Source organism: Agelaius phoeniceus, chromosome 15 (assembly GCF_051311805.1).
Source record: "Agelaius phoeniceus isolate bAgePho1 chromosome 15, bAgePho1.hap1, whole genome shotgun sequence".
NCBI classification, from domain to species: domain Eukaryota; kingdom Metazoa; phylum Chordata; class Aves; order Passeriformes; family Icteridae; genus Agelaius; species Agelaius phoeniceus.
In genome coordinates this window covers 9,241,936-9,314,024 of record NC_135279.1, presented here as the reverse complement: position 1 = coordinate 9,314,024, position 72,089 = coordinate 9,241,936, and the positions used below count along the sequence as shown (strand labels likewise).

General features: G+C 40.8%; 1 protein-coding gene across 4 annotated transcripts; it reads right to left on the bottom strand.

The window, feature by feature from the left end:
* Positions 1 to 17,408: 17,408 nt before the first annotated feature.
* Positions 17,409 to 60,432, bottom strand: MACROH2A1 (macroH2A.1 histone). 4 transcript variants are annotated; one of them, XM_054642889.2, is made up of 9 exons: positions 60,274 to 60,432; positions 52,434 to 52,634; positions 39,578 to 39,684; positions 37,927 to 38,124; positions 36,024 to 36,134; positions 30,808 to 30,907; positions 25,397 to 25,486; positions 22,154 to 22,328; positions 17,409 to 18,137 (listed from the first exon to the last, which is right to left on the bottom strand). In XM_054642889.2, exons 2-9 carry the CDS (start codon positions 52,603 to 52,605, stop codon positions 17,972 to 17,974), a joined length of 1,119 nt encoding a protein of 372 aa, XP_054498864.1. In that variant the 5' UTR covers positions 52,606 to 52,634; positions 60,274 to 60,432; the 3' UTR covers positions 17,409 to 17,971. The 4 variants fall into 4 exon arrangements, with proteins under 4 accessions (XP_054498864.1, XP_054498866.1, XP_054498865.1 ...); XM_054642891.2 differs by lacking the exon at positions 30,808 to 30,907 and adding an exon at positions 29,258 to 29,348; XM_054642890.2 differs by having other exon boundaries at positions 36,024 to 36,131.
* Positions 60,433 to 72,089: the final 11,657 nt, after the last annotated feature.

Sequence of the window (72,089 nt, the reverse complement as noted above, 5' to 3'; positions counted from 1 at the left end):
AGCTGATGGGCCTGCTGGGATGGCCACAAAATAACCCACAGAGAGACACAGGCTGGGAGTTCTGCCCTAGGGAAGGAAGATTCTTTGGCTCTCCTGTGCTCTGGATATCTGTATTTTTTGTCAGTATGAAATACAAATCCCTGATTTTCCTTCTGCCAGGGTTTGGATGCTCTAGTAGGTGATCAGTAGATGGTGCAGAGGGTTCAGCATGGCCCCAAGATGAAGCAGTGTTTGCAAATATCTGGGTACTTTGTGCAACTGCACCTCGCCCAGTGGCATTTCAAGGCATAGAACAAGCACATTTTCTCTTTATTTCTAGACTTGGTCATCCTATCCACACATTTGCCTATGTGTCATGATTTGAAGGAATTATTTTTAATAGCAATTTATGTAACCTTCATGCCACGGCTGCTTTTGCTATGACAGAAATGGGTTTAGTTTTGTCTCTCTCTCACTTTGTTCATCAATAACCATTCTACAAGGCCTGCTGTGATTTTTACCTTAGGGCTGTGCATCCTTTGCAATACAAGCCTTGTCTGCTGCCCCTCAGATTCAAAAGCGAGGATCTGGTTCCCAAAGCTGGGATTTCACAGCTGTGCTCTGACTGGTTTCCTATCAGCACATACAAAAGCAGTAAGCACACAGCAACAGCTCAATACCCACTTCAGACCTCAGCTGGAACAACTGCTGTGGTATGAAGTTGTTTTGTTAACTTCTCTGGCTAATTGATAACATCTGCACCTCACCACCCTTCCTTGCCTCTCGAGCTGCTTTCAAATAGATGGACAGATAATACTGTGGCAGATCTCTGTTTCTGTACCAGTGATCTATTGTTACACTTTTAGAAAATTGGGTGAGAACTGGGGGGTGTCTTCGAATAAAGCCTCTTTCATCAAGGCTCCTTTCACACAGCCTCAGAAACAAGCCCAGAGACACTAATAAACCCTCATGCTATTAATTTGGCTTTTTTCTTGTGATCAGATAAAAGAACTTATGATTTCACAATTCCCCCCCCCCCCCTTTTTCTTTTTCGCCTACCATGTTTTCTAAAGGTGGAAATTTACACTTGGGCTTTAAAATATTGGAATTAACATTTATTTCTCATTAGTTTTCATTTTCTTCATATTACAATAGAAGGATCAGGAACTGGTATATGTGGTATTTTAGTAAATAAAATCCTTGTATTCAGGATCACTCTTGAAGTCTGGTAATACAGATTGACACCATATAGGTCCCAAGGAGACATTATGGTTGTAATGGAAATATCATATATCTCATATCCCAGGTCTGATATATCAACTCAGCAATAAAAAGAAACAGGATATTTGCAACTATATTTTAAACAGGGATTTTGCTGTTACTATGAGAACATGGATTACTTAGAAATTTCGGTGAGAAAACTCCTTAATGGTTTCATCAAAGTCTAACCTCATGAGATTTCAGTTCTCTCACTGCTATTTGAAATAGCTGTTAATGCAGTGAAAATCAGAAATAAATGAGCATGGTTCATTGGTGCCTGCATGTACACCCCTGAGCTGGGTCTCAGTGAAGGTCTCTTCTCTCAGGCTGCAGGATTGGCAGGATCAGATCTGGGTCGTGTCTGGAGACATGTGTGCCCTGGGGTATTGTATTTGTGGGGTGCCCTGATGAAGGAAGGAATGATGAATCTGACTCCATGTTCTCAGAAGGCTAATTTATTATTTTAAGATACTATATTATATTAAAGAATACTATACTATACTATACTAAAGAATACAGAAAGGATACTTACTGAATGCTAAAAAGATAATAATGAAAACTTGTAACTCTGGAAACAGTCTGGCCCTGATTGGCCAATGAGTGAAAACAACTCACAGCAGAATCCAATGAAACAATCACCTTTGGTAAACAATCTCCAAACACATTCCACATGAGCAAAACAGAGGAGAAGCAAATCAGATAATTATTGTTTTCTTTTTTTTTTTTTCCTCTGAGACTTCTCAGCTTCACAGGAGCAAAATCCTGGGTGAAGGGATTTTCAGAGAATGTGAATGCCACATTGTGACCTCTCCCCACCTTGACACCTTTCCCTTTTGGCTGGGGAGAGGTTCCCTCCTCCCTGTCCCTGCTGGAGCTGGGGTGGCTGGTGGTTTTTGTCAGCCCTGTGGTGCTGCTGAGCTGGCTCTGGAGATGTCTGTGGTGTGCAGGGAGCTGATCTCAGCCAAGCCTTGAGGGGTTGATGCTGCTCAGCCAGGCAGGAGAGCCTCGTGAACTTCCTTGTAAAGGAATTTCTTAGGATTCAGGGAAACTGGTGTTACATAAGACTTTGAAAACAAGATTTGACATAGGATAGGGCTATCCCCTTTATGAAGTCCCCACCAGAACCCACATGCTGCCCTGAGCACTGTTATTATTGCAATTCTTTTAGTTTGTGCCCTTTCAGCACCACCAGCACCTATAAAAAAGATAAAATCCCAAATACAGATATCATAACTTCACCTAATGCAAGCTCAACACATTTGGTCTTAATCTGAGTGCCTGGACTGGGATGAGTTCTGCAGGGCTGTAATAAAATAAATATTTTCCTGCACTGGGAACAGCTCAGGGAAAGGTTCAATGTCAGGTCAGCAAAGGGAGCTCTTTAACCATGTTTTGCTAGACATGGACCATATCCTTCTCTAGGAAACTGTCAGAGCTCCACAGGGGCTGGTGGATGGGAAGTGATTGAAAGAGGCACTCTTTCACACAAAATAAGCACCTCTTGCTTATTTTAAGTGTTGGATTTCATTTTGACCAAAGTTAGGCAGTGGGTACAGCCTCAGCTTGCAGCAATAAGAATGTTTCCACCAGAAAAACAAAAATTATTAGTGAATGAACGACTTTTGGTTGGAATTCCCTTTCCTTCCCTGCTCAAATTGGATTACTTGCAGGAACAAAGGGAACAAGCAGCCCTGCTGCAGCAGACCAGTCCCAGGTGAGTGAGGCTGAGCTGCTTAACAACTGGCAGTATAGGGAGAGCTCCTTTAATTGTTTTTTCAAACAAACCTGACCCCCCTGTTCTGCCATTTTAATGCAGGAAGCAAGGGAAATGTGATCCACAGGTGCATTATAAAAGGGAAGGCAGAGGAGCTGGGGAAGGAAGCTTGCCTTTTTCTGCAGTGTGAGACAGTGCCTGAGTGCTTTGTGTCATTGCACATCTGGTGCAGAAATAACCTGAACATCAGAAGGATTTGTTAAGGTTAGTAGCTTTCTATTCCTTTGCAGACATGTTGTTTTTTGGTAAACCACAGATGAGCAAAAAGCCCCTCTTGCTGCCAGGTCATTCAAAACCCATTCCTTAGAGATTGTGCCTCACCAAAATTCCTGGTGTCAGTACTGCTGCAAACTCAGGATAGTTTCCTTTCAATTTCCTGGGAACTGATTATGAACTCTGGAAATAAAATGCAGTTCTTTGGAAGGGGATTCCTTAGATCAAACTGGTTTATTGAGCAACTTTCCTAAAGGTTGATACTTTTCTAGCTTGAGACTAATTCATCTCCAACTTAAGCATGCATTTAGTTATTGAATGTTCTCTCTTTTGTACTAGACAAGAACATTTTTTTTCATTTCCAGGCTCATACCAGCCCATGCAAAGGTTTTGAACAAATTCAAAAAGAGGACTTTGAGCAGAGCTGGAAATGAGTGCAGGAGTTTTGGTTCAAGGTACCTCTGACTAATTAATTATGCACTGATGTGATTCAGTTTCCAGAGGGATCAGCCATACCCAGCATAAGGTAACCAAGCCCAAAGCAAAGGTATTGCATGCACAGTTGCAGACCTGGCCAGCAGGAAAGCCACTGTGGGCTCATGGAAGGGGATGATGCTCCACACCTGGGCTTGGCTATTTTGCTACTTATGTAAATTCAGCAAATGCATTCCATGTGCTCTCCCACCTCTTGGAAAAGCCTAATTCTCCTTGTTCAATGAAAGATGCATTTATTGAGACACTTCAGAGGCCACTCTAGGAAAAGCAGGTGGTTCTCATGGTTGGATCTGGATCACAAATGAAGAGTTTTGCAGTATTTTCAAGCAAAGATTGGGTTTTTTATGTTTTTGTTTGCTGACTGTCAGTGAGAAGGTGATGTGTCCTGTCCTTGCAGAAGTTGGTTAAGTGAAAGTATTTTTTTATGACCATTGCCATTTCCCCTTTAATTTTGGAGCAGCACTAATCCCTCTCCTTTCAGGGTGTGTCAGTACACTTACAGACTATGATAAGTTGCCCAGCATTGAAGGTTTTACAACCTTATGTATATTTTTGAATTTTTTTTGGGACACATATAGATCATGTTAAAAACCAGAAGTCCATTGTTCAATCAATCAAGTTAATCCTGGTGCTCCTTGATAACTATAGCTATCACATTTCAGAGTGATTTTATTGGATATTACTGGGATTACTTGTAGTAGCCACTCAGTCTAGACAGGGGTTTCTATTACAGAGAACACAGACAAAAGGGTAAGAAATATTAATGCCCAACATCCATTAACCATGCACAAACTGCATATCAGAGAGTGGATCCTGTTCACTTGGCTGGGGGTCTCCCTCCCTTTTGTTTATCTCTCAGAAGACCACTGGCTTCTTAATTAAAAAGAAATAAGTTGTCTTAATAAAGGAATAAAAAAGTAAGGAGCTGCTTTAAAAAATTACCTCTTAGAGGTAATAAAAAATAGAGACCTTTCAATCAACTGTCCCAATACTGAGAGGCCTGAGTATTTTGCCCCAAAATCTCTGGGATGTCTTTCTCTTCCCACCTTTTTGTGAGATGGAAGCAGTCATGGTGATCTTGCTTAGAAACTGGGATCTCCCACAGTCCTGTTGTGAGAATTATGATGGAATGAACCTCCACACTCACCAGAGCTGGGTAAAATCATACTGCCCTGGTTTCTGGAACAAAGCCCGTGGAATGACAAGAACTCCAGGAATGCTGTGCCTTGAATAAATGTGATGGGGCAGTGATGTTGTTCCCACTATCCCTTGGAAGACAGCTCTGCTCAATTAGGACTGTTGGCTGATTAAAATTAGACCTAGTTAACGAGGCACTGAGTGAGGTAATGAAGTTAAACTCCAGAGCATTTCAAAATCTCATTTTATACTACGCCACATGTTCACAGAATCATAGCATATGGGCAAACATTGTTTTTGCTGCCTAGACCACTTGTATCACAGTGTATTTTGGATAGGACATATTTCAGATTGTTGTCAAATTGCCCACCATAACATGAGCTCCACCAGGTCTTTAAGAGAATTTTGGGAGTCAGGGGAACAGTAGAAAACTCAAACACTGCTTGCATATGGCTTGCTGTCCTGCATTCATGCACCCAAAGACCTTGATGTCCTTTTGTTCTTCACATCCTTTTGGGATCAAAAGTTAATGAGCCTGTTGTTGGCAAGGGTGTGGGATCATGTAGAAGCAGGAGTCAAATTTTTTTTTTGTTGGACGGCAGGACTGAAAAACAAATTCCCTAGTTATATAAGAAGCTTGCAATTATTTCAAGATCCCCTTAATTCCTGGGTCGTGAGGTCGATTATGGACTATATAGAGACATAAATCAAGATTTCCCTTCAACGCTGTAGCTTGGTGTAGACTTGGAGAAAATGCTCTGCATGCCAGTGCTCTCAACCCCCTTTTCCATCTGACAGCTGATGTTGGTGTGTTTGAACATGCTCTGGGGGCACTGGGGGCTGAGTTAGGGTTGCTCTCACTATGTTTGTCATGCAGCTCCTGGGGCCCAGCCCTGCTCATCCCTGATCCTAAACCAGCCTGGGACCGGAAATCTCCTCTGCTGTTGGCAGGGCCCAGCCGTGGCTTTGGTGGGTCCCCGTTGGTTTACATCCCCATTTTATAAATGGAAATGCATCATGAAGCTCCAGATTTATCCAAGTATGAATGCCTGATTCTCTTAAAGTTATTTTAAGCAGCAGTTATGCCCTTGATACGCTTATGGCTATTACAATAAGTTACTTGTACTAAACCTGTGGAGCTGGGCAAAGAGTTGGGGTCCCTCAGGTTTTAGACTCAGCTGTGAGCACTTTTTCCTCTGTTGATTGTATTTATCTTGATCCAGCAGCTACAGGTCAGCTTCCCCTGGCAGATCTCATCCCTTAAACTTTCATTTCATGGTAATAAACCATGAATTGCCAGGGTATTTCTCAATGTAGTGTCAGAAAGGAGAGAGCAGCATAAATTTCTGCCCTCATTTCCAGGAAGATTATCTTCCAAGGAGAATTATTGTTATATAACTTCAAGATCACAGTATACAAATATATATATAATTTGAGGCTGTTTCTAATAAGCATTGTCTCTAGCCTGTGGTTCACTATGGTTTAAAAGTTCTCAACTTTTTGGTCAAACAACAGCCTAGAACAATATTTTTAGGAAAAGATAATGCTGGGCAATGGCTGGGAGTTTTGTGGCTTTCGCCACCCTTCAGAGGGCTTGGGATAATGTGTGTACTTTTCAAGAAAACAAAAAACCCCACCCCCAACATGGAACAGCTTTAACTAAAACATCATCCAAGAAAACTTGCAACTTTCACTTCGATTGTGTTGATTGTGTTGCTGATGTGAGGGTTCTTCTTTTCTGAATATAACTGGACTTTCTGAATCTCTGTTTGCTTAGTTTCTTTTCTTCTTTTGTTATACTTTCTTCTGGTACTTTCCTGAATGCCACTCAGGTTCTTGCAAACTGAGCAATCAGTGGTGCTACACCAGTGTCATTGATTTTGGATCAAGCATTTTTCTTTAAACTTTGTCAGAGATGTGAATGTTTGGGAAGTTAGTGAAGGAGGCATTTATCCATGGGAAAGGCTGGCTGGTGCTGTTTCAGCCATCTGGCTGGGAGATCCTGATTGTCTTCCTTTGACAGGTTTTGGATGGCTGTTGAAGATGGAGATGTTTAAATGATAATTGATAACATTATTCATCTCAGCGATTCTCTTGGCTATGCTCTTGCTTTAACATTAGTTTTTAATAAAACTTGCCACTTTAAATTTCATTTTAAGCAGAAAAAAACGTTTTTAAAGTTTCAGATTTGGAAGCTTTTACAGAGCTTAATAAAAATTTGCTTGGGCAAAGCACAGTAGAGAACTGCATTGGTACTGATGGTTTCTATTTAAAAAACACGTCTCTTTTGTTTGCTGCATCTTGCAGCTGCTGAGATTCTTTGTCTTGCTTCCTCTAAGTCTTTCTCTTGGCATCTCACAGGCATCAGAGATGGGGAAAGTGCCTCCAACACTGCCATTGCAGAGAGCTTGATTTCCTTCTCTCTTGTGTGACTCAGACCTTTGTGTTGGTGAGGGGACAATCTGGACAACGAGAAGGGATGCTGGGGACAAGGAGATGCTCTCAGTAAATTGGGATGGTCAAACACCCCACCATGCTTTATAAGCTCTTGTTAGATATTTAGGCAGCAGGATGGACAAGTGCAGCAGTTTTTCATGTAGGAGAAACAGACCCTTAATCCTCACTGCTGCTCCATGACCCTCCTGTCGGGTAATGGGCAAAGAGCTCCCAGGAAAGCTGGCTGGGACAGAGATTGTGTGTGTTGGGCTGTCTGTGAGGTTCTGTAGAGACAGGAATGACAGTGCTCTGGGAATCCTGCCCTGCTTTTGGATTTGGTATTCAAAGGACAGAAAAGCAACAGCAAAACAACTCAGAGAGTAACACAGACTACTCCAGGAAAATGATTTAAGGGAAAAAATAATTCACATGTAAATGTTCTGGATAAAACATCTGTCTGGGGAGTCTGGGATCTGACTCATCCTGCTGTCACATTCCTGGATGTCCCTTGCATCTCTAGGAAGAAGGAAGGGAAATAAATAAAGTTAATCTCTTGCCTAGCTAGTAGCTGTATCTCTTTACCAGCTTAGCACTTCTGGGCTGCATATCCATGTAGGAACCCCAGTTGTACTTCTTTTTATGTGTATTGACTTAGTGAAGTGCAAACATGTTAAAAAGTTCACTTTCTCCTTTATACGAGTCTATAAAAAAGCTCTTAAAAACGGACTCATAGTGTTTCAATGAGACAAATGAGTGATCAGCTGAGACCCAGCAGTGCTTTCCAATGGATTAGGTGCTTGTGTGAGAAATTCTAGGATGCTAATCAGCCTGGAGAATTTTCATGCCTCCAGCACTATGTAATGACACAAAATATTGCAGTGCCTCCAAGTTATAATGGGACAGGCAAGGGGGATGCAGTCATAGGTATCATTCCTGATATTTGATTCCAGCTAGAAGGAGGCTTTCAGAAGTCTCTAGGCAGCAGAGATTTCTTATGCATTTATGGACACTGGGGTAAAACTAAACATATCCACACTAGCCTGGAATTTTTTCTAGCAGCTATTTGGACACAGTAATGTACAAAAATAATTATAAACACATGCACAAGTAGATCAGTGTGTGTATTCTGTGCCTGCCTTTTGGAGGAATCACACATTAACATATTTTCTGCATTTTGCAAATGCACTGCAAAATTGCAGCTCAATAAATGGAACTTTATATGTTTGTCTAAACTGATGACACCAGTATAAAATAAAGATATTTTCCAGTTGGGATTTAGGAAGCTGTAAGACATGACAGAAGTGTTCATAATTAGACATTTCAGCACAAATTTGAATTCTCATGGAGTTGATCCAAAACCAGTTCTCCAGCAAAGCATGTCTCTGTTTAAACACTTACTGTGGAAGGGATCGATCCCGCTGCCAGAGCAGTAAAACACAGATTTGCTGTGATAGCACAGAAGTGGGTCACAGTTTACCAGAAGGAATCACTTACTGTACAGAGCTGTTAGACTTTATTTCTGTACATTTGGAATTTTTGAGTTATGTCCTGTCACAGCTGCAGGCGTGCAAGTGCTGTGTTTATATTCTGTGTTAGTCACTGAGAAAATAAAGAAGAAAAAAAGAGGGTATTTCTTCAGCATGAGGGTGCTGAGGCCCTGGCACAGGGTCCCCAGAGAAGCTGGGGCTGCCCCATCCCTGGCAGTGTTCAAGGCCAGGCTGGGCAGGGATTGGAGCAGCCTTGTCTGGTGGAAGGGTCCCTGCCCATGGCAGGCTGTGGAATGGGATATCTTTAAGGGCCTTTCCAACCCAAGCCATTCTATGATTTATTTCTTTCTAGGTGTGGTGTTGTTATTTTGGGAGATAAAGAGTAAAACTGAGGCATTTCCAAACAGCCCTCAGGATGGCTGGCTCTTTCCAGGCTTCACTGCATTGAAGGATGCACCTGAGTTGGTGCTGAAATGGTTAATTAATAGCACAGGGCTGGGAAATCAGCTTTCTGCCTGGCACAACTGCTTCAGGAATGCTGCCAGGAGCCAGTAGCTGAAAGCCTCACTAAAACCAACAGGACAACACTATTAAATGCCTGGAGTCTTAAATGATTTGTGGTTTGTCAGGGTGACACGCTTGTGGTCTTCATGGAAGTGCAACCTGAGAGACATCCCTGCTATGGACAGAAATGTGTAAGTAATGCAGCTTGTGAGTGTTCATGTTGTCATTACAAGAACAAAATTTTATCTGCATAATTACAAAATTATATTCTGGTAGGGATTCTTATTTAAGCCTGTTACATGCTCCAGTAAAGCAGAAAATCCCTTCCTGAGCACCGTTAATAATGGAGCATTAAGAATACACTGTTTTCTTTTCTTGCTTTATATACATCTATTTATTTTTAAAACAACTGTTTTCTGGTGCTTTCTAGGATTTCTTTCCTGGGTGCTGGAGGGAGCATTTCCCTGGAGCTGGCTGCAAGAAGGAATGTCTGTGCAGCCATATCTGGTAATGTTCCTGTGCTTACTGGGACCAGCCCTTTCCCTCCACGGTCTGCAGCAGGGCCTGGCATAGGGAATTTAGGTGAGCAGTGGGGTGGGCAAGGTTTGTCAGCTCTGAGGAAAGTGCATGGCCCAGGAGAGGTTGATCATATTCATGGATTTTTTTCTGTAAAGAGTAAACTGAACTTTATTATGGAAAAATTCATGATATTTAGTGGTGGGCCTGGCAGTGTTAGGTTAATGGTTGGACTTGATCATCTTACTTTTTTTTTCAAACTTATAATATTCTGTGGTTCTGTAAGATGCCAGAGGACTAAAATATCTCTTATTTTCCACCCTAACAATCTTATTAGCAGAATTCAGCAGAGTGAACATGCCCTGAGGGGTGCCCCAAGCATTAACTCACACCTGGGCAGTTCCACCTTCAGGATGGAGGGCACTGGGAATCCTTCCTGGGGGCTGTGGGGGCTTTTCAGGAGGTGCTGTTATGCAGGGTCCTTGCAGCTGCTGGGGAGTGGCTCCTCAGGAGGCCCCACCAGCCATTTCTGATGCTCAGTGAGCCAGCCTTGCCCTCTCCACACCTGGGCAATAAAGGTGCTTCCTCATCCTGCACAGCCCTGTGATTGGGAAATATTAAATAATGGGTTTGGGAAATATTAAATAATGGGTTTGGGAAATATTAAATAATGTTCTTTGAAAAGAAAAGGGAAGGAAAGGAGTGGGAACCCCTCAAAGGGAAGCAGGTGAGGAGGGAGGGGGGAGCAGAGAGGGTAACTCCTGGCAATGAAGCCTTCCTGGGGGCAGCCCCACTCTCTGGGCAGAACCTGCCTGGCTTGCTCCTTCCACTGCTCCTGCTTGTGCACAACAGGACAAACAGCCAATGATGATAAGAAAAGGTCACCATCAATCAGGTTTTGCTTGTTGAGTCACCGGGAATTTGTGTCTGGAAGGGCTGAGGAGCCTCCTCTGCTCAGTGCTGCCTGCAGCTGAGAGGGGCTGGCTGGACAGGGAACAGGGAGCGTGCTGCCATGGCTCAGCAGGATAACCCAGACCTGCTCCATGGATGTATCACCCAGGAAATGCAGAAATGAGCTGGGATTGCCAGCTGTGTTAAGGCACAGCAGTAAATTAAACAGTGGTAAAAGGAACCAGGGTTGACCCCTTCCTGGGTGCTTGCAGGACTGGAAGTGTAACACCAATGTTAGTGACTTTGTCATGGACATGTGCATGCTTGGATTCCAGGCCAGTGGCTGCACTGAGCAAACATTGGTGTGGGTGGGAGCAGGGAAAACATCTATTTTCTTATGACAGTACAAAGGATGACTAATTACACCAGGAACAGCTGCAGTGCACTTGAAACTACAGAAGATCAGCTGATCCCTACCATGCTTCCCCAGCCAACTGGCAACACCTGAGCCCTGCCAGGTAAAAACCAGGCTCTGTGCTTTGTCCAACTCATTAGAGCTCCACTTGGAGAGAAGTGAGCAAGAAACAAGCTTTGCTTCACTGCTTAATGTTGCTCAAAAAGAAAAAAAATACCTGGAATAAATATTTCAGTCCAAAGCAATATTTACTTGGGTGCTTAAAACTTTGTAAAATGCCCCGAAGGTCACAAGACATTCATCCTGCTGTGTATTTCTCTTTAAGAAGGTGCTTGTAAGTACTACTGGAGCACATGTGTGATGAGGGGTTGCCATGGCAAACAGGTTTTGGCACTATTTAAGAGAGAGTTTTATTGCACAGCAGAATAAATAAGCATGTTAAAGCCACATACAGTAACTTGTTGGCACATACATTAATGCTCCCAAGGGCTGCAATAACTTAAGCACCCTCCCTTTAAACATTTTTCAGTGTTTTTTCTTTTTTATTGACTACATGCATTTAGTATTAGGGCTAGGAATGTCCCATTTCCACCCTCTTTTGAAGTGAGTAATTGAGGCAAAAAAAGAGGACTGTCTAATAAATCATAAAGGGGCATTGTGCACAGACAAGAGGGGCAATTTTCCCATTCCTAGCATACATGAGGATAAGCCAGTGTGAGACCTGTCTGTGAGCTAAATCCTGACTTTCTCCCTCTAGACACAGGAGTAGATTGGCGTGTTTATATTTCTGATGGAGCCTGAATAATCAGGAATAGTTTCACACTGTTTTCTGAGTTTCTGTCGTGCCAACCCAGTCTGCTCCCACATCACAGCAGCAAACTCATTACTTTGGCTTTACTCTTTTAGGAACCACCTGCTCTGCTCCCAGTTTGGCTCCCAGTTCACACCAGTGAGGAAGGCTCATTGCTCCCAGTGCTGAGGAAGTGCTGCAGGGAGGCAAGAGGCAAATCTGTGCCTGTGAGAAGGCTCAGGTTTGCGGTGCTCTTAAAGGTGAGCATAAATTACATTTATAATGAAAGCTCTGGTTTAAGAAGAGTTATTAGTGCATTAGTCCGGGCTTTATTAGCTCGGAGGGCTGGCAGCCGTGCCGGAGGTGTGACACTGGCTCCCTCTTCTGTGGGAACCAGAAACTTTTCTGGGTTGGAGAACTTCGGAGCCGAAAAGCAGATGAAGCCCCCAAACCTCCCCCATCCCTCCCACCTCGGGACATTGCTATAAATCACATTATTGCAGATGTGATCAGCTGTGAGGCTGGGCGCGGCTGCCTCCTACCCTGGGGAGGGAAGGATGGCCAGGGAGCTGTGCCTTGTTCAAAACTGGGAGCTTGGTGACTGTGATGGACCCAATTCCCCCTCGTTTATTGGGGAAGAGGGGCAGAAATTACATCTCACCCTAAAAGGAGAGTGCAGGCAGTGCTGACTCCCATTATAGTCAGAGGAAAAATCTGGATTACATATTCCCTATGGTTTTAGGATGACAGCTGTAACATATTTTACTCTTTTTGCCTCCTGCCTCATCACCAAGATTACTAAAGACCCTTCAGTAAGGCTTGGACTGATCATCAGAGCCACTTGTTTCTCAGGGCCAGGCTGGATGGGCTCTGAACAACCTGGTCTAGTGAAAGGTGTCCCTGCCCATGGCAGGGGGTTGGAACCAGGTCATCTTCCAAGTCCCTTCCAACACAAACCATTCTGTGATTCTCCTCTATGATTCTAAACTTTCCTGTGCACCCAGCAATTGCTGAAGCATGCTCAAGCCTCGGGAAACAGGGGAGGAAAAAAGAGAGTTCATTATTGTATGAAAGGTACATGTTTGTAATATTGCATACTGATGGGTGCATTATGAATTGCAATTTGCTGAATAGGAGGATTCCTGCGGGAGGGACAGTGCACAACGAAAAAAGAAAGGCAAAGGGAGGGAGGTGATCTTTATGCCTGTAAAGGTGTCTCCTGGGCGTACCCAGAGTGGAAGATATAGCATTTCCTTCTAGCTGTTTGGATTTGTTTGCAATTAAAGTCTAGTGGAGCTGTCAGGGGCTGTTGACAAATATATTATAACCAACTTAGGTTAAGCGAGTTACTTAAAATTAATCCATCCCTGCACAACACTCCTGTTTCCCTTCACAAGAATGTGCCAGGAGGAAGGAGTGCAATCCTGACCACATTGGGAGAACCTCCTCAAGGTGGAAATTTGCAAATAGGGCTACTGTAGTATGTAATGAGAAGCTGCAGGGCTTTCAATTATCCCACATAGTCTGTCTCTTTGCAACTTGACTGACAGCTAATTATGCTGGTGCCATTTTTTTGGCAGTGGAATTTAATCTCCCAGATGGAAAGCAAATCAATCTGCCCATTGCTGCAGCTGAGGCATACTTTGACTCAACTTTAATTTATTCTCCTAAGCCTAAGAAGGTTAGTCATTTCAAGGTACAAAAATATCAAATTTCTTCCGTTAACCAGGCTGGTGAAAAAGTGGGGAAGAGTTGGGATTTTATGGGCTGTGCTGTGAAACGTCGTCGCTCCTTCCTTTGTATTAGGAAACAGCAGCATCATCTCCCCTTGATTCCTGCTTGTGGAATCTAACAAGGAAGAAGCATTTATGAGCAGGTTGCTAGTGATAATGGTTAAACATGAATTGTGGAGGCATTAAGTGGGATTCTATGGAGGAGCAAACTAAATCTCTGAAGAACTCGACACAAAAAGGGATCGGTGGCAATTTTCAAGCGCTTTAGCCAGTGTGCAATAGCCTGGCTCCCTTTGGGTTTCATGCCAGGGATATAAATACAATCCTCCTACTTACCTGCACTCTTCAGGCCTATCAATTATGCTGCTCCTTCTGAGTTGCAGTTACAACTTGAGGTATTACTGTCCTCTGTAAAACCAGCACAGAGCAGAGTGTGTGACTGGTTAGCACAGACTGCAGACCTCATCTTTGAGAACCAGCACCTGCAGCTCCTGCCAGTGCTGTTTCTCAGGCTAGAAACCCTGATTTTAGCTAGGATCAAGGGGAAGGGAGTTCACAAAAACTTGGTGCTAATGAATGCTGGAAACCTAGAGCCTTATTTTTCTGTAAACTTTTGCCTCTCTGGTTGTTTCAGTCTGAGTATGGTTCTGATGTCTTGTCTGTGTGTAATTGTTTTCCCTTTTGGACTGCTTTCACTGAATTCTCTGGAGATGTTTAAGGCCAGATTGGGCTCAGCAACCTGGTCTAGTGCAAAGTGTCCCTCCCCAGCGCAGAGAGTTGGAAAGAGATGATCTTTAAGGTCCCTCTTAGGACCTTAGTCCCATCCTAGGACTCTGATTCTACTCTGGTTTTTGGAGTTTATACAAACAGGAAGGTTTCTGATTCCCCTTCTTACTGAAAAAAGCATTTCTAAAAGTGCTTTGCTTACACCTAATGACTCCAGTTCCAGTCTTCCTCACATTTTTACAGAACTACAGTCACTTCAGTGACTCGTCCTTAGTACGCTTGGTGGCTGAAGGATTGCACAATCCTATCTAGCTATTAACACCTATCTTTTTGTATTTCCATTTTATCCTTATGATTATGTTGTATGACTATGATACTGCTCCCAATGGACTCTTAAATTGCATTTCCCAGTTGTGATAAAATCTTGTACATGGAAACATTTTTGGTGACAAATCTCTGGAGATGTCGTGATGTTGTCCCATTGGTGCATTTGTTTACCCTGCTGCAAACTACTTCTCCAATATTATGGTTATGAGGGCTTCAGTTATTAATCTAAAACTATTTTTTTAATCCATCATTCATTAAACAATTAGAACAATTATTTGTTCTCAGCTATGCTGTAAGTTTAAGCGCTGATGATAAAATGTAGTGTCAGACCTGAAACCTCTGAGTCAAGCACATGGAAGCAATGGAGTCCCACCTATTCTTTGCCTGATTGCCTGAAAATAGGGAGCAGTTGGATGCAACAGGGATCAGGACAGGCAAAGTCTCTGCCATGTGTCTGTACCTCCTGTCAGGGCATCCTTGCTCAGCCACCTGACTTCTACTGACATGAATTGAAAATGCTATTGGCCACAAAATGCTTTAAACTCTTTTACCTTTTTACTTTGAAAGTACTGGAAAGTTAGAGAATGTCTATTTTAACTGATGTGCTCAGGTAAAACACAGAATGAACTTACCAGTAAGAGAAGAAGCTGTAAAGGCACCTCACTGACACTTTTTCCATGTGTCATCTTCCCAAAGTGAGATTTTTATTTTGGGGGTTTTTTTTGGTTTTTTTTTGGCAAGGGAAGCTTGCGTGTTTAGCTCCAACAAGCAAAATGCCACAGAGATTCCCAAAGTAAAGTCCTGGCCCCAGTGCACATGTTAGCAGGAATTCTCCTCTTGTTTTCCTTGTTATGAATGTAACCTGATATGTTACTTTTTAGGTTCTTGAATAGGTGCCATAATCTACTCAGGCTGCCTGAGGTCAAGACTGTTCTGGGATCTCTGGCTCTCCTGATAGAGCCTGCTGGATTTTGGGACCTTGGAGCAGCACCCCTTGGGCTGTGGGAGAGGTAGGTGAACACAGATGGCTCTGGGCTCTTGGAGGAGGAAGAAGAAGAGGATGCTCTGGTGTTTGTATGGAGAGAGAATATGGCAATGCCCCACATGAGACCAGCTCCAGCACTGCAAATGATTCTGGTTTTGCTTTTTCCTTACAAAGGCACCAAAATCCCAGCAAATAAAGATGGCACATCACAGGTGAGCCCAATGAAGTCAGCCAAGCTTCTTATGGAGCCCACACCTAAATAAGGAGCTGAGGTGTGAGAACAGAAGAAGCAAGTCCATGTGATTTTAATTACAATTTGGTTTCCTTTAGGATTTTCTAGTTGAAAGGCAAAAGTTGGCCCTCATGGCCTGGTGCAGTGTGAGTGAAATCTGTTAAATGCCACTGGAGGTTGTACTTTCAACCACCTAGAAAATAAATTAGATAAACACTTTAGTTGACATTAAAACCTTCAGAGTTTAAAATAGTGAGATCTTATACAGTATAGTAAATTCTACACTGCTACCAGCTCAGGATTTTTGTTATCTGAATGGTCAGTGTGATGTGTGCTCTCCTGTGTTAAAAATCCCTTCCTGTACTGAAAAAAATCAAGGCCCATTTCACTCCCAAGTTAGCTGCTCATGAGAGTTTTTTGATATTTTTCAATTCTTTTAGTGACATCTAGTGAATCTTGGGGAAAGTGCAAGTTCAGCTGAACTCTGAGGATCGATCCAACTGCAGTAGCAGATGCTTCACAATTAAATGCCCAAAGTATTGCACCTTATTTCATTTACTGTCCCTTAAGCTGCTGTCTAAGAAATGCACAAAGTGCATTTTGGCCATTAAAAATTTTAAAGTTTGAGCTCATATTCTGATCAAACACTTTATGCATTTGAAGCACAAAAATAATTTACTATGTTCCTTTTAAATTTGGGTATGTATTTAATATAACTTTTATTTTATATTTTTTAATTTTGCCTTCTCTTATTGGTGCCATTGCTCCTCTACACATGAAGGCTTCTACAAAAAACACCCCCAGCTTTTGCAGGAGTTCAAGCTACACATTTTCAATATTTGGTATTTCTGAACTTATTGAAAAGTCAGATTTGGTCTGCTTGTTGTTCTGGGCCAATCCAGACTGGATGTGAAATACTCTTTCATCAGCAAATGAAGTTTTCAACAGAGATGGAAAACGTATGCCTCCTACCTAGAAATCAGCTAAAAACTTCAAAGGAAGAGCTGCCTCCCTCAGAGAAGCATCCACATGCAATAGCTTTTAACAGTGTAACTTCTTTTTCTCAAAGTACAAACCCAAGTGGCTTCCATAAAGTGTATGTTGGTATGGATTTCAGCTGTGCAAAGGACAGGGCCACCACTACAAACAGGGCTCATAAATATTTGGAAAAAATACAAAGTAGCTTCAAACAGGCCAGCATTAGATGACTGGAAAGAGTTCAAAAAATCTTGTGCCTTGCTTGATCTAAAAGGCTTCAACCTCCCAAACTAAAAAGGCAATTAGAGCAGATTATGAACAGGATCTGAAGTAGCAACTGGAAAGGGTGAACACTGTCTGGAAAAATCCCAGGTGTGAGTGTCACTGAGCACACTGGGAAGATGCCCAGCATCTCCAAACAGGCTTCCAGGTCACTGATTCTGGTCTGCTCTCATCCCTCTCACAGCTAACTTTTCAGAACTTAAAAAATAAAGATTTAAAGGAAAAATCAATCCAAGTACACCAAGAACAACAGTTCAAACATTTTACTAAATCAATTCACACAGTTTCAAAATTGTAAATATAATTAAGGACAACAGGGTTTCTGTATTTTTTTCTTCCAGAATCATTAAGACAATAAACAAACACAAATTAGGTTTATAGCATCTGTTCTTTTAAAAAATGAAAGGAACGCCACTTGATGTATTGATAAAGCACCACAACACAGTTACAAAATAGGGTTGGCCTGTTTCTTTCACAAGTAAAAGACTACATACTCCTAACAGCTTCCTGCTTCAATTCATACTTCATTAAAATAAAACTATAAAATCTTCTAGATTACACTAACTTCAGACAATGCCTGGTATAACAGTGCATTAACAGCAGTAATGCCAACTATCAGTGCCAACATAAAACAGTTTAGAGAGGAAAAACAAAACAAACAAAAAAATCCAAAATAAAACAACAAAACCCCCACCTTTATTTTTCCTAGATGAGCAAAATTTAAAATAAGGGATGCTCTGCCTCACAATGATTTAAGGATTTGGGGATGCTGATGGGTGGAAGAGGGGGCTGGTACTGTAGCTTTCTAGGCTTAGTTGGCATCTAGCTTGGCCATTTCCTGCACGTATATCCCTATACTCTCGCTGTCGAAGAGCACAAAGTACACAGTCTTGATTGAAGAGGACATTGTAGACACAAAATAGCTGGAGATGGCTTTCAGGATCAGCTGAGCAGCTGTTTGCTTTGGGAAGCCATTTCTAGAAGGAGAGAGAGAAAAAAAAAAAAAGAAAATCAAGACTTGCTGAACCAACTTTTGATGGTTTAACCTCCCAGGGAAGGCTCCAGCTTTTCTCCAACACCTCACAGCAAATAAAGCTGCAAAGCCAGTGTTTACAGTGTGAATTAGAAGTTGTTGATTTAGGCAAGACTTAAAATGCTCAAACAGAAGAGAAGCATTCCTAAAATATGAATACAGAGTCTACTACACACACTGTTGGGTTGAACCTCATGATACCTGATGGGTCAATTATTCTTATTTAACAGGTAAGTAAAGCAAGAGCCTGCTGTGTTCTAGAAAGCAGTGTATGTGTTGGAGCTGCAAAATTAAACATGTCCTGAAAGCAAAGCAACTGTTAAAGAAAAGTAAAAAGGGACAGAGAACTTGATATAGAATATTAAACATAAAAAAACCCCAAAGTACAATATGGTCTTACCACTACTAAAGGTAACTAAGCACAGGATTTTACAGGACCTAACCTGACAACCTTTCTTAAAACTTCTTCACATTTTTATCTAGGAATCTTTGTCTGAAAGATTCATCTATTCTTAAAACAAGTCAAGCACAAGTAGAATGGTATGAACAAAACTATGACCTGAACTTTATGATCTGAATTTTATACACCAAGGCAAACTCCTGGAATTACAGCTGGTAACTGCTTGGAACCTGACCTGAACTTTGTTGCTGTGTTACTCCTGAAGTACTGCTACTCACCCAGACCATGGCTTTACCCTGCCAAATCCTGAGCCCTCCCCCAGCCTCGTGATGTGCACTCCACAGTCAGTCTGAAGGTGATGGGACATGACCACTCTCTTAGGGGTAGCACCCAAAAGGAACCTGAAAGAGCCTGGTGAACATCACCTGGTTCCTTGATGTGCACTTAACAGATCCCTGGTAGTTAATACTCCCCATTATGAAGTGTGCACTATTAATACTACAAATAATTTACAGATTACACAGATGGATGAGTTTCTCAGCATTTCCTGAGCAGTTCAAGGAAGCTGGGCTAAATCCACCTCTGGCACTAACAGGTGAACATTTCTCAGCACTCGCTCACTGAAGCACCACACTGGTAGTAAAATGCTGTTGTAATCTCTCTCTTGTTTTGTGCTGCAACACACCAAATGTGAAGGGCAACTGCCTGTGTCCTGGCCCACTTGCTGCACATTGCCTTATCAAAAAAACATTTTCAGAGAGCAATTCTATGCCAGTCCTGCCTGTAATGTGATATTGTATGTGCTGTCTTGAAGATAATGTTTGTGGTATTTCAAAAACGATAGCATGAAATAGCTCACACTGTTTTTTCTTTTTTGAAAATGCCTGATTTTTTCTTCTATTGAAGAAGGAGAAAAAAAAAGGAAAAAGCATCATGAGCAAAGCCTGTACTATTCCAAAGCCAAATGAGCTGGTCAGGGATAATCAGCTGTGTGGGAAGTTAATCATCTGAGAGCAGTTTTGACACAGGAGCTGCTTAGGAGTGAGCAGCTTCCACACCTGGGTACTTGCAGGTTACTTTTGAGTGCTGCATCCTGGCATCCAGTGCAGAAATCTCCCAGGAACTTTGCTCCTGAACTGTCATGCAGGGCAGATCAAACCAGGGACACACACAGCTTCTGAACTGTTCTCAGGGGCCTCTGAAGTCACACAACTTCCAATTGCTCTGGCAGGGTGGTCACACCAGGGCACAGGAAAGAAGAGTGGCCAGGTGAAAGGAAGGCACAGTGCCAGGCAAGCTGATAACAATCTATTGCTCAGGACACCTCTCCCAAAAGGAACAAGAGAGAGCAGAAAAATCAGCAGGAAGGTGCTGGCCTGATGGCCATGTGTGAGCTGCAAGAAACAGAAGCCTGATGCATTGATCTATGGGTCTGAGTTAAATTCTTGTGAAAAGGCAGTTTGGGACTTTAGCCAAACCAGTGTCAATTCAGATCAAAGTCAGAGCATCAGAATGAAATCCCTTCTCAGAGGATGAGTTCATGTTCAATCCCCAACTCTCCTTTCCCTTTTCTCCTGCTGGCCCTACCAGACTGAACTCCAGGCTACCTCTGAACAGAACCCAAGTTGTGCTTTCCATAAGTTGGCTGTAGCTGAGCATCTGGCCCAATGAATGCTACAAGTATGCTATTTTATTTCCCCTCGTGATTTATTTGAACTGCCCTCATGTAATCCCATTCCTCAACTATAAAAGAGAATGAAACTGTTTATGTGGGTTTATTGGGTGATGTCTGCTTGACAGATGCCTGTACTAGAACAGCTGCATACATGTGGTGTCTTTGGCATTTGTTATCTTTTAAAGCTTTACTTTTTTCTTTTTTAATGCTTTTGACTTCATAAAAACAAGTAGAGAGTATTGTCAGAATATATTATGTTCTCTCCAAAATTAAGTTACACTTGGAGTATCTCTAATTAAGGGGAAAAAAAAAAGGAAAAATACATAACCTCATATATTACTCAAGGCCTTTTGATTCCTCTCCATGTTTTAAAAGCACCACTTTAACTGGCTCAAGTAAGAATGACATGTATATGCCAAAGGGAGGGCTTGCCCCAGATCCTGCCTGTCAGTAACCAAATTTCAGAACAGAATATGAATCCTGAGGATTGTTTAAGACTTCATCATCTTCCAGTACCAATCATCTACTTCACAACAAGGGCTGGGAATGGTTCTTTGCTGGGAGCTATCCAGAAAAGACAGGGCTGTGTGGAAGATACTTTACAAGGTCCCACTTTTACATAACCAATTCCACAGACACTCTGCACTCTCCACATTATTCCATGGAGGAATAGAGTTTCTCTTAGAGAGTGATTCAGAGCTTCTCTTTGTACTGACCAGCCTGTGACCCTGACAGCTAATCTAGTAAGTTAATATGAACCCCCTGCTGTATTTCTCTACTGTTCTGCAAAGTTTGCTCAAGATATCTCCCTAAAATGATATCTATGCAAATTAACCTTAGCTAGAGAGTTCTATGATGCAAGTTGCTTAAATTTAGCATCCTCATGAAACTTTTATTTCTTGTCATTCACCCAAAACCTCAAACACTGTTTTCTGCCTTAGCCCACAGAATATGCAAGAATTAATTTAGTGTTGCAACACAGCACAATGGGAAGAATATTCTTGTTGTACACCAGCCAACTTCTTTTGTGGCAAACTCAAGAGGGTCAGTTGCTCAGGGTTAAGAGACACAACTGTGTAATTCAGCCTAGATTTGGCCCTTGGCCTTCCTACTGAGCCATCAATGAGGGCCAGGTGTTCCCAACCTCCCTCTGCACCCCAAACCCAGGAGCCTCAGACTAAAGGTGCAGTCAGTCTGGACTGAGACTCTGAGACCCTTAAGAACATGATCTGACTTTCAAAGGCACTGAGCACACAGAGCCAGAGGACCTGAACTTTAGATTGAGGCTTTCAAAGACCTTGGCAAGGGTTTTTAAGGTCCTTTTTTTTAATGAAATAGTCCCATGATGTAAACTCTATGGAATTCAGCTTATGGATTTTGGATAAAAGCTTGAAGTGACTCTGCAAATCCTGAGAATCAAGGCACTTTAGGTTTGCTGCTTAAACAAACACTAAGCCATGTCTTCAGGCCATTGTAAGACAGGTAAGTTTCATTATGCACTAAAATCAGACAAAAGAGACCCCTTTTCTTCATGTTCTTTTCCACATCTCCAATTTATATGAATGAATTGATTGTCTGAAAGAAGTCTTTTAACATTCTCTTGAAAGTTCATTTTATGCTCTTTATCCCATTTGCATGCTTTAAGATTTGCAGGGATCACTATGAGATCTGCCAACACTCAACTGGTACTCAGGAAAACACTGCAGGCTCCAAGCACTGCCTGAACAAACCTAGAAGAAACTCTTCTTTTAGGGAACTGATTCAAACAAGGAAGAAAAAAGCCAGCATTGCAGCAATGTGTTTTGTACATGGGAAGGGACTGGAATACCAGATGGCACTTAGAGAATGGGACCTATTTGGCATCAGGTTTGCCTGACAACCTTACCTGCCACTGCCAATGGAAGGAAATGCAATTGATTTCAGCTTCTTTTCATCAGCCAGAGCCAGGCAGTTCTTCACTGTCTTCTCCAGCAGCTCCTCACATTTGTCTGAGCCCCAGCCTGGGCTATTACAGTGGATCACAAATTTTGCAGGCAGTCCATGGCCAGCACTGACAACAGCTAGGAAGAATTGAAAATGAAACATAATTACCTTCCTCTCTTTAGGATTAAAGGAGTGTACATGTGATTACAACAGCAAACAATCAACAGACATTCCCTTAGCCCCTGAGAATGTTTTAGATTATAAATCACAAATCACACAGCCTTAAAATATAACATGATTACAGAGACTTTGTGTTTTTCATTTCCAGCTGCATTTTGCTGTGATAATTTATAAATCATAGCTAGGATCAAGCTTATTTGAGAGAGAGCAAGAATTCGTGGCTGACATCAAAGGAAGCACATTTATACTTAGGACTGGGTAAGGAGAAGGGCAGTATCTGATGGAACCCAAACCCAGACAAGGGATGGTCCTGCTTTGGTTGGGTTTACTGCAGAGATAGAGTAAATACCAGGATGCTGGACAGGCACAAGGAGTTACACTCTGGTGACCTTCAGCTACTCCTGCTAAATGTACAGAGAGTTCAGCTGGCTTCTGATCATACCCCAGCCCAAAGTGGAGCAGTTCAGAGCTCCTAGTGCTCTGCAAACCCCAAAGGAAGGAGGGAAAAGAGGTGAATTAAGATTCTGGCATTATTTCCAGCTTTGTCTCTGAATAACTATAATGAAGACATTTTGTGTGATTTCAAGACTTTGGGCCTGGCCTTATTTTAGCTTTTCTGTGTATGGGTCATACAAGATCACTTGAACAATGCTGGGCTTAGTTTCCCTCTTTCATCACATTCTTGACAGAGAGGGGTGTAGAGGATGCATTTACAGATTTGCCATGTTTGATTCACATTGTTTGTGTAACAACAGGCCAAGCCTTGTATGTACAAAGAAATGAAAAAGAATTTTACTATGCTAATCATATCTTATCATCACAATATTACCATGAACACGTGGGGACTAAGAAGATGCAGCAGACCCTGCCTACAAACTGCTGACAGGCAGGGATTCTCCAGATGAGAGGCCTCAGTCTATGCAGGAGAACACACTCTGGGTTCACCACTCCCCATCACAGAGCAACAACAGACTGTGCTCTGCCTGCCAGAAGCCAGGGGAGGAGGATCTCTGTCGCTTCCGAACTCACTGGGCTGTGGTTGCAAATAAAAAGTTGTAACTTTGGTTTGTTAAAAAAAAAAAAGGTGGGGGGAAGCAAACCACCCTAATCACAAGCTGAGGGAAGAAAAACATCTATCTGAAATCTCACAAGAACATACAGTGAGCCTTCACAGAGAGTCAGCCCCTAAAATACCCCACAAAAGTGTCGGTATAAAATGGTAACTTATGGCTTCACAAAACCATAATAAAAATACCAGCAAGTTTTTTAAAAAAAATTTAAAAATCAGGTTTACAGAGACACTTATAGAAAACCTCTATTCCATTCTGGAATGTTTATGAGGCATTTTGCTATTTAAGTATAGTAGAGGTAACTCTTGGCACATGATCATCACATGTGGATACTATCTCATGGCTCCTGCAGGAAAGAGAAAATCGACTTTGTCATATGGATCCTGACCAGGGCTTGACCAGAACATTTTGAAGGACAATGGAAGCACAAGCATTTATGTTCTTATGACTTTGCAGAGTCCCAACATGTTGAATAGCCTCAGTGTTAGGCAATGTTAATTTGTCATAATGTGCAACTAAAATGTTGGCAGATTCAGAATGCATCATAAATCCAAGAAAAATCTATTAAGAGCAGCTGACATATCTCTAGTCAGATGTGAAATGTGGATATCATCCTCACCCTGAGAGAATAAAATACTGTATTGATACACATGGCCAACTTCAATATTTCTCAGGGAGTGTTTTCCAGGGTAGTCATTAATTAACTCATTAGGATTCTGATGAGGACAACTGTTCATTACCAAGAGCAGCTGTCCTTTACTTCAAATGCAAATGCACTGAAATGGGAAGTAAGAATGATAAAGCCAACTATGGACTTAGCCTGTGTCACGTTCCAGGTAAGCATTCTGGTTATGGGGAGATTAAAGGGATGCCAATAGAATTGAGAAATCTGAAGCCTGGCTACATTTAGGATTGAAAAATTGATGTATTAGCTGTGTTCTAGAGTCCTTCAGCAAGTCCCTAACAGCGAGTTTATCCCAGTGCAGTGCAGAGCTGCCCTGGAGTAAGACTGGAGCAACCCCCAGATCTGAGGGATGCACTAACAGCTGAGAAAAAGAAACTTTTCTTTTCAACTTCCCACCTATTTGGAGCAGTTTGGTCTGGGCTGGTAAGCAATCTTGTACAGAAGTTAGTAAAAAGAAAAAAGTGAGTAATTGATTCTGCATATTTTCGCAGAACAAAAATTCCAAGAAAAACTTATTAAAATTTTTAAAAAGCGAGGGAGAAACCCCCAAAGTATTAAGCTCCAGAAGTAAACAGTTGTAATTTTTCCTGTCAGAGCTGAATTCTTACATCTCCCCTTCGGCTGTAGTTAGGATTCGTTTACAAAACTGTGCACACTGTATTTATTTTTATAGCATAAACACAGATGGCAGAATCAGCCTTCTATATGAACAACATGGATCAGCAATTTCACAGATGGTGTAAAATTATATATTGCCATTATCAAACTTTATTACTCACATAGTAGATTTTTCTCTGAGATTACATAAATTTTGATAACTAGGCATCAAAAAGTCATAAGCTTTTATAGTGATGATTTTGGCACTGATTGAACTAAGTACCCAAGCAGATGCTGAACTTTAGGCACATGCTTAAGTTCAGTGAAAGTCAGCGGCATTTCAGCAAAGCAGATGTTTAACAGAGTTGGACTCAAAAATAAGCATCTCATTAATTGCTTTTCTGAACTGTGCCCTTAATGATCAACACTGAGTGTGCATGCACATACCTGTGAACAGCCTGGCTCTACTGTAACACTACAGCACTGCCCATTTCCCAGGTGCTTAGGTAAAGGTTACTTAAGATGCAGTGTGTGCAGTTTAACTGTGGAGAATACAAACACACAGCCCTTGGGAGCTGCCTGCAGCCAGCAGAGCCCAGCAGTGCTGCAGGGGGAGCTGGGCTGGCTGAGCTCCCACAGGGCTCTGGGTGGGGGTCCCGAAGCGCAGCCTCACCTCCGGCTATGTCCAGCGGCCCGTTCTTTTTGCGGAGCTCAATGACGGCTTCCACAAACTCCTTGCCACCTTTCTTTTCCAAAGTGCTCCCTGAACAGAGAATTGTTAGTTTACTCCTCTGATTTCAGCAGACACGTGACTCATCGTTCGCTTTTGTTACATCACTCTAGAGTTTTCTGCCCAAACATTTTTTGGGGACTGCAAAGTAAGATCTAAACCTTTTGGGACTTGAGAATTAGCTAGTCATTAAAAACAACAACAACAACAACAGAAAGAACAAAAAGACAACCCTAACAACCCAAAAACCTCACACTGGTATCCCTTGCTAACATTCTCAGACTTGAATTTACTGTCAAGAAACATCTGACATGACATCCCTACCTCCTTCCTTTTCATGAGCATCTCTTAGTGTGAAATGTTCCAGAAGAATGTGCTAGCTCAACAGTGGTTGAAGGTTTGTAATTCCTTCCCCTAGGATTCATTTCCCCTCTTCTCTTACAAATTGTTTTAAAGAGCCATTTGCCACAATAAGAATTTGAAACTCACCTGATCTTGGTCCCTGACCCCAACAGGTGGCCCCAGGAATGAAACAGTCTCGTGAGTGCAGCGGGCTGCTTTACTTGGTAACTGCCCAGCTTGTTGAGCCACCTTTAACCAAGAGGAAGAGCCTCAGAAATAAGGAGAATCTCTAAGGAACACATTCCTCCAATGAACTTCTCTAACTACAACTAAGGAGCTGGACAAAGTTATTCTGGGAGGAGAAGAGCTGTGCAGTGTGTCAGGGCAACCAAAAGGTATGCTGTTTACAAAGGCAGTCCATCACTAAATGGTTTAGATCTTATTTTGCAGCTCTAGTTTTAAATATTAATGAAAGAAAAAACAGCCCAAGAAAGCATTTTCCTAACTACATAAGCATCCCACATAATTTTGCACTGTGCATATTAATTATAAAGGTAGATAAATAAAAAGCAGTGATATCATAAAGGCTCTGATTTGAGATATTGCTTTGAAAACTGATTTCCAAAAGTTCAGAACTAGGATCTCTAAAGATCTAGACATTTATTTGGTGACACCCCTTACTTCCACTGATGAAGAAAGAAAAAAATGCAATTTCTGATGGAAGTGCACATACTATATGCTCTAGGAAGCAGAGTCCCTCCTCCAAGATTCCAGTTACTAAATCAGGTTATATAGCTCTAGGAACCAAGAAGACTGCAAGATGCTTTTGTTTGGTTTTGCTAAATTTCTTCCAAACTGAAAAGCTGAAAACAATGCATTTGTTTTCCATTCAAAAACTGACTCTGTGACCCTGAGTCTATTTTGTTTGTGGGAGTTTATTGCTTTTGGGGTACAAAAGCTGAGGACAATTAAAAAAGCTATGCCTTTTCTTTGGCTTTTTCATAACCAGTTCACAACAGGGTTTGCCAAAAACTGGATTGCAAGGTCAGACTGTGTAGGTCAGAGTGTAATTTGCTGTTTGTGCTCATTTAAGCTTTTAAATATAAATACTTCAGCCAAACTCCTAAGGATTTCCTGAACTTCAAGTTGCCTATCCCAGTGCAACTGAGTGGGAGGATCACCTTACAAATCTCTTAGAAAAGACAGTAATGGCTTTATTGGTAGCAGCAAGGTGTCTTAGGAGAGTGCTGGGAAAGGAGATCCAGAGCAGCACTCAGGTGCATGGAAGCACTCTGCCCTTCAAAGGCAGTGAGTAAAGCACAACAGCCTGTGCCCTTTGCTGAGCCCATCCAGCAGATGTGGCTGACTCCAGGGTCTTATAAAATCACTCTGACTGAGAGGGGATGGGGAGGGAATGAACAGCCTTCCATTCTAGTTATGTTTTTGTTGCATATATTTCCATTTCATTCCTATTTATATTTATATATATGCCAGTTATATTCCCCATGAGTCCATGGACTCTGATCAGTCCTAAAACCATGACATTCATAATCCTTAATTTCTCTTGTTTCAAGGGGAAACATAATTAAGCCTTGTGCAGAACCTAGGAACAGCAAACTTCTATTAAGTAGGTCATTTCTTTGCCATTGCAAAGCTGTTGTACATTTAATGGAATTTAGCCTAGTTTGGTTTAATTCAATCCAGAAGGATCAGCTTTTTCCCTTCTAGTGGGAATTAATTTATAATTAAAAGCAATGAACAACCATGTCAGTTTATTCCACTGAGCTCTCTTCTTGCAGATCTGGTACAAAGAAGAGAAAAAGTAATATTTGGTATGAATGAGTGAAATATTCTGCATTTACTCCTCAATTATGCTCTTTTTCTGATTAATAGTGAGGGTTTATATTGAAATCATACTTGACATCTATGTTGTAAATTAGCTTAATCTGGCAAAGGACAGACTGTATTTAACTATTTTCCACTACACTAGCAAGTTTCTTGAGGGAAGTCTTGCTTCACAGCTTCAAGGTTAGTAGCTTATTTGCTCACAAGCATAAATATGTGTCACTCCCATGAGAATAAGATCATTATCTCATGCTTTCCAAGCAGGCATTGGTATCAGTGTTGAAAACAGCGTTAGCAGAAATTTAGGCTCTAAAATTCTCAGGATAAGCCCCCAATACACTTAAATTGTTAGGGAAAAAAACCAACAAAAAATTAAAAAAAAATTTAGATGGGTAAAAGTTAATCATTGGAAGCTAAGCATTTGTGCACTTCTATTCTTTCTTACAGCAGTCAGAGGCAACAGGAACCTACACTAAGGAATGAGCAGTCCAACTTCAAGAGACAATTTTCTTTGCAGAGTAGCAAAGCATTTCTTTGTCACAGGGTAGGAGACAGGCACATTGGCTAAATGGGTCTGACAGACTTTGGAAGCATATTCTTCAGGTACAGGCTACTATGACACTCTGCATATTATTTAGCCAGCAAAGTCACAGTGCTTCTGCCCCAGCAGGTCAACCAGAGCTATATTTCTCTGCTTGTTACTCAGAATACAGCCCTTTCAGAAAAAACAGGTGGTGCAGGACATGTGTTCCTCCAAGTCAGTACTGAAAACAAGGCCTCAGGCATGGGGGGAGCCCATTCTCAAGCGATGGTGAGGTCAAGATGAGATGCAGAACAGAGGCTGGGATCAGCTGACTTGTTCTTAAGCACTGCCAGCCAGCAACTTCTACATTTGGCCCAAGTTCTGATTTGCCTTCTCAAATTACCAAGGCAGTTCAATCAAAGTACTCCTATCCTTTTATAAAATCCTTCAAAATTCTGTATATGAGAGGGGTAAGAGAAGGGCTAGGAGAAGAGTTACTCAAGGGACAGTTAAGATGGCTGAATTAAGAGGTCTGTCCTGTTTCCTGTCATGCCTTCTCTCATCCTTGTAGCTCAGGTGACCGATGTGTGTGCGGCCCAAGCCCGGGCTTGTGGGTGTGAGGACCGTGGAGCAGGGCTAGGAAGGTCATCGGTCCGTAAGGATAAACTTAAGAGTTTGGAAAATACAAATAGGTTAGATCCAGCCTGTGGATCCAGATATGAACATCTGAAACTTGGCATATAGAGGGTGCACTGGAACTGGTTAAAATCTAAAGATCAAGACTCAAACCACATTCAAACCAGGCACTTGTCAGACCAACAATGTCGTAATTCCTTTTCCTTGGTCACGTGCCTGCATTTAACGCACTGTTCCTGCACTTCAATTTTGGTGGTGCACTCCATGATTACTTCTGAAAGGCTGATTTGGCAACAAAAACCAAAAATGCCCACTAGGTTTGTAAAAGTTCATTTCTTGTTAGGATCAGTGGGGACTGCTGGAAGTGAGAAATGAATGCAGATCTGCATAGCTACAACAAGCTGGTGGCTGCTGACCATGCACACACATACGAACTGCAGCACTGAACTTGCCATTACCTACTTCACCACCGGTGTAGAAGTCAGAGTTTGTCGGGTGAACGACAGCATCACTGTCGATCGTGGCAATGTCAGCCTGTACAACTTGCAACTACAACAGGTAAACAGATGTATATCAACCACGTTGGACAGAGACCCAGCACAGGCTCTACATTTACACATGTACCAACGTCCATATTTTCCTACCTTTCCATCTCCAAACCTTGCGCCAAAGGAGTATGCTGAGTTGTGTGTGCAGGTGTGTGTAGAGAAAGGGGTGTAGGGAGCAGGAGGAGGAATATTGAGTATGACATGATCAAATAAATGTTAAAATGACAAGTCAGAGCAATCACATGAGATCATTTCCAAAGTTTTAAAATCAGCTAATGCCCCATTTCACTTTGCAGAAACCTAGAACAACCAGTTCCCCACAGAGCATGACATTAAAATATGGAATCTGTTTCAAAAAGAGAAATTCAGGATCATCAAGACAAAATAATTAGTTTCTCCATTTTGTCAGCACTAATAAGCTGACAGCCATTGATTTTCATATGTAAAGCCATTCATCATTTTGTTTCTAAAAATGCCAGTTTCCTTCACATGTATTTGCAGCCAGGGTTGTACAGAATTTGCTTTAAGAATACAAATAATTGTTTGTTAAAGTTTAAAAGTAAGGCATATTTTTAATTATGTGCTGGAATGGCTAAGATACTTGCAGAATTATATGTATTTCTAAGAAAGACTGATATAAAAATTAGCCTTCTTAGACCTCTTTTCTTGTGAAGTTACTTCTCTACATTCCCATAGGAAATGCAGCAGTATTAGAATTATGGGTTGTATTTCATTAAGAAAGTTTCAAAAAAAGACAGCAACAAGTCTACTCAAATAAGAAGGGAATGCAGACATAATGCATGAAAGACAATTTTTGTTTTGTTGAAGAAAAAACTTCTATTAAAGAAGGATTTTTTGATTTCTTATCAATCTGAAGAGAAAAGCTTCAAAAGTGATTCTCCACCCATGATAGTTAACTCTTGGTATAATATCAGTATTTGTTTCCAGCTGAATGTAAAAGTGACAGGGAAGAATTGAAACATAATGGAAACAAATTCTTGACTAAATTAAATACCAAATCAAGGTATGTAAGATTTGGGGACAACTAATAAAGTAATAAGCCCTTTCCAAAATTTTTAAGCCTACTCTAAGTATTGAAATAAAACCCCTCGGATTGCAGGTAGAATGGAGAAACTGCTTATTTTGAGAAAAACCTGACAAAAAAGTATTTTAGTCCTCAAAGTATCCAAATAAGAAACCCCCCAAAATAGCTAACAGTCACATATGATCATTATGGAAAAGAATTTAAAATTTTTGAACTGAAATCAGCTTGAAGACTAGCAATAGCTGCAAGTGTTCAGAATTGGTCAAAAAGTGTTTTGAATATAGTTCTTCAACAAAGCAGGACCTGCAAGATTTGAATTTCTGCTCTGATTAAAGGTATGAAGCCCTAGAGAGTAAATTCTGGGTTCCATAATTTCCATGTGACCGTTAGTTGTGTCAACCCATGCCCCATTTACCTAGGTCATCTTTAAGGTCAATGTCAGCATTGGTAGGATTGATAATGGCCTCCACCTCGAAGCCGGCTAAATTACTGATTTCACTGTGAATAAGGTTCAGCTGAAAAGAAAAGCATGAGGTGGGAAATAACAGGACAGCTGGGAAATCACAGAGAAGCTGCAGAAAAGTGAGCTTTGCAACACAGATGGAGATAGCATCACTGCAAACAAATATGCAAAATAAAAGGCAGGTCATCAAGGGGTATTAGCCCAAACACATTCAAACCCAAGACTCAAACATTGTTCATACTGGGAGAATATGAATGTACCAACTAGTAAGCTCTATTTTGGTTTTACACTGATCACTATTTGGGATTCTTATTATTATCCAGTATCTAAAGAGGGCTTACAAGAAGTCTGAATAGGGACTTGTCATGAGGGCATTTAGTGACAGGACAAAGGGAATGGCCTTAAACTGAAGGAGGGGAGGTTAAGATTAGATATTAGGAAGAAATTCTTCCCTGTAAGGGTGCTGAGGCCCTGGCACAGATTGCCCAGAGAAGCTGTGGGTGCCCCATCCCTGGAAGTGTCCAAGGCCAGGTTGGATGGGGCTTGGGGCAACCTGGTCTGGTGGAAGGTGTCCCTGCCCATGGCAGGGGGGTGGATTGAGATGAGCTTTAAGGTCCCTTCCAAACTATTCTGTGATTCTAATTTTGCCATCAAATGAGGGTATTTGTTTCTTCCCCAAGTATAGAGATGAAGGACACCCTAAGCATCCCTTAAGCATCAATTACACGGATGTGCTGGGACTATTCTGCACTGAAACAGGATCAAAGCTGCTGCTGCTCCTTCTTTAAGCCAGCAAACATGAGCCTATCTCTGAGAAAGCAGACACTTGTCTCCAGCAATTCCTCCATCCCAACAAGGGGATGTGGTTTTTTTTTTCTTTCCTTATCAGTGGTCACCATGTTCTGTATTACAGCACTTCAGTCCTCATTACAGTTCTGCAGCCTTTGGCAATGTCTGGTGAGGTACCAGAAGCAGGCACATGATATAACGTGCTTATTGCTTCTAGTTTTTATTTTGTTTGCTTTACTTCCTTTTGTCCCTTATGAAAGCAGAGATTTTTAAACCCAGCCATTAATGCTCATTTACTCCTCTAAATATCCCCATATATTTCAAGCACATCTTTCAATTTCTTTCTTGTTCTAAATCAGGAGGATTTCTCCTGAAGTCACAGGAAGATTGCTCCTCTCTCCTGAGGCACACAGGGAACTGCAGAAGGCAGCACAGAGCTTTAGGGACTGACCTCACATCTGCACTATGTGCTCTTAAGAGAGTTTGGGGGTCTCCTCATAGGATGTAACCCACAACACAAAACCAACTCTACAATTTGATGCAACCTAAGGGGAATGCTAAACTTGGCAACGGTCAAAACTGCAGGTATGGGAAGTTTCTAACCAGGGTTTGAGCAGGTTTGACACTGCTTCATAGCTTCTGTTGGAAGTCTGATTTCACAGGAACCAGTTTACTACTGACAAACTTTAAATACTTTAAAAGTGCAAAAGATTTTCCAGACTTTTTCATTTGGGGAAATACATTAGCTACAGCATAATCAATGCCTGAGTTTACAATATGTATTTTAAGTTATTTTTCCAGTAGCTGTTTGGGTGATACAGAGAGCAACCATGAAGGAGAAAGCTCTCATTTATTTATGCAATTCCTGCAACCAGCTGCAGTTAGGCCAGGCTTGCCTTTTAATCCAAAGCCCTCAGCCTACAAAGCATAATATTCATCTTCAGGCATAGCACTTTAGATCATCCATATCAGAATTTTATCTCTTGTTTGTTGTAGCCCACATTCTTAAAGTTAACTCTTCAAATCATTTCTTTGTGTATGTTAATTTATTAACAGGGAATATGAGCCAGTCCATGAAACCCATACAAGTGAATGGGACATTTAAGGAGGCCACCATCCCTATATTTAAATTTTCTGAAAAAAATATTTCCATTTCATTCATTTGATTCTATGAATTGACCTTCTTTCTCTTTTTAAAAGCCTGCAATTTCATATAATTTGCATATGTTGCTTGAGTAAACTATGTTACCTCAAACTAGGGTGAATGACTAAAAATGAGTGTAATTCAGCCCTGTTTTAAGTATGTGTCTGTTCAGGAATTTGTAATAAAATCTAAGAAAGCTTCCTTTCCAAATAGCTTGGAATCCTTTAATACTTCACACGTGGTGAGTTATTCATACTGGAGTTTGAGTCTTGAGTTTGACTACAAGCAACTGCTGTTTAAAAAACCAGTCAAATCAAATCAAACCAAAATGTTAAAAAAACTTAATGAATTTTTAAATTAAAAAAAAAACAACAGCAAAACACATGCACACACCACGACTGTTTTGTGGAGATTAATGTATGTTCCTAAACATATTTTGCTCATTCTTTAAGTGATTTTTTTGATTCCTAATTCTGTGCTTTACAAGTTTTTACCCCAGATCTATCAGCTGCAGACTGTTTTTGTTTTGGACCTTAAATCTATCCCTGAGCCTACTCATATATGGGATTTACATAACAGCCAGCTGGTAATTAAAGTTTCAATTTAGCAACAACAAGAAAATGCTTAAAAAGCTGCCCATGACTGATAGCATGTGTTGGCAGCTAAGTATTATTTTACTAAATTCTGCATTTACTGCTCAATGCACTGTTAGCTATTCAATTGCCAAAAACAAATAAAAAATTAATCAGAATTTTTCCTGTGGAATTAAATCCACCAATGAGTAATTGCTCAATTTCACTACCCAACAGTATGAAGATTGTATTAGGGAGAAGTGATCCCCTAAAGGGCCACTTTGAAAAAAATGAATAGACACAACTTGCATATACATGTGCAACAAAGAATGGACATTACTTGAGGTAACATTTCAATTAAATATTAATTAGAAAAAATGCAGATGGCACTTAGCACATCCACGAATATTTTCTAAGCTAAGCCTGGCATTTCTAATTTCAGACAAAACTACCTTAAAAGCCTTGAAGCTTTTTCTGGTATGAGTCTCATACTGAAAACTGAAGATGCCTAGTGCAAACCAAAAGCTGAGGTCTTTTGGAAAGTCCAAACCTTAAAGCTTAGGTTTGAGTTCCTACAACTCTGCCTCTACTTTGTAATTCTCTCAGGAAAAACAAACTACTCAATGTGCACAATGCCACATTTCCACTGGGATGTCACTTGTGGATGTGCAATCATTTACATATTTATTAACTAGATCTTAATAATTGATGTGGCACTAATAAACTTTTATAGGTATAACTGAAGGATTCTTTGCCATTTCATGACCTCTAAGAATTTCCAGCTGAATGTCAGCAGTTACCTAAACATTTAATGCAATAACTGTAATTTTAAAAACTGAACAATACCCAGATTTGCAACATTCTCATTGTGGTTTTTGCATCAAATTAAATTTAGGGTTATTAGAAGGATGAAGAGCTGCTCTTGCAAATAAGTTCCTTACCTTCCATAAACATGGAGCTAAGAACAACATTTTTTCCATTAAACACTTATGAATGGTGTGATATCAAAACCAAGATTGTTTTCTTTCTTCTCTGCACTTAGCAAAGGATTTTCTGATCTGGCAGATAATGGTTTTGCAAACCAAACAGATGTACTGGAAAGGTGTTCAAGAATGACACAGAAGGTTTGAAAGATCCTGATTGATTTATCTCAGCAGCAATTCTTCAAATGCCTTCTCTAACCCTCAGAACATGATCTGTTTGATTTGGAGTGTTCCCTCACAGGAGACAAACAGGTTTGCATTTTCTTTTAATTTCTCTTTTCATTATGTGTTACAACAAAATGCTGACACCTGGTCCCTCTCATGTGCAGGGCTAATGGACAAGGACCCAGTGCAGGGATGGAAGTGTCACAGCAGCAATTTTCTCAGGAGGCTGGACTCAAGTGAATGAGAAAGGCAGAAAGTCCATTCCCCAGTATTGGGACTCACTGGGAAGCTGTACAACAGACACTGGCTTTGCCCACCACAGCTTAAGGCAGTCCTGGAGTTCATGATTTTCTTCCACTGAGCCCAACAGCAAAGCCCCACTGATTTGCTGGGTCAATCTTGCTGGAACACAACACTAGGTCTTATTACAGGTTTGGTAACTAAAATGAGCTCAAAATCAGCTCCAGAGGTCTGACATTACTTGCTTTTTTGAAACAGTAATGCAGACTATAAATTTTGGGTTCTAATTTAGTCATCAAAATGTTTTTGAAAAACCACCCCCTTAATAGGAGTAAAATAAAAACCAACCCTACCAAACCAGCCACCTAGCTGTAGCTGTAAAATTAAATGTGGAAAATCAGAGGTATTGAAAAAAATGTTACTCTCATGCATGTTACTTGGCAAACAAACAGGAGGATAAATGGAGAACAACCTCATTATGAAATAAAAATGAGTCAGAGGAGTTACATTCCACAATGGACAATGGCTCATCTTTTATGGCTTACAACACAATGATTGGATTATTGAATGACAGCAGAAAGATGCAGTTTTACTTAAGAAAATTTTGCATCACATATTAAAGGCAGGTATCAGGATAAAAGACCAAATTAATTTAATGACTCATCTCTTTAAATGGATCCTCTTTAAGCAGATATGTATTTGTATTAAACCAACCCACATCCCAAATCATATTCACAGGGAAAAAAAGAATTGTTGATCTCTAGCTTTTCATAAAAGCATCATTCATTATTACACAACATTAACTTCTGTAAATCACAAAGCAGAACACAGCATAAGAACATTATTATGAACAAATGTCTAAAATAGGTTTTGATAAAAACCTGTAAATCATTTACATCAGCAATGAAGTGGGCTGACTGTTGGAAAAAATACATTTTATGCTTAGAATAATCTCTTTGGCAGATCCTTCCTTATCTGTAACAATTATGTTGTTTATGAAAGAGATAGATTACAAGCACACGGGCTTTCCTTCTAATTAAGTATTTAATTATGTAGCCACATGAAGACTTATTTATGTACTGTTTAAAATGCTCTAGAAGTTGTTTCAGAGAATTTCTTTGATGAGAAAACTGATATCACACATCTCCTCGATTGCTCAGTGGGGAAATGTCCATTGTACCTAGATGTTTTGTGGAAAAGGGGGGAGGAGGAGGGGGCTGTTCCCTAAGCAGCACAGAAAAATAGGTATTAATTTATAAAAATGCAGGATCATACCTTCTGGCCAAGAAACAGGCTTTTGGTGGACAGGACTGTGAAACCATCTGCAGGAGTTCCCTCTGTTGTACTGTCAGCACTGGCTGATTTGCTCACTTCTCCCTGCTTCTTCTTCCAGAAATATAGTTAATTAGTTAACTCAAGGCTCTGAGAAAAACAGTTAATTGACACTAAGATATATGACATGCACTAAATGCTTAGCAGGCAATAAAATGCCTGTACAAACAGTGGTGTTGGATTTTATCCTGTAGTCCAACCAAAGTGCCTGATAAGAGCTGAAGGGATCAATAGGAAAAACAACCTCAACGTCTGCAGATCTCCAGGCGCCTCCTCTTGCCCACAACAGCACACACTTGAGATGACAGTTGTCTTAAATGTTGCAGGAAAACATATAAACAGGCCCAAACTTTTAACAGCTTTCTAATGGCTTGTGTGGACAAAGCTTACAGATTTCTACGTGTGGGCAGACACTCGTTGTAAGCAAGAAACTGACTTGTCAGAGAATAAATTTTATCTGTGAAGGGAGGTGCTCCCAGATTTCACAGACTTATTTTTAGAAATTCTCCTTTGTAATGTGGCTGTCCTTAGAAGCAGTGTCAAGAGAATACATCTAGTTTCTATCTGCCTGCTTGTAGGAAATGGGCTGAACATTTTTCCATCATTACCTACTTTCATTCCCAGTGAAACTGCTGGAGGAGAGAGGAGTTCCCCTCAACCACCATTTCTTTTTTCAACTTTATTACTGCAGTGAAATAACAGGTTTCAGGAATTAATTGGCTTACTGAACAAAAAGAAGGATTCAAACATTTTGAAAAGGAAATCTATTCACAAAGGCTGTGGTCATAAACTCAATTGGTACCAATTGCATTTTCAATAAAATTATTGCTTACAATTTCATATAAATATTTGGTGCCTCAGCAATATCTATGTTGAAGCAGAAAAAGGACACCTGGAACACTGAACAAGCCACTGTTCTCCTAGTGTCCCTTTCCAAAGTATATAAACTAAGTCTGAGGCTGAACAACTAAAAAAGACTTTGATGCAAGGGTACATTGTGCTTTTAGAAGCTGTAACCATGCTTTACTTTACACAAGTGTTTTGAAAATTAGATTTTCATGGGTCTTATTTCAATTCCCTAGGAGTTTACTGTTAGCCAAATACCAATATAGTAAGCAGACAATACAGTTTATTGTGTGGAAGAAAAACAGAACCCCACAACAGACTTCCTGCTTTTGTAATCAAGCAGGGCAAAAAAATTCCAGATTTAGGGGAATTATTAGTGCATGGTTATTGGAAGCACTGCATTTGAAATGTCCACTAATAGGTGTTCTGAGGGAGAAAACTAAATTCAACAGCTCAAAAAAACCAAAAGAGTAAAATAATCGGAAGAGAGACCAAGTAAACAGTAACAGGATAAATAAAGAAGCTTTGCTTGACCTAGAGGGAACTTTCACATTCCTTGTCCATTTCATGTGAAATTCCTGTACTTTTCTTCCTACTTGCCAAATTTATTGCTTAACTGTAGTTGCTTTGCAAAAGAAAAAACATCCTTGGCTACACATGTACACATTAGAAAGATCTCCTACTCCTACAAACTGAAACCTGTAAGGCATGACCAGCACGGCCCCCAGACCCTTTCCTTTTGTCTCCTGGAACACCCTCTGCCCACCTCAGAATGTTTCTTACAAAGAACAGAGTATTTATGTCTGTGCTGCACACCTGGGCCATTCCTGAGGGTGCTCAGGCTCCAGATGCACCAGGGTGAGGGCAGAGCTCGTCCTCCCCTGCTCACACTGTGACTGAAATCACCATTGGTAACAACACATGCAATGGAGAGATGACCCAGGGTGAAGCTCCCTGCAGCTACTGCTGACAAGCTTTGGGTTTAAAATAAACACATTACCTTGGATTTCCTTGCTCCTTTCTTGCCACCTGTTTTCTTTGATACAGTTTTTTTCTGTGATGGAGACTTTGCCTTCTTTGCTGGGGGTGGAGTGATGATGGCTTCCAGTTTTCCTTTTGATCCCCGCTTCTTTGCCAACAGCTCTGGGTGAATATTGGGTAACACTCCACCACTGGCTATGGTGACCCCTTTCAATAGCTAATCAAAAATAAATAAAAAAAATTGTACATGACAAATTCCAGTATTTACTCACTGATAAATAGAAAATAGGATTTACTGTAAATTTTGTATACTGCCTTCAATTTCTCCACCATTATTCTTGAGGAAGAGATGAGAAATGCATGAAATGGAGCTGACCACATACTTGATTCTAACTATAAATGGAGCACGTGTTCTTCTTGCACACATGCTTGTCACTGTCAGCATCCCTAGGGCTCACCTGAGATCTGTTTCTCTGAATCCATGCCATGAAGGCTGTTACCCAATGAGGAAAGACAAGACAGTCCCAGGCACACACCTGAGGGCCCAGCAGGGCAGTCTGTCAGAGAAAAATGGGACCCCAAAGTCCAGGGTGTGAGACTACATCAGTGCCACACTGTGAAGAACCCAGTATATGTCCCAAGTGCTGCATTTTCCTGCAATTGTATCATGAAAAAGGTTTTTTTTTCCTTAGAAAAAGAAACTTCAAAATGGAGGTCAACATTTATACAAATCTCTATACCTGTCTTTCTTCAAAAAATATGCAGTTGAAGGTCAATATTCAAAAGTGTGCAGTTTATTCCAGCCTTTAAGAGCAGAAGTGAAATACATCATATTCTGTATTTAAAACCCCTTTAACTCATTTTTATACATCTAACTGGGACTAATTCACAATTCAGGAGGATACAGACAGTGACATCAAAGTCCCACCTTCTGATTCGTGTTTACTGCTCCCCAATCTCAACTCAGTGAGACTCCAAGCTTACAAAGGGATAATGAATGGAAAGTATTACCAAATTTCAGACAGAACCAGAAGGAGGGTGGTTGGGGAAATATCATTTTTTCCTGCTCCATCATGATACACAGATTTGGAAAAAGTATCTTTTCAGAGGGGTTTTTTCAGCACCTCACACAAAGGTACATTAATCCCAGCCACTGCCTCTGGCTGACACCATAGCACTGTAATAATAATGCCAAATATTTTATAGCCAGGTTAAAGGCATCTTTAAGTCTGCAAAGGACACAGACTTGCAAGAGTTTAGAGCTCTTCTGTGGTCACAATAATAGACTTCAGTGAGAACAGGAGAGATCCCACTGAGTCCTCAGCTGTCTAAGGGGGAAACTAAAAACAAACAAAAAATCAGCATCTGCAGGATTTTCTCTGCATCCTTGAAGAATTTATGACAACACCCCAGTCCAACAGAAGTGGTTGTAATAGTGTTAGCAAACACCATTTTACATCTCCATTGCATTTTTACACATTTTAGGAGTGCTGAAATACATAATTAAGCTTAGTGCTGTAGTTAGTTACACAGCCAGCATGCTAGTGAGTGTTTCCTAGTGTGCTGCTCAATAAGCAGAGGTCTTGAGTTACAAGTCAGCTATATGAAAAGACAATTTAAGAAGCCTGAAAAGGAAATCCTGGCCTTCACATGGCAGAGATTTTTCTTACCTGATTTAATTCTTCATCGTTTGCTACAGCCAACAGGATGTGTCTAGGAGTGACTCGACCCTTCTTGTTGTCCCTTGCAGCATTTCCAGCCAATTCCAGAATTTCCGCTGGGGAAAAAGTAAACTCCTTTTAATTACAGTGTGGTCATTAAGAAAAGTCAATGTGTTATTCAGCATCCATGCAAAAAGGCATGGGAATTACATCATGTTACTCCTAACTGCTGTAGATACCTGCAATAGATTAACTCTAAAATGATCATTTTGTTTTTATATGTCCAATCACTGAAGAACAAATGCACACTTAAGTCCTGTGCTTTAAAGCAGAATTATTTTCTTTATTCTTTTGAAGCAGTTTCCCTAGATTCCTCACTTTTCAGTGTTCTTCTCAAGGCTTCTGTGTGCTCATCTCTTAGGACCCCTCTCCTATCAGAGGACAGAATACAGCATAAACACAAATTCTACAGGTCTTTTTCTCAAATCTGTCAAATGTGAGTTCTGGCTTGTATCACTTCTACTTTTTTATTACTGGAAAAAACACTATTCTCAATGACTCATTTTTAGCATTAGGGAACCATGTAAGCACACATCCAAGTTAGGACACTAAAAATACAAATTCTGCTGCTACACTCATTTAAAGATTTTTTTCTCTATCTGAGAAGAAGTTTTGAACCAGAAAAAGTAATTGATGAATCATGTTTGTTTGCTTCTCATAAATTATTCCTTAGAAGATATTTCCAGTGCTGACAAAATAATGTTTAACAGCCAGGCATTTAATGGCTTTTATTGAATTCAGAAAGATGAACTTGCTCACCATGCAAGGATCTTTGAAGAGAAAGACTAGAGCATTACCCGCTAACTGATTTATCTGCAGCTCAACAAACCTTGGGCAAGGATGCAATTAATTACAAGAAAGTCTAGGGAACAATTAAAAAAAATGACATAACATGTTTATCAGACTCAGCAATTATGTGCTACTGCTGTCTCCATTACACCTAACCTTTCATCTCCCTCTCTACAATCTGCATCTCACTATTGCACTTGGTAGGTTTCCTTTTGCATATCTGGTAACGTGTGGAGAAAAAGAGGAAAAAAAAAGGGAAATGTCTTTTTTTACATCTATTACACACTAATATTAAAATGTAACATTAGAGTAATATATGAGCTTGATTTTACATTTAAGAACTGATTACACCATGAGAGCTCTCCTGTAAGCTTGATTTAGAGGCAAAGAGAGCTGAATTAAGGCATTAACCTGGAAACAAAAAAGACTAAAATCAAAGTTCATGTGACCACATGCCTTTACCATAGGATACAGTAAATCTTCAGTAATAATATACAGATTAGACTATGGCCTCTCATTTGACTGAATTTAACATGATTCACCAATTATTTTTCATCCTAAGTCCCATAACAAGCAAGCTATGATGCTTACTGGAAAACTTTCAGCTGCTTCTGGATATTCTACAGTTCAACTTCATTGAGGATTTTGGTGTGTTTTCACCATTTTTGTGTTCTTCAAAGCACACAATTAACTTTATTATAGCATGAGGCAGAATATTAAATCTAAATCCCAAAGTAACTCAACATTTCATGCTGACAACAAATGCTTTAATTTATTTTTAAAGCTGGATTAGCGGGGTAAGGTCAGCCTGCCCATGCTTTCCACACCTCCAAAGAAGTGAATTAGGTTGGCATAATCCCTTTCACATACTTCTGGCAAGCCCAGCTCAGACATGTGAGGTTTTGCTGCCTGCAGCCTGTGGTGGCAAAGCCCTGCATCACCTCACAGTGGACACAGTGAAACCCTGGGTGCACCCCAGGCATCCCCACTGACCTCAGCAAGGCTCTGTCACTGAGTAACACCACCACCTCCACCTCTTCACACCAGGAATGCAACTGTTTGTACCTCAGACCTAATCCCAGCTGAAAAGCAAGGGAAGGCTTTGCTGTTTTTTGGTTTGTCTCTGCTCCCCCCCCCTCTGCTGCTTTCCAGCCCTGCAGAACAGTCAGGCCGTGTTACTCTCTGTGACTGATCAGCACAGCTATGCAGACAGGGCATTCTGGAACTAAAGACTCTAAGAAAGTGTTATGCCTGTAAAGCACACAGGAATGTTTTATTTGTTCCTCATAAAACTAAAATGTCTGCCTCGTACAGTGGAGAACTGTTCTTGTAAGTGCTAAGCCCTCTTCCTTGGACAGGAAACTCGTTTTGAAATTACAGTTTTCTAATGGTCCTTTAGGGAAGTTGAGGTACCCCACTTCCTCTTCAGGAAGAGAACGCTTTGCACTGGTGTTGAGGACCACAAAAGAGGAGCCTGGGGAGAGGGAGAGAGGAGGAGGCCATGGAGGGTGGAATTTCTCTTCTGGCCTTCTCCTCAGCGCTCCAACAACAATCAAGTATTGCTTGTACATGCAGAGGGACCCACAGCACTGAGAACTGCCAAACTCAGCTATGTACACAAGTCTGGTCAGAGGGGGACTCTCCCATCTAAAAACAGGATTAGGAGGTATTCAAACTGAAGCCAACATAGGCAACATCTTTTTGATTTAGAACTGACAAGAGACAAACCTAATCCAAATCCAACAGATCAGAGCACTTAGAAAAGCTGGAAATGAAGACTTTCTGGATGCAGACAGGATTCAGACTACTTGCCTGGATTTTTCTTGCAGACAGCACTACTTTCACATCTGTTTAATGCTGGTTTAATTCTGGAGATTTAAATGGTGTTTTGCCCATTTTTAAAATCAATTTTAAATTAGAGGAAAATCTATCTCTCTCCAATTTTCAGAAGAGTAACTGTGGATTTACCTGGAAAAATGAGTAGGTGGGAAAAAGTATTTAAAATTGATGCTGGACTTGAACTCTTAGGTCAACCCATCACTTTGGAAGTGTCATTCTACCAGGTTCAAAGGTCTGAGTCATTGAGGAGTTCTGTTTCATTAAAAGCCATCTTCCCACAGTAGGAGAAAACAGATATTTAAAAATCAACTCCAGCAACCAAGCAGGGTCAAGAGAGAAAGCTTTGCTTAGAATTGTTGAGGTAAATGAAAGTGTTAAGAGCTTCCATGACATCAGGTTTCACTCAGCTTGTATTTATCCAGCCAGAAGACCAAAACAAAACTGTTTTACAAAAATGAGGCCTCACAAAAAGGATGGAAGTTGCATAATGTCTATTCCATTCGTTTCATATATTTACTCAAGGCATTTCCCCCCTAGAGAATAATTACATCACTACCACTCAGGCAGCAGGCAACTGCAAGGCTCACTTTACTGAACTACAGAACATGAAGAGCTCTAGTTTTTAAAAAATGAAGAAAAATCCCAAGTTTTTCAATATAGGGTTTGTAAGGTATCCTTCAACTACTACATACTGAAATCAGCTTAATATGAAGAGAAACTCCATCTGCACAAATGACTTTTACTGTGCTTTTGAATAATTTCAAACAAAATTGCAAACCAACATTTACTGCTTTAAGTATGGATATTAAAAAAAAAAAAAAACAGAAAAAGGTATGAGAGCTGTGTAATTAGGAGAAGAAAATTAATTAGGAATGCAATGCCAGCATGTGATATATTCATGTATGGACAGCTGTTTGATAGCAAAAAAAGATGCCTCAGAAATCTGACTATACTGTGAGCACATCAATTTGATTTCAAAGACATAGTTATGATTAATTGATTAATATTTTTCTTCTTTTCAGTCATTATTAAAGTAGAAGTGTTGAGTGGGAAACCCTAAAAGTTAAGAAATTTTCTTTAAAATTTATCACCAAGGCAGTTTTTATTTAGATCACTTGAAAAACTTCTTGGTAATAGTTAGAACTGGGATATGGGTATGAAAACTGGTCTAAGCTTGTTCTCAGCACTTGGACAAAACTGTGTTTCTTCAGCTGAGGTTTTTAAAAGTTCAGTTAAATATTTTTAAAGGAGAAAAGCAAACCGGTTGTATATCTTCATATTTAAGCTTGAGATAAGACCACAGGAAAAGCTGTTCTCAAGACATTTCCTACTCAAACACAACCAAAAAGTGTCAGAAGTCTCCACAGAAACCCCATCCTGGATGAAGGACTCAGGATTCAGGACTCAGATTTCAGTTTTCTTCATCCTTTACTTTCAGAGACCCTGGTCATCTCTTGGATGCCCTACTAACTTCCCAATTTCACTACTTGCATTTCCCTGTTTCACAGGGGGCTGCTCTCTGCCCTGAGTATTGTTACATTGGTATTTCACAACACTTGCAAATTCTATTCTCTATTCTGGAATAGAACACAACACATGGTTAAAATGAAACTAATTACTATTAGGCCAGAACAGAGGCACAGTAGAAACTGCAGACCTGGAAGCTACAAAGGCAAATGCATTCTCCTCCCACTCCTGGAGAGTGCTCTAGTTCATTTATCACTAGTTTTCAAACAAAATATTACTGGTCATTATTGACTAAAACTCCTCTCAAGCCTAAATAACAAAGCCTTTAGTTTATCATGCATTCCATGCTGTAATCTTTCTCAATGTAAACAGTAAATTTAATTGGTCTGACTTCATCCCCAACATGTTTTTTTCTCTTTTTTCTTTTTTTTGATTTACATCGCAAGCTAAATCATTGCTGTTGCACCGAATCTCTTTGTCCACCTTGTCTTCAGGGAGATGAAATCATATCTTTGAAAATTAAACTCTTAACAACTAACAGGTGATGTGCTGATACAAGGCCAATTTCTGAACATGCAAATTCCAACAGGAACAAGTCAGGGATTTCTTAAAAAATTGTGAAGCCACTCCTCAAAAGAAAATTAAAAACAATATCCAGAAATCAAAGAAAAATGAATGCTGATATAATTCCACTGAGGAAAATACATATTTGCTACAGATTCAACCAAATGACAAAGAGTCTGCTTATTGTACTTCAAACTAATCATCTTTCCCATCAGCATTTTATTGACTTGAGATTAATTCTACATGATTCCATAAGGTTTTAACCCAATCAACCCCAATCAACCAAGGCTGTTAAGAGTTTCCTGCATTCTTCTCTCCATGTATTCCACCCAATCCCCCTGGAATCTGCAGTTGCAAGATTGAAGGTAGAATCATTTAACAACACTTTCCCTCTTATGCATTCCAATAAAACAGTTCTCAGCCTTGGTTCAAAGTCGTGGAAATCTGATGCAGTGAAAATCAGTTCAAGAAACTTTACTGCTTTGAACAAGCCTTGATGAAACCTTAACTCCCAGCAGGGCAATCGTTCTCTTAGGATGTGATAAAAACCCCAATCCTTTCAGTCTTGAGTGTCTGTGCTGTATCAAAACTAGGCCTCTTAAAGGAAAAACTGTTAACTTTGCCAAGTTATTATAAGTTTTGCATTTCTGTAAGGCAGATGACAGACTGCTGTTTACATAAAACACAAATTCAGGCCACAAAAGCCACTTCCACTTAGAGCCTTCTGATCTGACTTACATGTCTCCTCAGTTTTTTTCTACACTTTAATACCATCCATTATTTTTTTTGTAAGAGATCCAATGTTATTTAACTTCCTTTTTTATTTTTTCTTAGATTTTAAGTTCTTGTTTATTATTGATCTGTAAAAGATATTCAGGGAAACCTGAATTTCAACTCAGCTGTTATTTATAACAATGGCCACACCCTGAGTACTAATTTAAAGAGATAGCCTAGCTCTTCTCCACAAGAATCACAAGAACCTTGATCTAACTCAAATCAGCCTTTATTCTTTTTCAGTGGAGCTTCCTCTACCTGGCAGCACACTTTGCTGTTCCTCATAACAGCTTACATATGTTTTAGAAATGCACTCAAACATGATTAAAGTAACTGCTGCCAGACGTTACCTGATCAAGTGCAGCATGTGGCACTTGGGGACATGGTTTAGTGCTGGACTTGGCAGCACCAGGTTAACAGTTGGACTTGATGATCTTGGAGGGCTTTTCCAATCTAAATGATTCCATGTATGCTTTGGTCTGGCTGTTAAAGAATACAAGAGACTACTCACATCCTGAGACCGGGTCCTGGCTTAGTCTTTAATGCTGCATTTCTAAACATTAAAGAAATCAAGAGGACTTGCTGTAACTTCCTTGGAGCAAAGCCCACATCCAGCCTGATCTCCAGTCCTCAGCCAAGTGCCCAATTGCAAGTGGGCTGGAGCACTAAAGGAGAAAGTGAATTTTCCAGAACATTCGCTCTGATTTCAGCCATGTGCAGCTGAGTGGTTGCCCAAGTTAGAAATGCTGTCTTTTTGTTTAGTTCCCCAACAGATTTTACTTCTATGGATGTGTCGAATTGTTTTCTGAACCCATTCAGAAAGGTTTAGCACCATTTTTAGTAACCATAACATCATGCACTAACAAAGCCTACTATATCACAGACATTTTTGCAATTTGGGAGAAAAGTATCTCCTGTATGGTTTAGAAATATTGTATTTCTCTGTATATCCCCTAAATTTATATTTCCCCAGCGAAGTTTATACTGAGAATGGAGCATTTCATCTGACAGCACCAAAGAATCCACATGGAATTTCATTTCTAAAGGTAATTCAGGGAAAAATACACTTTGGAAAAATACTGAAGACCAAAGACAGAACATTATCTGAACTCAGGCATTCTAAATAATCCTAATGGAAAAAAGGTGAAAAAAAAATCACGCTTACAATACTTGATGCAAGAACTTCTAAAATTTGAGAATATCTGAGGAAAGAAACTACTTGGTAAATACACTGTAGAGTCAGAATGTCTTCCTGCTTCTACCCAGTTGTCCTACAACTGTCATTCGAAGAATAAAGGGCCAAAGAATAAAAAACTTCAGCTTTATAGATTCTTTTATTCTTCTCAACAAGGATTTCCATGTAAGACAAAGGTATGGGTAGGAAAAAACTGTGTAACAAAATCAGCCACAGTTTTGTTTTACACTACTCTTACACTCCATTCCTCCAAACAAGGCTGATAGCAGTATTAAATTGAGCAGCAATATATAGACAGAGTCATTACTCTGTTGTAACTTAGCCACATAAACAGATGAAATTACTTACTAGAATAAGAAGTATTTCATGCTAGTTAAAATATAACTGAAATATTGCAAAAAATTTAACATTTTCAAAGGAGAAAATATTCACTGACCATGCCATAAAAACTAAACCAGCCCCATTCAGCATTTTGTATATTCTTGCAATAAAAATAAAATAAAAAAAATTTGTGACACATGTCACAATGTTGCATATTTACCCTTTGAACTATGCTGACATAGCAGTATGCACTGTTAGAGCTTTTATTACAAGAAAACACACTTGGTGGTTCTTATAATTTTTCATCAAACCTGACCTGTGCAGCTTGGAGAATACATCAGGACTGTAATCAGGTGAGGAATTTTGTACTGAGTAAGCTTTTGTAACTCAGAGATCCATGGAAGTTTATGGGACTACACAATAAGACAGACACACATACCTAAGTGCTTATAAGGCTGGCTTATCAGTGAAAGAAAACTCTTAATTAATATACATTCAAAAGACACTGATTCATGCATTTATATTTCAGAAAGTTGGTCATTCAGTAGATAACAGTGCAAAGTTTTATATCTGAAGTTGCACTTCTTACAGGTAGAGCAATTTTAGATTGTGATAATGACACTTGAGAGCATGACACAAATCTTATCTAGAAATAATGTCACAAAGGAGTTTTCCTATGCTGATACAGTCAAAAGGTCTCTGCTTGTGAGGTTATTGCCATAAACAACCCTGCTGTATTTTAGGTGCAGTATTAATCCATACTGAAAGCACACTACATACAAAGAGGAATTTTCATGCTTGCTCAGGGAAGGCACAGGTCCTATGAGCCCCTAACTTATCTCTGGTGTCTTTGGGACAGAGTTTGTGGTACACCACCATAAAATGAAGTAGTGTTTCTAAAGCTGCCTGTTTAAATAGGAGAAATGTATCTTGGTAGGGAATGCACATTTCAATGGTATCAAAAAGACATGGTCAATTAATTATCCTCTTAAATTTCATTACTCTCCAAGGATGGTTATTTACGGGAGTCTCAGTCTGCCTGGAACTTGAATCTGCTTTTAACCTAAAGCTTTTTTACTGTGGACCCCTGAGCTCCCCTCTGCTTCCAAGCAGGAGTTCAGTGGAACATCTGCTTTGACAGAAAGGGCAAATCATTGTTTTCCTCTGTGACCCTGTGAAGATTTTGGTCAGTGAGCAGAACACAAGAGGTGAAAAGCAGTTCAATCTGCTCAGCTTGGACATTGCAAAGCGAGCATCTGAAGTGAGCAGTTAAACCTACTGCTCTCAGGAAGGACTTTTCTTTTGCAGCCAATCAGCAACTGGATCAAAAATGTCTCCCACATTGAAATTTCATCAAGATAAAAATGCAATGAATTGAGCTCCAGCACATGAACTCCCATTATTTGATTCTGGTGACATCAGAAAGCTTGAAAACTAAAATTCGGGTAAACATGGGAATGCCTCAGATGCAATTCTAACCACGGGGTTCAAGAAGTGCTTATTTTACATTTCAGGAAAATATATGATCAACAGTACCCCTGTGCAAAAAAAAACCCAAAAACACAGCTGAGAAAAAGCTGAGAAAAAGATCTAATGGAGAAAACAGGTATTTAACATTTTCTCCTACCTTCATATGTAGGTAACAAGTATAAATCAGTCTCATTTCTTCTGTATTCCTGTGCTCCTGCTGTTTTATAAACTTCTCCTTCTCCTCATTTGCTATGACATTTTGGCAATTGAAAATTATTTACAGTGTAGAACAGATGATGGGGGAGGGGGGAGCAGAAATCACTTACAGGCCTGGCTCTTTCTGCCTTTAAATATGCTCAAGAGATTTCTGTTTTTCAAGGGCAAAGGAGTATCTTTTTCCATTAGTAAGAAAGCTTGAATAATGTATTGTAACTTGTGCAAGCTCTACACCTGCAAAGACCACACTTGATGAGATGTATGGCAGGACCAGTTCTGACAAATACAAACCACTGAAATTCATGGGAGTGGCTGCAATGCCCCAGATGAAGTCTGTGGCCATTCTCTTGACTGACCTAGAGCTCTTTTTTGACATAAACTGATACTGATGCACTACTTCGCAGAGAAATTATGGGGGGGATTGCAGTTTTCTGAAGTCCACATTTGGAAAGACAAATAGGCAAGGAACCACTAGAAAATAAGTGCAATAAGGAAAGAGGACAATAGGAATCACCAACACAGAATGTGCCCACTGAAAACTGTTGATAATGGTTAAAATTAATTTCTGCTTATGCTGCAGAACTGGTCCACTATTCTGACTATTCCCTGCAAGGCAAGAAGCACTGCCTCAACTGCTGCTTCAAAGAAGGAAAAGAAAGAACTGTGCATTTATAGTTCTTTGGCATCCACTCTATTCCTCCAGTGTAAAGAACGGAAGCACAGCTACCTACTTCAGTATTGGTAACACTCAAAGGTACTTTCTGCACTTTTACTCATGAAAGACACACTTGCATTCTATTTGCAGTGGACATAACACATTATTTCCATAGATAAAAACAGGAAACAATAAGCAACTTGGCTTAAGAAACCAAAGTGGATACACTGCTTGTGCTAATGAGAGAATTATTTTCTGATGTTACTTCTAGGTAACAAGAACCTTTAGTGAGTAAGTAAGAAAAGGAGGATACTCACTGTGCAACTTGTTTAAATGTGAAGTGTATTGAAATGTAAGGACATACAAAATCACAGAATGTTCACTCTTACTTTCTGATGAGGAGTTGTAGATAAATGATAAAAATAAGCTACTTTCAAAGTACAAAATGGTCATAACTCCAGATGAATCCAGAACAGACCTTCAAGTCTGAACAGCTGGAAGCATTTCAGAATTTCAAATCAAAAAATCCCAGATCTGACCACATTATGGGCTAATTTCAGATTTACATTGAAGTTAAACCTCAGAAAAGGCCAGCAAAATTTAGCACCTCACCTTCTAAACAAATACAGTTGGTTCCATATTCTGCACACTGATGAACCAGTTTTTAAACCTTTGTAGGTTCCTTTCTATTAGGTCATGTCTCTGTCATTTCCACTCCTGTTTTTGTTTCTGAAGTTTCTCTTTCCTATGACTCCTTTTGATATTTTATACTTCTTCCTGGATACACAGGATTGCTTTTTGATTTAGCCAATTTATTAGCATGCCAGTTCACATGGTCTCCTTCCTATTATGTCACGTTCCTGGTTTTACTTTGAAATGGTTGAAATGCTTTGGTCTCAGACCATGTGCTAACATAAGGATCTTTAAAAACTCTCCTGGAGAGAAGTCAGGATTTCTCTGGTTTTGTGAAGTAATAACTGCCAAGAGGTAAAAAGAACACAAACCAAAAATCTCCAAGCATTCCATTTCAAGGGGCTGTTTCTGAATTACACTGAAAAAGATGAATGACCTGAAGTTCAGAAAACATACTGAGCACTAAAGGCTTAAAAATTATACTATACATTGTGTGAAAAACTTAGAGAAAGGAAAAAAAAATACTCACCAGACTGAAACAGTAAGGGGTCTACAAAAAAGCTGGAGAGGGAAGGACTTGTAGTGATGGGACTACAAGGGGGAATCACTTCAAACTGAAACAGGATAGATTTAGATTAGATATTAGGAAGAAATTCTTCCCTGTGAGTGTGCTGAGGCTCTGGCACATTTGCCTAGAGCAGCTGTGGCTGCCCCATCCCTGGAAATGGCCAAGATGGTTCAAAGCCTGGATGTGGTTTGGAGCAACCTGGTGTAGTGGGAGGTATCTCTGTCCATGGAAAAGGGATTAGAAAAAGATGAACTTCAAGGTTCCTTCCAACCCAAATAATTCTATAATAAAACCAGTACCAACTGTGGAAAGAAAGGTGAATCTGTGCTTTTGAGACACATCTATGTACAGGAATGAGAGAAAGCTATGAGATACCTGACAGGTTACTAGGATTATCTACCTAGCCTTCCAAAGGAGACAGAAAAACAACAGCAAAACTGCCTAAAAATAGTTAAAGGGATAAAGAAGGAAAGTACTTTTTCCTTTAGCTAATCTTTCCTCCTGCCTTTTGCTTTTCCTAAAGTGATATATGTTATTTTTCTTGGGTTTTTTTTCCTTATTGTTGGTAATGTCCTCAGACAAGTTCCCAAGATGCACAGCAGTTAAAAAAACAACTTTATTTCCCCAGCCAATTCTTAACTGCCTAAACTATCACTGCCTCAGTCAACACTTTAAATCATTTAACCCATAACATGTGCTGCTCATTAGCAGAGCCTTAAGCTCACCTGTATTGCTCTGTTTCTTTAAAAGGACAGCATTCAAAGCACCCTTCACCCTAAGAAGCCTTTTATTTGAATTGTTATTGCTGTAAGCAGCAACCTGGCTAAAGGAAATATTAATTTTTAAGGCCATCTATGAAGTTTAAAAGCATTCTTTTAAAGAAAAGGCCCAAATAAATAATACTGAATGTTGACAAGTGAAGGTGAAAAAAAAATATATTTGATGGTATGAATACCCTACAGAAAACAAGCACTCTATTAATTATTTGGTAATATTACCAATCTTCTTCATCTTTAAGGGAAGAAGAAACTTTATAGGAAGAAATCTTCTGTCCTTCAACATCAAGAGCCATTATAAAACATATCTAATGTTGTGGTAAGGTCAGGCTGCTTCAGTTTTAAATACTCCCAGAAAAGTCAATGCTTTATAAGTTTGTGCTTGAGTCAAAGAAAAACCTGTACCTTTTAGAGGCTCAGCACACCAATACAGCTTAAAGTCTCCTGTCCATTGAAACACTTGAACCTATGGCAAGAACACCGACACAAGCAGATGCACTGGAAAAAGAAACACTGCTTTGAGAAATAAGATCCAATTTAAACTTTTCCTTAGTCATGCTAATAGAATCTGGCTCCAAACACTCATCTATCTGGCACTTGTGCTTTTTGCTAGATCCCTACACTACAGGTATATACTTAGACATCAGTCTGGCCACATGAAGGAGACTGAACCTTCTTATCCAATTTTATTTTAAGCAAACCATTATTGCAAAAAGCCCATATATTGATGCTATTACAGCTGGGGTTTTCTGTCAAAAGACTGCTTTTGCAATGTTGTTTGGAGTGGGTAAACTTGCAATGTCTTAAGTTTTGTTTGAGACAAAACAGCTAAGTAAAGATCTTTACTTGCATGTCTGTTTATGTCATTGGGCAAAACATTTTATTCCTTTGAAGCTTATTTCTAAATGGAGGAAAAACAATACTTTTGTCCTGTGAGAAGATGAGATAGTTATTTAAGGTATTCTTATTCTGATATGATGAAGGGAACAGAACAAGAACTACAACTGTATGCAAACAAGCTACACAGATCCAGGGCAGATGAAGAGTTTGCATGTATACACAGACTCAATCAAACAAATTGCAATTGCAAACAGTCTGAAAAGAAATTTGCAAATTGAACAAAAATGTTTAAACAAGGCTGTAAGCAGTCTCAGCCCTGTGTAAACATGGAGAAACTCTCTATTTAAAATTAATGTATATGCTTAACAGACAATTATAACCCAAACAAACTCATCAGGCACAAAATCAAAGCAAGGAGAAGTGCAACAATGTAGTCCACACACACTGATGGCAGTGGGAACTCTGACTATGTGGAAAGGGTATATTTACAAGTGGTGAAAGCAAATTCTATGCTAGAATGAACAAGTCATCAAAGCTCTGAGGCAGGGGTGAGGGTACCTTGATTTTGGCTTAGATGTGTGATGCAAAACACACATTTCAGCTGTAACTTTTTCTGCTTGTTTGGGTTCTTTTCTGTTTAAATTCAGTTTGTCTTTAACTTTTACTGCTACTATTTCACATCATTCAGCAAAACCTACCAGTTAGATATTCCAGTACAGCAGCCATGTACACAGGAGCACCAACACCAATTCTGTATTTTGGGTGGCCTTTCTTAATGTAGCGGAGCATTCTTCCAACAGGGAATATGACCCCAGCCTTTGCGGAGCGGGAAGTCTTGGTTGACTTCTTCTTTCCACCCCTGCTGGACATCTTGTCTGTATCAGGTCTGAAACAGCACTCTATATTTAGAAAGAAATAAAAAAAGGAACAAAAGATAAAAGGTTATTAGTAAGGACTGATACTATAAGACTACACACTGAATTCCAAGGCAAATCAGCATTCTGGGGTAGGCAATGCATTACAGTGTCTAAAACATACAGACAAGCCTTTTTAGAGTATACACAACAAGAATCTAAAATAATTTCCCCCAGAATGTTTACTTCCCATTGTAATTTGGTGTAACTTTATACAGAAAATATATAAAACAAGTTATTTCCTAAGAATCTACTTTTGTGAAATTCCTAACAGATTAAACCCAGTACCACTAATGGAGCAGACAGTGATAGGTACTGGATTTAAAATAGAATTCCTGCATTGAAGCAGAGGATGCTTTCTGCAAGGAGACTGACACAGCCCCCTTATCTCCATGAAAACCTTTTGGTAGGGCATTTGAACAGCTGTGGTAGGGCAGTTAAGTTCATGCATAATTACATTCCAAACTAGGAGAAACCACATACACTAAAGCTTTCATAAAGTGTATTCACTTCCTTTAAAAAACTTGATTTTCCATATGTGTGAGAATTAACAGAACAAAGGCCTATGGATGGCAAAATACATCTCCTGTACAGTAGATGCTCTATTTTTAGAAAGATCTGAAATAACCCCCTTGAGATTTGAACCTAGAAAACTCAGCCATCTTTACATTGAAGACCATATTGCTTCAACATTCCCTCCAGGAACCTGACAATCTTCTATCTGCCACCTTTCCCTGACAGCATAGTGCTCTGAACACCCAGCACGTATCTGACAACTGTATCTCAGTTTATCTCACTGAGGGAACCTACTGCTGATACAGCTGTCAAACATATTCTGTCCTCTCTTTGATTTCTGCTCCGGCTGTAAATAGAAACTGACAAATCCAAAGAGGTGGAGGGTTCACAGGCTCTCAAGGTGTCTTTGAAGGTTTAGGCAACTCACTGGGTTTTGAAATTACCTCAGAGGAAAGGAGACAGAGCCCATCTCCCCATCTCTCCCCTCCCTCAGATCTGAACTCCAGGGAAACCAACAGAATGCATCAGTGATACAGACACACCTCTGTGCACCCCACTTCTTCCCTCACTGCACAATTCCTACCTAACACACATGGCAAATTCACTGATGTGTTTATACACTCCACAATGAAACTACCTTTAGTCCTTTCACACCATTTCCCATCACACCATTTCTCTCCTTCCTCTATTTTTCACTTCTTTATCCTGAATTCTCTTCTTGCCCCCAGAACCTAACTGTATTTCTCACATGCCTGAATCCACAATGAAGTGATCTCAGAATTAGGCAAAACAGGTTCATCAACCCCACTTCTAGGTTTTGCAATTTCTGTTCTGTGCTGATACATCCTGCAGGCCTTCAATTCTCAATGAGCCAATAAGATTCAGGCTACATAACTGCCAAAGAAATACCAGTCAGGATAGCTAAAGGAATATGAGTATCAGAGGTTTCTTCTCCTTTCCACTCCCACATTCCATTCAGCAGAATCTACACCTGCACGGAACATTAAGTCAATTAAATGCAATGAGTTTACTGGTTTTTAAAGCTAAACACAACAATCCCATCTTCATAGATCAGATGAAAGTCACACTATGTTAGGAAACTCATGTCCAGAAACAGATAGGAAGCTTTGGAAAGGGGAAGCCATCAAAAGGGCTCCTTCTCCTCTCATCTGCTGTGGACTCAGCTCTGTAACAGCCATTATTCTGTGAAGAAGAGGACAAAAGCCAATTTTCTTGCCTGAGAAATGACCCAAATGCAGCTCACCAATGATTTAAAAAACATCCATTTAACTGCATTTTCTCATCTAGCTAGCTCTGTCTTTGTTAGCAGGAAGGCTGGGTGGGGCTTTGACTTGTCTATAGACCTTCTGCCAGCAATTATTTTCACATTTCATGATCCATTGTCATCAACAGTACTAGAGATGTTTAACCTCAAATGTTAAGAGGTTCATTGAATCAAACACCATGGAAAGTGGCATAAGAAATATCTGTGCTGCCCTGCAAGATATTTGGTTTGTAACTGAGAGGTCAGTGATGAAGACCGTAATTTTTCTAGAGAAAGCCTGCAAGCTTTAAGCAGTAAATTTCTATTAATCATTTAGTGAGTTTATGGGATATCAGAACAGCTGGAAGAGAATATGGAAATCCTTACTTCCTAATGTTTTCTTTCTTTGGGAGAATATAATTTTAGGTATCAGCTGCTGCAACAATTGCACCAAAGCATTAGTAAAGTAGGCAGTAATACAGAATAACACCAACCCATATATAAAATGATATATTTTTTTTTCTTTCATAAACTTACTTTATCACCTCTGCAAATTCTACAGCTAATTTCTCTCTTTATTTTATGCACTTAGGTCCAGGGTATCCTAAATATTAATGTGAGTAATGTGACCATCTTGACAATTCACCTGATGCCCTTATATTGAATATTAAAGATCTTTCTAGCTGTAAGTTTATTTCTGAGGAGAAACTTTACCTGAATCTGAAAGGTGCTGGTGCATAGGGCTGCATAATGAAAAAAACCAAGAACTTCTGAAAACTTTCAGTATTAAAGGTGAAATGTGATACAGATGAGTTTCAGACCTTCCCATCTCAAGGATCCCATTGCTACATGTATGTTCAGATTGCTTAGATGTTGGGGGGTGGAGGGAGGAAAACTGCAATTAGGTTTCAAGTGCCACTTTTACTGTTACCAACCATGTAACCATTAGGAAGGTGAAAGTGAGAGCCTGGCGTGGAAACCTTTTCCAGAGCTTAATTGTGTATTCAGGATCATTACTTTGCAGAACCTGTTTGTCCTGCCTTTGAGCTGCAGGATGGCCCAACCAACTCTCAAATGCCTCTTCCCCATTTCCAGCTCTCCACCAAAAAAGAGAACAGAAAGAGATTTCACTTGCAAAAGCCACAAGAAAATGTATTGAGGTGAAATGCAAAGAGCATGGCAACAGATCAAAACCCAAAGAAAGCTATATGCCTTACATGTTCTGAAATGGTTTATCTTTGTAACACCAGAAACTCTGGAATGCTGCCAGCACTAATGAACTAGAGCTGTTTGCTGAGTCACTGGGAGCCCACAGATCAGAGAGGCAACCGAAGGCAACCTTATCACATGCATCATAGTTCAGACAAGATTTGAGCAGTATAATAAAAGTAAGTAAATATATTTTTAAATAAATCACAGTCAATGGACCAGTACTTTCCTTTCTTTCTTCTGTCCTGCCTTTGTAATGGAATTTTTGAGAATTTTACCTAGGTTGCAAAGTCTCTCCAAATATTTGATGATAAAATGATTTTGTTTCAATGTGAGAGTTCACAAAATTATCACTGTGATAATTAGGGGATATCATTGAGGAGTCAAGTATCTGAGCTCACCTTTGATTTCAAATCAAATTTAATAATACATTCTTCAGTGCTCTGCCGTGCTTGGATGCAGATCACCCTACATCCAGAATTTAGCACTTGATTCACAGCCTTTTGAAACTCCTTAAAGACTGTGGCAAGATTCACACTGCTTTCTAAGATCTCCAAATGCAAAAATAAGATTTAATGATGTATTAATTTGGTCACAGCAAGGATTCAAGCTACAAGGCTCCTCTGCTGTCACGTCTTTGTGAGCCAGAAATTCATTTCCTAAGAAACAACCTTAAGGTGTAGTGGTGAAATCATCATTAACATTTTTGTCTTTGAAATTGGCTGGAGTGACTCTGGTTGGCCATATTTTTCTGTGTGAAGACAGATACTCTGCAGAACCACACTTTCAAGTACCATCTTCTTCAAATGCACAAAGGCATCTGCTTTTCTGAAAGGTTTAACATCACATAATTTTTAAAGTACAGCCTGAAGATCCTGGTAAAGTGATACCCAAATTCCAAATACCAGTACTTCATTAGTTCAGTTGGTTTGACACCTTGATTGAACAGCAGTAATAAACCCAGTCTGTTATTAACAGTTTTCAGGTATTGGTTCTTAATGACTAAACAAATTACTATGACTCTTACTGCTGTCAGATAGAGACTGTTCTGATTGTGGGCTTACACTGGTGTATTAACTGCACTTAGCAAAGAGATGATTCAATTTAGGTCTACATCTTCATATCAGTAAGTAGTGGAATCCAGAAGATCATTACTACAATAGGAATAATACTAAGATGTAATAATTATTTTTCTTTCAGTACAAAGACTAGACTGGAAAGTTCATTTTTGTATCACAAGAGATTAACTGCAATACTATTTTCTTTCCATTGTTTCAAAAGATTAACAATGTAAGTGCTGCCATTCTCTCTTAAATCTATTTGTGTCCCATAATAATAGCCACTCACTGAACTCGTGCTGAAAACGTGCATTTGACTTTGCTCTGACAATGAACTTGCTCTGTTCTTAGCTAATCAGAAGCTACTCTGGCGTGGTTATAAAATGGTATAGAATGGTCTCTAATAGTACTTGCCTGGCACAACAGTGTCTCTGCCTGGGACTGTGGTTTCTAGGTACAACAGAACTAAAAAGAGCCAATCATTCAGTTATTACTTGATCTGATGTGATTTCAAACTTTAGCTCAAGCTCTTTATCAAAGCAGTAACTCTTTGAGGTCTGAAACAGACAGGAGAGTGAAAAACACCTGTAAAACAGTTGTTCCAAAACTCCATTAACTTCTCATCTGAGAAGGTAGCACCATACATTTATTTTCATTTGGAAAACCAAGAGAACACTCCCAATCTAGGGATGCACAATAGGTGTTACTTTCTGTTGAAGATTAAGACAATTGAAATTCCTATAGCAGTAACATAAAGGATGGAACAAAGAGGAATAACGTTTTCACAAAATGTGTCTGCTAAACAAAATACTGCTGCACAATTGTATTCAACTGGCAGAAGTCCCTCCCTCCCACAGTGGGTCTGAAACACCAAAACAAATACCCCTTAATGTGCAAACTTCCACTAAGAACAGTGCTGGGAGTGTGACAAGAGTTTCTGCTGGGCATCCTGCCATCAATAGCCAGAAAAACGTAAATACAATTGTCTTCACTGACCACTGCTGGGAGAACTGGCCTGAAATAAGCATTATACACTACAGGTTTTTGTATGCTAGATAGAAAGCATACAAATTTAGAGGGCCTTAAGTCATGGGACCATTTGTGAAATCAATGCAGAAAAACTGCTTTAAATAACACTTTGAAAACAACTTTGTCCCTTAACATTTTTGTAAGAAAATAAAAACATAATAAAGAATTCATGTGGATGCTTCCAAGGCAAAATTCAGATGCAGAACACAATTTAAAATAGATAATATACTGCTGAGAGAAGGGATTGCAAGAACTTGATCCATCAAGGAGGTCATGAATGGTGTGATTCTTGCATCACTCCTGGAACAAGGACCATGAGCTGAATCCTGACCATCCTGTCTTTAGAATGGGCCTGGGTAAGGAACTATGGCTTCTTTGTGTGTTCTCAGCATCCTTCCCAAGCAAGCAAACAAGCCAGCCCTGCAGTCTTTCTACTGCATTTTTCTTTTCCAGTTTTACCTCTTGAGATGACAAAACCTAATGCTCAGCACTACCCACGGGGCCAACATTTCCTCTCCCAATGGAGGATCTATCTGCAGGCTCTTTTCTCCACTTGTGGCATCAGTTACAGATTTCTGCTCCTTTATTCCTACTTTATAACCTTGCTGGGGTAGGACTACCTTTTCTGTGCAACAGACAGCAGGCTTTGATCCTAGCTGGCAGAGTTGCACAAAAATATGTCTGTACTTCTCTGAGAGCAAAGGTACATGATTATTCTTCCAGACTGTGATTATATCACCTACCTTATCAAGAGAGTATCTTTTATCAAAGCTCATTGCTATGTATTGGCAGAACTAGGCAACTCCTAAGAACAAATTTAAACACACTGGTTTCTTTTAAGACTAAGCTTGCAGTGGTGGACTTCTCTTTTTGTTCATGCTGATCTACAAAATAAGCAGTGCTTAAGCACTTTACTGACTTTACTGTCATTAAGCCAAGTTCTAGTCCTGCCACTAGTTTTTATATCAGTTATGGCTTAATCTACACTGTCAACATTTGGCTTTACTGGCAATCAGAAGGGTAACACAGCAAAACAAAGTTCCTCTTCAGAAACCCAGAAGGCCTAGATTTCAGTGTGAAAGGTTACAAAACATAATGTAGCAAAATAACCTGCAACCATTACTAAGTAAACAATGTAATGCCTTTCTTTCACAAGACTTAAAAAAAAAAAAGCCCCAAACTCCCAAATACACTGGGTAGTTTTCTAATGATACAAAATCTTTCATACCCAACTGCATTGAAACATAATTTTCAAAGCAACTGTAATTGTCTTGTTCCAACATAAGTCTTCCAACTCTGGGCTGTCCCTGAGAACCCAGGTACTGTTTTTATTAATGGCACTCTTGATCCTTCGCTAATTTATTTCTTTTACTCTTCAGAATGGGGGAGGCAGTGGATCTGCCAAGTTCTCTACAGACCTGTTGCTAAGTGACAGCCACACACAGTCCTGGGGAAAAAATGGTTGTTCACTTGCATGGTCAAGAGATAAATAGCAAGTCTCATCCAAGTATATTTCAAAAACAAGTCTCTTTCCATCTCTACAAATGAAGCAACCTCAGCTTCACACCATCCTGCTTGCATAGGAGCTAGATCCAACTGCTGGCTTCAGACACAATTTCATGGGCCTCCTACAACTTACTTTTAAAGATTACAGAAGAAACAAAAGGATTAGAGGGAGATGCGAGTCACAGAATGGGTCCGTTGCCCTCACCGTCTCCTGCACGCACAAACACGTCAGCCTCGAGCCTGAGTCCCAGCGCTGCTGTGCTGGAGCCGGTGCGGAGCCCCAGGAACCTGCATTCACCTGCAGCACTCGCAGTCCCCTTGGAGAACACCCACACCCAGCCAGTCCGTATGGGCTGCTCAAATCCCGCAGGCAGACATATTGCAGCCTCTACAAGAAGTGACAGTCCTAAAAGAATAAGGAGCCCTGTTTCCAGACAAACATTTATTTTTACTACTCTCAGCAGCCTCTGCTTACGGTTTAAAATACATCATTAGGCTTTTTTAAATCAAGTCATTCACACGAGGCAGGTAACTTTTACACCGCGGGTTCCTCATCCCGAAGTGAAACACACGGAAAACGAGTCCTGCTGTTTTTTGCCTTGTGCTTTTCGCAGTCTCCCTCGATTATCCTCCCCTGCTCGGCGACCCGCGGTGGGAACGACAAGGACGGAGCCCGTCCGTGCGTGTAACAGCGGGGACACGGGGGACCGCGGCTCCACACCCCCGGCCGCTCCTGCACCCCCGCCGGGCTCCTTCCAGCCCCACACCGTCATTCCATAGCGGATTCCAGGGAAATACAGCCCCGCTGCCACCATTTCGCGGGGCGCGGGTGGATCTCCCGGCTTCACCCGAGGCACAGCAAGGAGCAGCTGAACCGACTCCCGGTTTCTCTCAGGGGAGGGGACCAGCACCCCTCCGTCCCACGGCGCGCCCGGCCGGCTCGCGGCCCCCCCGCCGCCGCCGCCGGGTGTCACCGCGCCGCGACAGAGCCCCCCGCGCCCCCTCCTTCCCGCACGGCGGGCGCACCACGGCGGTGACTTACGGCGCGGGCAAGATGTCTCCGGTCGGCCGGCGGCGGCCCCGCTCCCGTTCCCGCTGCCGTCCCCGCTGCCGCTCCCGCTGCTCCGCTCCGCCCGCGGGGCCACCGGGATCGGCTGGACGGGCTGGCGGAGCTCCCACAATGCCCCGCGCGCCCGCGCGTCACATCCACCGCCCGCCCCTCGCGGCGGGGCCGCCTCACGATGCCGCACGATCCAGCGCGCTCCCTCCCCGGCCCCTCGCCGTCTCCCCACGCTCCACTCACAATCCTTCACGATCCCCTCATGGATCCCCTCACGATCCTTCACGGCTGGGTCACGGGTGCCGCGATCCCGGAGGTTGCCGGGGCTCTCCTGGCTCTCCTCCCGCCCGCACGGCCCCAGGCGCCGCTGGCCCGGCCCGGCTGTTGTAAAGCCCGGTCCCTCGCAGCTGTTGCCGGCCGAGCCATTGTGTACAAACGTGTTCGCTCCCAAATTTTCAGGACGAGAAAGTCAGAACGAGGGACTCGCGTTGTGTTCTCCGAAGAATGAAGTTTATGGAGGGAAGCGAATGAGCAGCTGGGTTGTTCTGTGAGGGGCACGCATCTTCTTCCTCATGCTATACAAAAATGGCTCAGTGCCATTTTAGCAAGGCCCCAGATGGAGCCTTTGGAGGCCTTTGTGCATGGGCCACACGGATGTCCTTGAGCTCACCTTGTCGGATTGCTGTCACTGGGTGGCTGCTGCCCCTTGCCCCCATGTCCTGTGCCAGACCGAGAGTTCATTCCCTTTTCCACCTCTCTGCTCCTGCCTCCCCCAGTTGCCTCGCCCAGCGGCTGCCAGTGGAAAAGAGGAGCTGCCACAGCGGATCTTGGCTGCAGGACAGACAAGTCACAACAGACTGCCTCTGTGTTTACAATGGTGGGACTAGAAGCAGCTGGAGTTTTGAATGTCCAGGAAGATTCTTGGCTTGCTAATGCTCCCAGACTCTTGTGCCACTGCCATTTGAATGGAGCATCCTATTTCTTCAGTACCCTGAATAAAGCAGAATGCCAGCCCCTAGCCTCCTCCCCAGTGTCCCTTGCTGTTCTTTCATGGGTAGAGCTGTACTAGGTGACAAGTGGCATAATGCCATTACTACTAAATTACAAGGAGTTTCTCCCCTGCTCTTCTCATCGACCAGTCTGAGCTCCAGCTCTCCTTATTTTGCTGAATATCAGCATATCATCACAGGGCCTTTGTCATACAAAATAGAAAGCAGAAAGGAAGAAGGGAGTTAAAAAGAAAAAACAGGAGAGTGGGAACAGCCTATGTAAAATGTGTGGTTGGTCTGAGAAAATCCTTTCAAAAAATCAAAAAAATTATAATTGCGGCACTCTCATCCATCCAAATGGCCAGGCCTGGTCTGGTTTTTAACATAGCTAAACTCAGTGTCTCCTGAGCCATCTCTCATTCCCTCTCAGTGCACCACACGGTCAAATGCAGCCTAGTCCTGCCTGCACTCCCTGAGTGCTGATTGTCCCCTGCCTGTCCTGCAGTGGGGCAGTTTTGCCTAACAAAGGCTCCCTGCTGGGTGAGGAGCCTGATTGCCCTTAACCCAAGGATATGGATACAGTCCTTACTAGGCCATCTGCCATGGCTCTTCTTAGGAAGCTGAGGACACACTCTGCTTTCCCTGTGTTCTATCCACACACATCATCTCCTTCCCACCTCCCCCTCCTCCTCCTCTTCCTCCCCCATGCTGCCCTGCTCCCTTTTCTCTTGCTGGTAGTGCTGCCCACACAGTAACCTTTCCCTATGCTGTGCAGAGCACCCAACAGAGCTGTTCCTCCAGTGCTTGGCTCTTCACATTTTGTTTTCCTGGCACCCACACAAGCTTTATTTAAATAAAGAAAAAATCCAACAAAACAAAAAACAAACCCAAACCACACAACCGACCCTCCCCCAAATAACTCTGTTGATATGAGCTGCAAAGGCCTGTGTAAAATTAAAGAACACACAACATTGTCTAATGGGACTGATGGAAGGCTGCAAGGGGCAGGGACTTGTGGGTTATAACTAGATGATCTTTAAGGTCCCTTACAACCCAAAGGTTGCTTTCTATGCTCTTCTACTATCATTGTTCATCTAGTCTGGTTTGAAAGGGAGCCTATGGATTTTACGCTTTTGAAGAAAGCCTTCAGAACTTTCAATTTTATCTTTCAAAACCTTCTCATTGGGGAGAATTTCGGGAGTGGGAGCTGCCTGAGTTTGCAGAGGGCCTGAACAATTTGTCCGTGGAATAGGATGCTAGCATGAAGACTGCTGTTGATAATGTGTAATGTTAGCATTGACTGGCTCACCTCCCACCAAAACACAGATTTATTATATGGAACATCTGCTGGATCTACAAAGAGTGCCTATTTTGAAGGCACACAATGTATCATGACTGTCTAGAAGTTTCTACAAAAGCCTGTGAAACTACTCTACATGAACTGTATCACTAAAATAAACCTTGGCTTAGATTTTGTTCTCTTTGCCAGTTGTGATCTATTTATTTATCTATAGAATGATAAAAAGCACCTTTCTGGAGTTCCACTGCCTTTATTTCTAATATAAACAGTTCATGTTCTTACATTTATTTACTCTTATTTTATTTTGACACTCTGATTTGATAATCAATTCTAAGAACCTCAAGGGACTATTTGCAGTTCTGAGTGATTGAGAATACAAACACTTAACTTGTTTATGCAGCAGAGGTGTGGAGAAGGAAATATCACCTGGGAGGGGGTAGACCAGTGTAGGAAGGGCTGTGGCTGGGGGTAATCCTCTTAAATTTAGGTAAGCATTTTCACTTTGGGATAGCTATCCTAATTCTAAATGTGTCACCTCTTTTGGCACTGCTATTGGTTGTTGGTTGGTGAGAATGCATGTCCTAGGTTACTGCAGGTTGCTGAAATATCCCTTCAGGGTGTTATGTGCCTAACCAGTGGATCCCTGCTGTTTTCCTTCAACCTTCACATGGTGAAAAGAAAGTACAGATTCCTCAGACATGACCTGCTTCTCAGAAAGGGTTATCTGAACCTCCTTCAGCTGCTCAGCCTCCTCTCTCTTTGCAGACCGTGTGACTAATCCATGTATCTTAACTTCAGGTTACAGTGACACAGATAAATATACCTGTACTGTGCATCATGCTAGTGCCGTTCTTGCCTTCACCATCAGAGGGGCACAGTCACTTTGTACTGAATCCACTCAGTGCTCACACTCCTGATGTGACCCACAGACCTACTCCCTGGGGAGTGTTAGCTGTGACTGCCAGAGTAGCTCCCCTACTCCCTGGGGAGTGTTAGCTGTGACTGCCAGAGGGCTGACCCTGGCCTTCCAGCAGATCACTGTAATCCACTGGTGGTGTTACCATCCCGAGGAGTGACACATCACAGGGCTTGAATGTGTGTGGGCCAGGCCTTTGCTTTCACTTCCCTCTATTTCCCAGCCACTCTGAGGAAACTCAGCTTCCCTCTTATTCAAAATTAGCCCGTCAAGATCAGGAAGTTCTGCAAACTAAGGTTGCCCACAAATTGGTGCTGGAAGCATGGTATGTTTGCTACCTGTTTGGTTCAGGGTCAGAGCCATTGATCTTTGTGATCCCTTTTTATCTCCTCTATCTAGACCACCGAAGTATTGCAGTTTGGTTTCAGCACAGTTCAAAACCTGAGATCTGACTGTTGAACTAGGCTGCTGCTGTTTTACACTCAGCCTTTCTTTATCTGCCACAGGTGAACAGGATTAATTCCATTTTCAAACAGTCAATCTTTGTTTTGACATCCAAGTCATGACAATTGGGATATCCTCCCTCTTCAGAACATTTCCTCCTGCCTCAACATTGTCAAGGCACTGGTGATTCTATTAATTTGCCAGGCATGTTGTTCTGTAGCAGAAGTGCTGACTGGTGCTGATATGTTATGGTGAGATTAATACTTCCAGGGCACAAAAAGTGGATGTCTAGGATTTCTTTCCTAGGCTGGTAGACAGAGATAAGTTAGTACCAATAATTTACTTTGTTCCAAATCTTTTTAGGCAGGTGATCTATTACTGTTTTCCCCAAGATGATATTTGTGCAAATTTTCAAACATGTATGCCATTTGTCATTGCTTTCTTCTAGAAAAATGTCAGTTACGGAAATTTTTTATCAATGTTTATACCCACTGTCAGAAAATGTTTAATTGCTTTCAAAATACTTTAAATAAAATGTCACTTTTTTAAAAAAGAAGGCAAATGTCTTACATTTTTAAGATGAAAATGAGAGCTACTATGATAACTTTGCACCTTTTTAAGATTGGGAAGTCATTCATACAGTTATTGAATGCTGGGACAAAAGAAAAAGCCAAAGTTTGTAAAATCATTATTAATCTGTAAATTAGGTATAATATTAACCTGCAATATGACACATCTCAAAACCTGCTTCTTCTAAATAGAATCTAAGTGCTTTTTGATTTATAAAGCAAATAGCCCAGCAGCAGTATGACACAGGGGCATCAGGAAACTTAAATGTCTCTTTCTGAGCAATATGGAAGAAGTGTGTTTTGAAACAAGGCTGATGCACCCTGGAGTACCCAGGGAACAGCCACACTTGTCCATTGCTCCTGTGGTCACAGCTGCTGCCAACATAACCTGACTCCCACATTGTCCTTTGAGCAAATCAATTTATGCCTTTCTGATTTTGAAAACAGCCTCTTGCATTGCTACATTTTTAATGGCAAGTGGCAGGGGAAAGTTCTGCATTACTGTGCAAAGAAAATATTAAATCCAGGAGCTATGATTTATATTATTAAGTCAAAGAATTCAAAATTACTTCACATAATGATCAGCTCAATGGTTCCTGGTAGCTGGTGTAAAGCTTGGCAGATAGTAATGTAGTAATAACTCACATTTCTTATATTTAGTTATTAGGTCTCATTGCTCCACTACATTAATTTTCCATGTAAGCAATAGCTGTATTTGCCAGAGGGATTTTATATAATTGCAGATGGTAGGAGACATAGTTGGTAATTGCAGAAATGCAGAGGGAGATGTCCAGGAGATGATCTTCTATTAAGATGTGGCCGTTGCTATGGAATAATTTCCTAGCTGCTGTTCTGCATGGGATTGCTATGATGCATCATTTCATATAAGAGGTTATTTTTAAAGCAGACCCATTTCTCTGCTTGCAAAAGCAAAATCAGATCACCTCTCTGAGGAATATTAATTAAAAAAGGTCCTGAGCTGGACAGCAGACATTATATAGAATATGGTTCATGAAGGAGGCAAGAGAACTAGAGTCCACCATAATACCAGACAGCAGTGAAATCAGGTGCTTTCACATCCATCTCATCAGACAAACCCTACTCCTTAAATTAAACAAAACTTCTCTTGCAGATCAAAGATCTCTTGCAAAGATCACTGGCTGTCATAGCAAACCATAGGTTACCAGAGGGTGATGTCCTCAGTTTAACCTGAGTTTCATAAATTTATTATATCAGAGACATTCTGTTTATTTTGAAGTTCTCTGTGTGGAGGTACAGAATGAGGAAGTGATGGTGCCAGCTATTTGTGATGGACACAAAAGTATGTTCATGTCAAAAGTGCCAAGTGATGTGGTCAGCCTGGCTATTGCTGAAGGATCCAAAGAGTCCTGGGAATGCAGTAGCTGCTTCATTGCTTTGTAAGAACAGTTTCCATTTCCATCCCTCTTTAGGAATCACAGAATTCCCGAATGGTTTGGGTTGGAAGGAACTTGAAAACTCATCTCGTTCCAAATCACCTGCCACTAGGATCAGGTTGCTCAAAATCCCATCCAGCCCAGATGAACACTTCCATGATGGGGCAATCCCAGTTTCTCTGGGCAACCTGAGCTGTGGCCTCACCACCCTAACATCCAATCTAAGTCTCAAAAAAATTTCCTCCTAGCATCTAATCTAAGTCTCCCCTCCTTTAGTTTAAAATCATTCTCCCTTGTCCTATCACTAAGGATAGGACATCTGCCCTTGGAATAAGTTTCTATCCATTTTTTATAAGCTCTCTTTAAGTCCTGAGAGTCCACAATGGGTCTCCCTGGAGCCTTCTCCTCCAGGTTAAACACCCCCAGCTCTGTCAGCCTGTGTCTGTAGCAGTTCCAGCCTTCTGAGCATCCTCATGGGCTTCTTTGGACAGGTTAAGAAAACAGTCAGGAATTGTAAATTCAGTAATGCTGGCTCAAAAAAGCCACATGGCAGGAGAATGGAAAAATTTAATTCAGTAACAGACATAACTGACACATTCTGGTGAATGCTTTGCTCATCTTAAAAATCTACATATTGGAAGTGTCTGTGCAGTGACTGGAGCACATGGAGTTTTTCCCATGACATGGACTGAAAAACTTTGAAGTGAGGAAGAAACAAAGCAACATCTCCCTCTATGGGAATCACCTGTACTGCAGCCCCAGGCTCTGGGCAGCTGAAATCGCCTGCAGTGCCTTACCTGTCTGGCCAACCTCTGCTGCTCCTGCTAATTCCAGACAGTCTGGGTGGGCTGATGGGGTGCAGATGCTGAGGGTATGAACCATAACTAATTATTTCTAACTAAACTTTTGGTTTCTTGACAGCAACTCAGAACCTGAGCTTTTAAAGAGTACACATGTTAATGAGAAACCCTATCATTATTGCTGGGTTTTGCTTTTCTTGTCTTTATTTTCTTCCCTAACAAACTTTGCACTATGGTTGTCCTCCCATGCTACTTTTGAAGAGGTAAGCAGCATCAAGCTAAAAGGGTATTACCAACTGAGCAGGTCCATCTTTCTGTCATGTTCAGATTCTGTCACTAAGCACAGTAGGAATCAGCAGGTGCCTGTGACATATATATTCTTGTTATGTATGTGTGTTTACATAAAGCCCTACAAATCATGTCAGGATATGTTATTCTTGTCTACTTGCTTCTTGCTAATTCATCTGATGACATTTCTATCCATAAAAATGGCTTATGGAAAGCACTGGGGTGAATATCAGAGAGAAATGGGCCAGGGTATTTGTTTGGAAGTGCTTAGAGGGTCATTCTGAAGCTTGTGGATTAACCAGGCAAGCTGAATTAGTCTCAAGTGTCAGTTGACCTGCCCCACAAATTGAGCTACGGAAAGTAAAATGTTCTCTGGGTGATATTTGTGGTGAATACTTTCCAAACAATTCATGTAATATAAATACAGTCACATAAACTGTTTATTGGATAATAAATTATTATGAAATATGAACATGAAACAAAATAAATATCTTTTTATGCACTGTTTTGAAAAGAGTCTAGTCAGTGTTTGATGACTTCCTGGTTGTACTGATTATTGTCAATAACCCTCATAGCTTAGAAATATGCCTCTTAAATTAATTTTTGATTTCCCTGAATGCCATACACTGAATTCTCAGAGATTTCTGTCTCATTAGTACCATAACATTTTTCTAAAGTCTGGCTAGCTTTAAGAAAATAGAAGATGCATAGTTTTATTCTAAATTACCCCTATCACACATGGATTTTTTTTACTAACACCCAACATTTTTCCTGAATGCACCTCATATTCTTAAACTGCCCTACAGATTGTTTTTCCACTTAAGTTGATTTTAAGGTAATGAAATAAAAAAATGAAAACAAAATCCTAATTTTCTTTCAATGTATAGTTTTGTGAAAACACAGGCATATAGGAGTCCCAATAGAATTAAAAGTGAACTCTGCACAAATCCCTTATTGTCACATGTGTGCATTGTATTGTCTGTGTGTATGTATGGACAGTTAGTGTTCTACAGTTACTCGAAATGTATCTCTGGAAACTGGATATGAGAAACAAAACATCTGGTCATCAAACCCCTATTTCAAACCTTCTTCGTGAAATACATTCCATTTTTTTTAACTCAGAGGACATTTGTTGCTTCTCCCTTAGACCTATTTGTGTTTCAGAGTATTTCAGGGTTGGTTTTGCCAAATGTGATTAGTGATTTTGCAAATCAGATCTTTTAGACATGTTTCTATTAAACAGAGCTATAGAGACCATTAATCACTTTAGAAAGTCTTGCCTGGTATTTTTCTTAATGGGATGTATCATAGATCTTCCTTAAGCCCCTTAGCACTGGAAGGGGAGCATCCTTAAGCCCCTTTACCATCTGCATGGGCAGACATGATGCCATTAAGGAGCTCAGCCAGCAGGTGGAGTTTAAATTGCATTTAAACAGCAGTTTTAGACTTTGGTTAAGGTTTATCTGAAACTGTGCTACTGGAAATGTCTCTTAGGGACACTTCTGGAAGAGAGTTGGGTCAGGAATGTTTTGTCGCCTGCCAGACTGTTTAAGTGTAGACCACATTGCTGCTGTGAAGGTGGCATGGGCAGTTTATTGACTTGCTTGCCTCAAATTTGGAGTAATGTGGAGGAGTGCTAAATAATTGTCATTATGTGTAAATAAAAAAAAAATCATCTGTCATTTTTATGTATATGTGAACAGACATGAGGGGAGAAGGAGCACCCAGATGAACTGAATTCCCAATTTAAACTGTTTTATTTTTTGCCTTAATGACAAAAAATAGGATTAGAATAGGTTCAGTGTAGGATTTGATGGCAGTGCTTCACTAGAAGCTGCATTAAGCACTGAAAGAGATGGAAGAGTCAAGAAGTATCTGACAAAAATCATAACACTGCACTGGTAGCAATGGGAGGTAGATGAGAGTGAGGTTTGTTGCATCTGTCACTGAGCTTTATTATGAACCTAATGCTGAACAAGAGCCAAGGCAAGAGAGACTGGAGCTGGCCAACCCTTCTGAGCAGGATATGGCTATGGCTGGCATCTGCCTGGGAATGGAGCCAGGCTCCAGGGCTTATACCTCAATCTTAGAAATGAACTGTGCGGTCTGGCATCACTTTATCTTGCACTGTGAGCTCTGGTTTGAGGTTAAAGATAGGAACTCCTTAGTAAAGGCTACTATGATAAGCTACTCTGTTCTGGGGGCAGCTTTTGCTGTTATTCAGGAAGAGGTGTGTGAGACTGTGAAGAAAAACAATGTGGGCATTTGCTTTGCTTAATAGAGTTGTGAGTGGTCCTGGCATCCAGGGAAGACCTTATGTCACAATTTTTAGGGAAAAAAAATGGTTACAGTGTGCTGTGGTGATTTAAAGGTTGCATCCTTTTGGCCAGAAGTGGTTTGCAGAACCTCATTTAAATGGAGTCTATAAAATCTAGAGTACTACTGGACACAAATCAGGCAGGAGCATGCAAAGAGGAAAGGGAAAGCAAACCAGATGGGCAGATCAGGGACTGCCAGGTTACCTTGACTTCCTCTTAGCTATGCAGGAGAAGAAAGGGAGTTGGCAGCCATTGAAAGCACATGATGACACAGCTCCATTGCTGCAGAGACAATGTGAATTACAGGCAAAACACTGAAGCAAATTATACAGACTGAAATTTCAGTTGTAGAGGATACAGAAAAACTACTGCTTTCATCTAAACCAGGTCTGTCCTGAACTAGTGACACTAAACCTGTGACAAAGGACTCAAAGCAGAGGTGCAAAGCACCACAAAATCATGTTCAAAGCAGATGACACAGGCTGGAAAAACCTTCTAGAAAATGTCCAGACAATGTTTGGAAGAATTGAAATGATTTTCAGATCCTTGCATCTGAAAACATGCTTGTATTCTGAAATCAGTCAGCCGAACGCCTCAGGAGAGAGAAGGGAGTAAGAGGAGCTGCAAAACGAGCATCTCAGCACCCATAATGGATGCAGCACTCGGGAGCAGATGGACAAACTGCACTAGACCAAAGTAGCATTAAACAAAGCCAGAGCCAGAATTTACTACCAAATACCCTGAGTTCAGTGAATACATTTCACCTGGCAAAAAAAAAAAGAATTTTCTCCTTACTAAGTGCCAAGAAGAGGAAAGTTGGCAGCTGATGCTGGAGAAGGAGGCGGCCGTGGCCACGGGGGCTGTCGTAAATAACGGCGGGAAGCGTTCCAGGGCAGGTCAGCCCTGCCTGGGTGGGCTCAGACAGCCTGCCCTGCCTTATTCCTGCTGTCTCGCCAACTGCGAAAATTAACAGCGTTCTGCTTGCCACCTTAGAAAACCTCAGCAATCCAAAGGCCTGCGGGATGTGCTTTCTGCCATAGCAGAAGGCTGACTCTGCTGATCTAAGGATCTGTTCCAGCGCTGGATCTCGGGTTTCAGTTTCACATCATCACCCTCTCATGGCTCACCAGGAGGCAGTGCTGAATCAGCAGCTCACTCCATGAGGACTTTTGAAGAAAGCTACAAAAAGCAAAGAAAATATATGGCATTCCACTCTTGAAATGATACACTATAAACAGGCTTTTCAGCCTCCTGGTGCAATGCTTCATGCCTGATGTCAGCATACTTGTGTACCTCAGTGCTTACAGTCCCAACATCATTTTACCTGCCAGGATCGAAGGGAGCTACAGACATAAGGGAAGAAAAATGTGCAAAGGATGAAGACTGAGCTACTGGCAAGCTATAAGCCTCCCTGAACTAGAAGTGGAAAATTCTGGCAAGATCAGTCTATTTCTTTTTTAATTAAATAAACTCTTCTCATATATCTGTTGGACGCAATGATCTTAGTGGTCTTTTCCAACCTAAACCATTCTATGATTCTGTATTATTTTTCTTTCTTAAGTTTCTAAACAAAATCTAACTGCCAGTGTATGGGGTATGAGGTCAGTGGGATGTACCTGAATCAGATGGGATTCTACAAGTAATATGCTGCTTGGATTCCCACATATTTACTGCAGTATTTCCAGCAGAATGATTTTATTTCAGACATCAAAAGAAATGAACAAGCATTAAAAAAAAAAGAAAAGAAAAAAGAGAGAGAAGAAGGAAAGGATTCAAAGTCAAGGACAGTGAATTGCTGTACAAGATAAAAGAGGTGATGGTGAGGTAACACATAGTTTCACCTTTTGAGTTGCATCTGAACCTCAGTCAATCAATTCTGCAATGAACTCCAGTTTTACTTGGATTTGCTGTGTATTCTGTGTGATCTTGTCCTTTACTGCCAACACACAGCCTCTGGGAGAAAAATTGCTGTTAGAGTATTGCAAAACTAACTCTATTGAAATGTCTTTCAGTGAGGGTCAAACAAAGTTTGGTGATTTTACATTTGCCAGGGTTGAGGAATATTTGGACAGTCACCCCGAGACTGTCACAGAGACTGCTAGAGGAGGCAAGTGTTGTTTTATACATGTGCCAAAAAATGGCAAATTGCAGTGAGGCTGGGGAGAGCAAGCCTTCACTTCATTAGTCAGTAAATTACGACAGATGGTTTTAAAATGACTTCATCAGCAGCAAGGCTTTGTTTTCTGCAGGGATCTTTGCCATCACCTCAGTCCGAAGACAAAGCAGACAAAGCAGGGGTTTTCTTATTATCAGGTCTTTGCTGACTTCTAGCAGTCAGAGGGAATAAGGAAGGAGGAATCTAAGGTGGGGAAATGGTAGTGGAAGAGGATTATAGGAGATCATCACCTTGGTTTGTAGGAAACTCACTATTTCTTGTTAAAGGACCATTGTTTCTGTGCAGTCTGCTCTCGTATCATGTAGCTTTAAGCATTCAGGATACCTATGGTAGCTCACCAAGGTCTATTGCTTTTTTTAGGGCATTTTCCTCAGGCTGAAATGTCCCCCTCCTGCTGCAAATGGTGTGGTCCCTGTGGCTGTGCCATGCCCCAGTGCAGCTCCCCTGCAGATGGCTGTGCTGGAGGCTGCTGTGAAACACACACAGCTCTGCTTTGCACACTCCTTTCTTTAAATCAGCTCCATGGCTGTGAAAGCAGTTTTTGAGAAGGCAAAGGGCACCCTGGTTTTGCTCTCTGACTGAG

Bases quoted from the DNA above. Each gene is read 5' to 3' on its own strand.
- MACROH2A1 (XM_054642889.2), bottom strand. From the start codon at position 52,605: ATGTCCAGCAGGGGTGGAAAGAAGAAGTCAACCAAGACTTCCCGCTCC. The intron at 39,685-52,433 runs GTAGGTTTTGCT...CTTTTTCCCCAG, and splicing joins TGTACTGGAATATCTAACTG to CGGAAATTCTGGAATTGGCT. The intron at 36,135-37,926 runs GTAATGTGTTTA...TATTTCTGGAAG, and splicing joins AAGGAGCAAGGAAATCCAAG to AAGAAGCAGGGAGAAGTGAG.